The sequence below is a fragment of the Aptenodytes patagonicus genome, chromosome 9, assembly GCF_965638725.1.
Source record: "Aptenodytes patagonicus chromosome 9, bAptPat1.pri.cur, whole genome shotgun sequence".
NCBI lineage: Eukaryota > Metazoa > Chordata > Aves > Sphenisciformes > Spheniscidae > Aptenodytes > Aptenodytes patagonicus.
In genome coordinates, this window is record NC_134957.1 from 22,760,704 (window position 1) to 22,832,792 (window position 72,089).

The 72,089-nt window shown below is 38.8% G+C and overlaps 2 protein-coding genes across 2 annotated transcripts; both read right to left on the reverse strand.

Annotated features, from left to right (window-relative positions):
* Positions 1-238: 238 nt before the first annotated feature.
* Positions 239-8,610, reverse strand: LOC143164749 (homeobox protein CDX-4-like). The gene is made up of 3 exons (XM_076347671.1): positions 8,178-8,610; positions 3,004-3,149; positions 239-445 (listed from the first exon to the last, which is right to left on the reverse strand). The coding sequence occupies exons 1-3, from the start codon at positions 8,608-8,610 to the stop codon at positions 239-241; spliced, it is 786 nt and encodes a 261-aa protein (XP_076203786.1).
* A 9,390-nt stretch (positions 8,611-18,000) lies between these two features.
* On the reverse strand, positions 18,001-32,712 carry LOC143164750 (homeobox protein CDX-1-like). Its single transcript, XM_076347672.1, has 3 exons — positions 32,280-32,712; positions 22,100-22,245; positions 18,001-18,255 (listed from the first exon to the last, which is right to left on the reverse strand). Exons 1-3 carry the CDS (start codon positions 32,710-32,712, stop codon positions 18,001-18,003), a joined length of 834 nt encoding a protein of 277 aa, XP_076203787.1.
* Positions 32,713-72,089: the final 39,377 nt, after the last annotated feature.

Genomic DNA, 72,089 nt, shown 5'->3' on the forward strand with positions numbered 1-72,089 from the left:
GAAGCAAATTACCTCCTACTCAAAGATTTTGAGTGATGAATCTTAGCAGTGCAAGTTCCCTGAGATTTCTGCAATAAGTAAAATAGTTTGATAATAGTCCCAGATCCTGCACTTAGAAATCAGCAATCTGAAGACAGTTAAATGAGAATGGTCCTTTGCAAAGTTGAGTTTTCAAGGGGGTGGGGGGCAGCGGGGAAATCCATTCTTGCTTTTCTTTTTTCCTTTTTATTTCCTCTGTTCATTCTGAAACTATGACTTGATGAATGTCATTAGGCTGTAATCCATTTATTCCATGTGGTGGTGGGAACAGAGAACTAGATATTTCGTTTGGACTGAGTGAACCAGAATCACTCTGAACTGAGCCCCCGCTGCCATCGAACTGAGAAATTTTCTTCTTGATCATTTTTCTTTCTTTGGCTCGGCGATTCTGGAACCAGATTTTCACCTGTGGTGTTATAAATGTTATCTGATTAATTCAAAGTAGTGGTCGACTTTCTACAGTAATAGTAGCAATGAAAATATAGATATGTTAAAAAACCAAACAAAACCAACAAAAAAAACCCCACCCCACAAAAAAACATAAACCCATAAACCAAAAAAACCAACACTGGATTTGTGCACTGAAAATTTTTTCAGTTACTCTGTATTCCTTTTCTACGTCATAATCAATAGAAAATGACTTTCTTTTCTTAGACCTGGTGTAAAGTGAACGTGCTCTGTTATATTTCAGAACATAGGAGTCAGCTTAGTTATTTAGACTCAGGGTCCGCCGTTCATCATCTAAGCTTTGACAGTGCCTTGTGTTGTTATGGAATAATTTTGAAGATTACTTCTTCATCTATGTTACAGATTAATTCAAACACAGGTAGTGAGGGTCCTTTCTCTTCATTTATGCTGTGAGTGATTTGTGTGTGTATGTATATTATTGTGTGTTTTAAAAGTTAACAAAAAAATTTGTTACTGGGCTCTATGTTTATATATGTAAAATATATGTACTATGTCGTGTATAAATAGGTATATCAGCTCTACTTAATGACAATGAATTTCCCAGGCTAATTGTGCATGTGAAAAGACGCCTATCTGTTTGAAATCTACTTTTAGTTTAAGTATCTATTTTCTTTCCTTATGTGAAAGTGTGAATGAGTAGGAAACCCCATTTGTGTTTTCTTTATCGTTAATTTTCTGTGTTCTCACTTTACAGTTTCTGTTATATCCTTTAAGGTGTGTTGAATACAATATTATACAGAAAGTTGTACCATTGCTTTATATTAAAACTCTCTTTATTATTTTCCAAATAGTTATTATTTTATTACCTTACTGGTAATGACAGTAAGAAGCATTTAGCTTTGTCATGAGTCCCGTAGAAGTGCAGATAGAGTATGTATTTTGTCTACATTATACTTGAAGGAAATTTACCAGTCAAAAATTGGACGGCTTTAAGAGCAACAGCTATGTAAAAGGAAACTACTGATTTTATGCAGTATCACTGGTTCCTCCAGGCATGTCTGTGTTCTAAATCAGCCAGCTTGCATAACATTAAAGCAGAGGTTTTGAATCTTTTGTAATTGCAGTTCTCTGAACATTTCTGATGGAGCTACATCCTACTGTATAGCAAACTTTAGTCCATCAATGATAGACTTGTTTTTGTAGTTACTTTCTGGGGCCACTTATAGTCTGCGGAGTGTAATCTATGTACTATTTAGGTCTGAGATTGAACATCACTGCATCCAGTGCTTGATCCTAAAATACCATTGCTTGTCCATGTATCCTTACACTTCCAGCCTCAATTGGTCCCTCTCTATTCCATGTTCTTGCACAGACTGAATGCAGAAGCAGAGGAGGCCACTGAAAGAGGAGAATATTTTAGAGAACTGAATGTGTATATTCAGAAAGAACGAAAGTTTGTGAAATTCTAAAAAGAAAGATCTCTTGTTTAAATTTACCTGGGGGCAATAAATCTGGTTGCTAAGGTATGAGATGCCTTATTCAGTATCGTCAAATCTTCCCTTATCCTCCAACTGTAGCAGAACCATTGAAATTCTGTTGTATAAGGAGGGTTGGATTCAACAGTTAACTATATTTGCAGACCGCAGAGCTGTGCTTCGTAAGTGTGCTTACACAGTGATTTTAGGAAATTCTTTATCCTGAATTCCTCTAGTCTTTGTATGAACACAGCTAAGATACCTGGGCCCCTGCTCAGGAGACTATCTTTATTCAGGACAGAGCTTAAATATGTACTTGATATGAATGAATGCAGAGCTGCTTTCCAGAGAAGCAATGGATCTAACTGTGCACTTGAAAAGTTCCTGAATGGATAGTCTTAGCTACATATATGTGTATTTGGCACCAAATTTTATAGCCTAAAGCATCCTGTATATAGTGGGTGTGAACTACTACTCTAGGTGAAGTACCTGTGAACATAATAGCAAAAAGAAATCCTGACTTGAAAACCAAAGGCTGTAAAAACTCCTTAAAATGTGCTGAAATCTAACTGACTGAGGAAGAATGTGGCCTGTGGAAATAGTGGCAATAATTTTGTAACAAAAAATACGTAGATATCTCATTTGATTGCTCTTTGAATGCTGAGTTTTCATCTTCCTGGCTTACAGCTGAAATATATCCAATGCTTTGGATTTTTTCTGGCCACCGTTTTGTGTGATTGCAAGAAGAAATAAAATGGTGAATGTCATAACTATTGAGAACATAATGTTAAGCTGAACTATTTAACTTCCAGCTGTCTAGCAAGCTGTTATGCACGTAAGAGTAAGTAGTTTCTCTAGTGTAAATTAATTCCTAACGTTTAGTTACCCATAATTGGAGGTTTCTGTCAAATTAACCTATTCATTAATTTGTATTTGCGTAGTGTATTCCCTGCGTGTGAAATATACTCATGGTTGCCTTCCCTCTACTTTTGGATACAGAACGTGAATGCTGCTCGTGTCCTGTGGCAGTAACAGTGTCTGGTGAATGGGTGAGTATGAATGATGGATAGTCTCTGTGTACCTGTCTTTCAGATAGTCCCAGGTTTGCTGCAAGTTCTGACTTTCTCCTTATTGTAATATATCTGTTGCAGTGAAATTCCTTCTCTAATTCTAGTCTCTGATGATCTGTGTAAACAACTCGGTACTTTTCTTTTGTTCTTGTTTTACCTGTTTAAGAAAGAAATATTATTAATATGTTGAATTTGATTTTTCTATAGCATCTTTCTTTCAAACATCTCAAACATTTTACAGACATTCATTAAACTACAGAGTACTTGCACGGGATTGTTTTCTGTGTTACATAGAAGGAATATGAGGTGCAGAGTGAATAAGTGAGTGAGTATTGGTTATCATAACTGTCTTTCCCTCTATCTCCCTCTCTCTGTAAACATACATTTAAATGTAAAGCTCAAGTGAAAAACACCCTGAAGCATCTTAAATGATTCATAGCAGTACATAATTGGTGCTGGCTATATTTGATCTCAAAGGGGTCTCATGTCAGTGCTCACTGAAGTGACTTCTGTGTATAGGCAGGCATAAATACACAGGATTTAAAGACTGAAGTTCAGTCACAATTTGTTTAGTTGTACTGTGTCCTAATTCTTTATTTGGGTTTTTAAAGATTGCCTCTCTAACACAAAGAAATGTCCTATTAGAAATGCTTTCACACTCTTGTGTGGCCATAGGACGTGCTTATAAGTTCAATAAAAATTTGAATTTATTTTTTCAAAAAGGTCCGGTCTTGCAGGATGCTGAGTGCCTGTAGAGCTGTTACTGGGGGTACTCTGTGTGCTGAGCTTCCCTTTCGAGTTGAAGGCACTTGGCAATTTGTAAGACGAGGCAATAAAATACTTGTAAAAGGATTTCAGTATCATCCTCTCTCTAATGTATAAAAGAAATGTTCTTAGATGTATTGGATGAATACTGTTAAGAGAAGCATTACTTGATGGTTAGAAGGTATCTCTCATTTCATAGACTTTTTTAAACAATTCTTCATGCAATAATAATACAGAGATCACTTTTCAACTTATTTGTTCTCCTTTGCACTTTCAACAGCCAGCTAGATAGTTTTCCTTTTTCTTCTGATCTTCCCAGGTTTTTTTTGATGTGAGTTTTCTGGGACAAACTGTAGGACAAAGACTCCTTTAAAGTGGTTCCCTAAAATCCATTGAGGTGTTAAGATGAAGCACACGCCACACAAAGGAGCGACAAGGAGATCTTATCAAGAACCCCTTTCACATTCAGAAACACAAGCCAATTGGTTTGGAATTTACAAGCCCTAAACAAATGTCAGACTCTTTCATCTTAGCAGAGGAAAAAAGGACAGAAATAGATGAAGGAATATTTTTTCCTCAGTTCTCTTTAATTTTGGACCAACACTGAGGATAGACTGCGATATTTTTATCTGAAGGCTAGAGGTAGGCATAGCTCAAGACATTTTGAAATATGCATAATTAAGGATGTTTTCCCAAATCCTATGCCACTTCGACTTCTAGCGTACAAGGTTTTCCTGCCTAGATTTGCAGGACTGAAACAATCATCAAACTGACTTTACTTTTTTTCAAGGTACAAATTGTTGGCTTTGAAATATTTGCTCTAAGTGATAGTTATAATGTTAACAATAGTATAGATATTCGGGTTCCTTGTAAACTGAAGGCTTAGAAGGTAATCTTTGAAAACAAGTTAAAATTCAACAGGGTTATTCCGGCTTCACTATAATCAGCAAATATAACCATGATTTGAGGGGGTGGAGAAAAGGAATAGTTTTCCCCATTCCCCTTGGTCATAAAATTCACAGAGCATTTCTTCTGAAGACAATAAAGCTAGGAGAAGGCCTCTTTATTTGCTGTGAAAATCATCACCCTTTCCGGCAATATAACTCCTGAAGAAAAGAGGGAGAAGGAAGAGACAAGACTGCATATCAAAGCGAAGAGAAGTGTTGAAAGGGTCTGTTGCCTCAATATGACAGATAGGCCTCAAAACCTCAGACAATGTAGGCCAGTGGAAAATAGATGTCACAACTAGTTTACAAAGCAAAATAAATTAGCATTAGAGCAGAGGCCTGGCCTTTTTTCCTGCTTTTCTGTTTTGCTTTCTGGCTGTGTTTCTGCTGTGATGTAATCTGAATTATTTGTACATCACCGCTTGTTTAAACAAAGACATAAAATGTGTTGACTATAGTTAAAAAAATAAAAAAGCTGAGGCTGACCTTGCAAAATATAAAAATAATGCTGTCTTTCTGTTTAATTCCCTTAAAGTCCATTCTCTTTCTGAGAAGGGTCACTCCCAGATGAAGTTTCATATGAAGATTTAAAAGATATAAAATCTATTTTCTAGGCCCTTGTTTACATACCTTCTTTTCAGTAAGTTTCATGCCTTGAAGGCTCTCATAAAATACACATTTTACACTGTTGATTACACAGGTTTTAGAAAGGAATTGGTCTGAAGTTCTGCTCTTACATAACTGAAGTTGATAGAGCATTTTGTCATTGATTTTTAGTAAAAACAGGATCAGACTGTAAGGAATTCTTTAGATGTTCTTTTTCTCATTTTGATAGCCTGTCTGGGAAGATATCTTACCAAGCCCACTTTTGATGTTTGTTTTTTAAAATTTCTTATTGCCTCATATGTTTGCAATGTCTGTGTATTTGAAATAAAAAAAGGTTTGGTTCTGAATATACAGTTACTGTCGTTTAGTAAGAGGATATATAATTTCAAATCAAATTTTATCTGTTGAAAGGACATAGTACTTCTGTCTTTGTGATGTTTCATCCTGAGAATTGACTCGGTCAGGTAAATTTTCATTTCACTTTTCCTGCAATTTAATTTTTTGTGTAAAATGCTAAATACAAATATTGAATCAGAATGTAGTGTATTTAATAGAGTCTAAATAGAGGGGAAAAAATTCCCATTAACATCCCCACCTCAAAAATAATTCCAGTTGTCTTTAGGACGGTATTTCAGCAGGCTCCCTCATTTAATTAGATGTGTTTTGATTTCTGTTATTCCACGCTGCTCACATACATCGACGTGAGTACACGCCACTAGTGAAGTTAAGGCCATACACATATTTATGTATATTAATATATTTGTAAAGTTTAGGGCTGTAATTCTGAAAGTTTAGAGCAATGAACTGTATTAAGAAGCAATAATATTGAAGGAGAGGAGCCAGTAGCTACTTTGATAGCATGGATAATATTGCAGCAATAAGGAAAAACAGAGAGCAAGTCTGTTTCAAAGAGTGGTTATAATGGCATCAAGTAAGTTTCTTACATTATCTTCTAGAGAAAGCATTGATAAGTTAATATGTAGCTGTTACATGCATAACTTTAGCCTTGTCATTATTTGTTTGAATTTCCTTTCATTTTCCACAACTTTTTATGTGTCATTATTAAAATTTTCCAGTTTTTACAGTTAACATTATTTTAAAAACACCAATGAAAAGCCAAATCTATTAGGTACTTTTCTTGTTTTGCAAAATGCCACATTTGTGCTTTACTCTCCCAAACCCTTTTTTTAAGCTGGGTTGATGTCTTGAGCCCAATTCTGTGAAGTCCCGAGCCGTTTTTAACACTTCAGAGGATTGGGCTCCAGGAATGTACAGCCTCAGGACATGTATCTGTTGACAGGCCCTGATTCACCTGTCCAGTATTGTTCATAAAGTATTTCGGCATGTATGTAAGTTCTGTGTAAGTGCTTTTCAAACTAGAGATGAATTTAAGCACATAACTGCATTTCTGAGTTGCATATGTATTTTACAAAGTCGAGCAAGCGAGTGAGAAACCTTTCAGGGTCTTCAATGTTTGTGCAATAAGTGTAAGACTAGGATTTAGATTTTTAAGTCTGTTTTATTCTTTAAGAATGCTAACACGTTTAAAATGCAGTGACATGACAGGGGCAGGGTTGCCTCATTGACATTCAGTAGTCTCAATTGAATTTGGTCTACACTCAAGTCTTGCATCACTTCTACACCTGGAAATCTCCAATGATGTTAATGAAGTTACTGCTGATTTACATGAGTATACATAAGGGGGAAAAAACAGACTATAAATCTGCTTGGCTTTGAAGACCTTTGTAGAGGCTCCAAGTGGAAGGATGGCGTTGTGATATCTGAATGTTCACTAGGCGTTTTATATTTAGTAACAGTAGGAAAACTGTGTGTATCGGCTTTATAACTAAGAAACAATTACCAGACTAATTTTGCTCTTGAGTGATAAGCGTTTGAAGGAGGACTGTGTCTCAAGCAGCAGTGCTGATTTTTTGTGTCTTCTAAGATTGTTCCAATTGTAATTGCTCTTCCTTCTTTAGAGCATTTTCTTTGATGCTCTCTAACACACACTTACTACTTTTAACCTTAACAATAGATTTAGCAAACCTTGCTACACCCAATTTACACCTTGGGAATATACACTGAAAGGTTCATCTGGCATGCAGCTTGTGACAAAAACAGGCGCATCAATGAGTGACGCTTGCAAGAAAGTGATTTTTAATTGTGTAATTGTGGCATGCTGCAAAATTCTGGTACGCGAGAAAAATACTGTAAAACCGATTTGAAACTAAATGAAAAGGAAGTTTAACTGATGAGAGGTGGTCTGCAAACAAAATAGTCTACGCCGATCATTTGAGTCAGATTACTTCTCTAGGAATATTTCTTCTCACCTAATAAATCTAGGTAGAAAAATAAAAGACACAGGAACAAAAGCAGAAAATTGCGTAATCACTACAGTTGGATCAGAGCACGTAATTTTCTTTAAAAGTATTGAAAAGTCTGTAAAGATTTAAAAGGATCAACCTGATTTTATATTGATATTTACCTTGCGGCACAAAATAATTATGTAGTATTTTTGCCTGTAACTGTTAAATGTTGCTGCATTCATTGTTCCATAACATTCTCAAGAATATTGTGTTTTTCATCCGAAATGCTTTACAGAATGTCACAACAAGGATTCCTGGACTTGAGTGAGATGCAGCCATATCTAAACACAACAGCCATTCCACTATAGTAACCCTATAAAGGCTTTATGGGATGAAAGTGAAACTGGTGCAAATTTAGTTAAAACTGCATTAAACAGCAGTAGGTTAAATAAATGTCATAAATGACCCACCAACCTATGTGCTTCAAGTGAAGTTAATTATTTATAAGATCGGTGATAGCAGAAGATGCTTTCTCAGGTTGAAAGTTGAATATACACTTACCAGTAGTGTTAGCTTGCACCGTTTTCCTCATCCATTCGTAAGAGCTGTGCCTTTGGCTGTTGGGAGAGATTTGCTGTGTATTAATTGTTTCTACAGGAGGTAACCCCCCAGATCCAGCAGGATGGAGGGAGCTGTAATCAGCAGAACTGTAGGAGACCTGTCCAGGAGACGAGCCATTGATCTGTGCAGCAGCAACCGTGCTGGAAGGTCCTGGGCCGTAAGCGTTCCAGTCCTCCCTCTGTGGGCCATAGTGAGATCCCCAGGTTCCCGCAGGCTGTCCGTGGTTGTCCAGAGTTGGCACATGATGATATCCCATGTAATCGGAATAGGGTGGAGCGGACACAAAGTTTTGCACTGGCAGGTTGTTGCTGCTGCACCTTGCAGATCCTGGATACATGCTGTTCTCTTTATCCAAGAGAGAGCTCACGTACATGACGCTCGCAGATTGTAAATACGTTGTCACAACATCTTGTTCTTCCCTATTTTCTTTCGCTGCTTAAAAATAACGGTGTTTGGTTTTCTCTAATAATGCCACTCTGCTTGGAATCTTCTACTTCATCCTCTTTTATTATCAACTGTGTTACCAGGTGCTGGTGGTAATGGTTTACCAAGATCTTGTCTGACGTCAGCCTAACTGCCTGCCTCATAATTACATTTACATTCAAATGAAGGGCTGACCAACCCCACCTTTCTGCTAGTTCTGGTGCTTTCTCTTTTAGAGAACTTTTATCTATCCTATTACCCTGCCCTGATACTCAACAGCAATTCCAGTACTGTAAGATGATGCAACAGTTGCTTGTATTTGTAGCTTAGTAAATAGACCTTTTTTTAAGAAAAGACAGTGGTAACTGTAATGGCAATGTTTGGTGTTCAAGTGATTGTTGTCCGAAACCTTTATTTTTGTGATGTGTTATCAATCAACAGGTAAATCTATTACTCTCTTAATTTCTCAGATACTCAAAAAAATCTCGTTTTTACTTCTTAAATGAAGGGACACGGTCAATTTGAATAATTGTAAGGCAATAACTTCAGAATAGAGAGCACCTTGTAAACAGCATGTCTTTGAATATAACTGTCTCGAAAATTTTCCCCTCATTATTGATGTTTGTAAGTGGTTTTCCAGCATGGGAGAAATTAAGGCTCTAACTGTAATGCACATGTTCACACTCTCCCCATACAGAGTGATTCAAAGAGATCCCTTCATCTGGTGGCCATTGCAAACTGATAAATTTTAAAAAGCAGACAGTAAATCTTCCTAACAAAAATGGTGTCAGAAGTACAAAGAAAATGACTGTAAAAAGTATTGAAAAAAGTCTTTGATTAGGCCCAGTAATATTGTTGGCTTCTGTTTCAAACTGAAGACAACCTTTATCTGCCTGAAAGGCTGGGTTCCTTCCTCTGAAACTGCCGCGTAGTAGTCTGTTTTCGGTGGTGGCAGCTTAGGTAAGTGCAATCAGCAGTGAGAAACATCTGGGTTATCAAGGTAGTGGATCAGAACTGCCTTGATGCTTTTCTGTAAAGCGCCTGACGCATGGGTACTCTATAGGTCAATGTAAGTGTTCCCACTGAAAAAAATTATTCCGAAGGTGGTTTTATATGTCGTTACTAAGAGCTTGATACTAACATGGGAGAACTAAACCATACCTTATGACTTGAGAATTGCCTCTATATGGTTGTCTAGCTACAATTCGTAGAGTGAATTTGATATATTTTTATCTCGGATGGATTTCTTTGCAATGAGCTATTTGTCAAGGGGTATGCTTGCAAAAGAGGTGCAAATTACAATGAGTTGTTTCCCTTTACAAAGGTGTGGTTTTTCATTCAGTATCCTTTGTATTTTGACACTACTTGTATTCACACATCCCTTCTAATTCCAGCACTAAAGGATTCTAAGTGTGTACTTAAAGAGAGGAAAGATATTCCTCTTCTATTTTTTTTGTGTGGTTTTTTTTTTTTTGAGGAAAGAATTTTTACTGAGAAGTGTAGCAAAATCTTTATAATTCATTTTGCTATATTTACAGATTTCTTTATTAATCCTTGGGATCCTGAGAATGTTGAGGAAAGTTGCATCATGGGATAGGACATGGAAAAAGTAAGGCCTTCTGTAATTGCTGTACCCTTATAAGAATAGACATTAAAAAAAAAGTCAGAACAGACTCTTGTTCCCTTCATCTTGAAAGAAAAGGAATTGTAATACAATTCTTGAGAGCCCACAGACTTTTTAGTACTGATGTGTACTAAAGAGAACAAAGAACTCCACTGAGCATCATCCAAATTAAACAAGATACATTTCCTATACTGGAAGTATCCTTGGCATCTTTGGCCTATTTGTGAGCATTATGCCAGCAGTTAAATTCCGATGTATTGCTAAATGTTATGCAGAGCTGTCAGTCATAGGCAGATCCATAGGAGGGTGAAGGTTTGTCTCCGTTGACTGTATCTGAAATCCATTGACATAGTACAAATGAACATTGGTTGCTCATAGATTTCAGATCAGACACGTTGTTTGACTTCTACTCCTAAGCACACCATTTTCACATCTCAGTGAATGGCATTTAATTTCATAGAATGCATTAGATGATGGTAACATTTTTAATCCCTGGTCTTCCTCTTTCTTTATGGGATGCCTCTGTGCATACCCCCCACAATTTCACTATCACCTAATCCTATTTTTTGTATCTCAGAGCTTTATCCTTTATTCTCTGTTCTTCTTTTATCTTTTGTTTATGCTCCTCCTTTCCCTTTCTTGTTTTGCCTGTTCCATTATCTGAATTTTCTTTAGATCTATTTCGATTCTTTCCAGAACGTAATTAGATCAAGATACGCTGATGGCGAATTGCTACACTGATTTGATACCGGCTAACAATAGTAAGCTTTGAATAAGGCATTTTGTTTAAAAAGATTTACATAGCAGGATAAGATTGCTGGGTAGGACTGCAGATTTTTAACACCAAAGTGAGAATAAGATAACTAAAATGGCAACATTCAAATGATCTTCTGCACCCTGACTCTTATGCCTCCCATTTTGTGTAGCAGAACCATGTGGCTGTATTAAAAAGGAGCCGTACCTTTGCACGTAGTCTAGTAGTTTGAGGCTACCAAATTTTGGGGCTGATGTTTTTTGAGAGCTGATTGACTGTTAATCTGAGTCTGCCTTCCCAAGAGTAATTTCTTGGCCATGCACGTGTCCTTCCTGCTCAGATCCAGCATGTCAGTAGCTTCAGAGCCATCTTCAGTGTACAGTAGTAACTGACACTGTAGTTCCAGGAACGCTTTAGTGGCCATTGCTGTCAAAAAAAAAAAAAAAAAAAAGGGAAAAGAAAGGAGGAGGGGGGGAAAAGTGAACTGCCCTTGTCTTGTCCATATTTGCACTGTGAGGGGATGGCAATGAGTTGCTGGTGGTAGCGGAAGGGCTAGGGTGCTGTCTATGCCTTTTTAAAGTGCTTGTGGAACTGTCGTGTTACCATGGGCCCTCGCCTGATCTTCTGGGGTGATGGGAAAGCAAAAGCAGTTCTGAGGTAGTGGGCTAGACATCCAGAAATCTCATCCATATGGAGGTTTGTATTTACACCATTTTCTGCAGCGGGTGGTAAAGACAGAACAGGAAAGATCTGTGTGGTATTGGCAGCAAGAGTGCTGTGCTCTTTGGCATGCTTCAGAGAGATGGATTGCCAGAATAACTGAACTCCAAGGTTACAATTTTCCATTTTTTTTCTCCACCTGTTAAATTGCTATGTATAATTCATCTACTTAGCCAGTGTCCACAGGAGTTGCCTCAGTGTTTGTTGAAGTGAAGTTGTATGTGTGTAAAATTCAGTGTACTTTGAGATCTTTGGGGAAGGAAGAAAATTTTCTAGTTTTCTAACAAGTGGGTGATGAAAATCTAGCAATAAAAACAAGCATGGTGATAACCATTGGAACCATTAAAGTTTTGTTTGTACAGGCAATGTAGATGGTATACTATGGTATATGCGCTGCTCTAAAGAGCATTTCCAAACTGGGTAATAATAATATAATCACAAATGTGCAATTAAATGTGTTAATGACAGCTATCATAACTGCAATTTCAGGGACTAGTGGTAGATTAAAACTGGCCTGTACAACAATAACTTACATTAAAGGTGTTTATACCTGTGATAATTTTTATTAGGAACCCTTACTCATAAAGTTAGTCTTACGTTTATATGGAGATAAGAAGAAACAACTCTGTCCATCTTTGAAGCTTGAAAATGATATGAAATCTATCTGGGGTTTTGTTTCTGAGGCGAAAAAAGCAGGTGAGCTTAGCGTGTCCCATTCTGGCTAAGGTGATAGGAATAGATGTTTGTTTTCTTGCCTCCATGTGACCACTCTAATAACACATCAGTAACATCAGGCTTAGGAATGCTTCTTGCCCATACCTTTAGAACTGCATACTTGGAATTTCAATGGAATGGCTAGCTAAGGACTTTGTTAGTGAACTATGTATTGCTGATAGTTTTAATGCAGTATTTTGGAGGTGTTACTGACCCTTTATTCAAGCTGGTCTTTGCACGCGCACCCATTCCTCCTAAAGTTAATAGTCAGCTGTATAAATCTTGAGGAAAGGTCAGTCAGTACGTGGCATGCTGTCAACTGAGGTCAGTTCTGTTGGAAAAAAAATCCGACTAGTCATGAAGGAAGGCAGATGGTTTTAAAATTTTAAACCACACAGCTAAAGAGACTGCTCTTGCTTTCACTGAAGCTTCTACAAACACAAAGCTCCTGAAAATTTTATTTACCCTTTTTAATTGGGCTGGTTTAATATGCAACACCCTAGTTAGGTCTCATTTTCAGGGCTTGAAATGCAAGCACATGCCAAATCATATCTTCGTATTGTCGGATGTGGCACAGCCTAGAGAGCTGAACGAGCAATGTAGCTGAACTATTTTCACTTGCTGAACTGAGCTCTTCTGGGGAAAAAGAAAAAGGGATATATCACAAGTTTCAGTTCTGTACTGTGTGTGTCTCTCATCCCTAATGTGTATTTCTTTTTCATAAGAGACCAACAGTAGAAATAAAAATGTCAGTTGTCTGTGAAGCCTTCCTCAATGGTTTAATTTTTAATTCCATGCTCTGAAATTTTGGTTGTTAACAAATCCTTTTGAAAAATGATGAAAAGTGACTTCTTGGGAGCATGGTGATTGTATTTCCCCTTCTATCTATTCCACTGCTGTTTTTCTAACCGCTGCTACCAATGACTTACCTTTCATTTCTTAATGTTAACTTTTGCATTTTATTAAAAGTAGTGACAATATATTTCATGTATGATCTGCATCAGTGTTGTATTTGCCAGGAAAGAATGGTCTGGAAGTAAAGGAGGGTCTTACTATTCTGAAATTTAAATAATTTAAAATCTGCTACAAAATCAACACTGACAGTAGTAAGAGTATGTCTTACTGCTCAACAAGCAGACTTAATACGGCAGGAGTTACAGAGCCTGCATGTGAACTCCAGGTTAAATTGATTCTTTTTCACAGAACCATGGAAATGCACAGCAAATCCTCTATTGATATTTATTTGGTTTCCTTCCTGTGTCATGTAGTGTAGGGCTCCCGCTTAGTGTAACTAATTCATGCCGACCAGAGTATGGCTAGATGGGATTATTGGGTGCTCGCTATTGAGTCCTTGAGACGTTCTTTGGTGTGGTCTTTCTTTCATGAGGTAACAAAGGAATTGATTGCCTTTACTGTTTGCCATTCTTGCCATATGCATGGCTTATATTCCTGGCAGACTGGCATTTCTGTTGCACAAATTTAACTCTTCTTTCATACTCCCAGGTAAGAGAGATTATTGTCTATAGAAAGTCTGTCCTGCCTTAAGAGTGACTGTACTTTATTGTGGCTTAGAAGACCAAGAACATGCAGGGTGTATCTTAATTAAGCCTTTCCATTTATTGTGATACCTCTTAGAACAGAGTTTGTTACAAAATGTACAAGAAAGTATTTGTGCTCTTTGAGTATGAAAACAGCTGGCAAACATTTTAATCATAAAACCTGTGCCTATTCTTTTACATAGTGAGGTTTGCGCAATGTTGTGTCCAACTAGTAACATCCAGTGCCATTCCAAAATGTGACTGGCTCTGTAAGTCATTCGCAGGGATGCATCATTTCAGCGTACGCTCTGGACGTAAGAGCTTGGGTTGGAGTAAGCCTGCGCTGCACCAGCAAACTGAATAAGGGTGCTAAAGTAGGAGTATGCTTTTTAATTTCTGTGTTAACATCCAGAATGAATATATTTTTGAATCTGCTCCTTGGGTAGAAGGTAGCACGCACTTGATGCTCTCTCATATGTATGTTAATGACTGCATAACCCCTCAGCAATTGCAGATACTGCATATTTGAAGTTTTTTGTTTTACAAAGGTAATTTTGAATTGTATATCTTGCTTATTTGCGTGAAGTTTTTGTAGAAGGTCCTGTTTGCTATGCTGCTCTTGATCTTTTTGTACCATATAGATCACAATTCTTGCTGGGTAACGGCGATTAAAGGTTAGTGAATTCCTCTGAAAATTGGATATACCTTGGTCGCTCTTCTAATCACAATTAGGATTAAGGGCTTAGATATTCTTGTGATGTAGTCTAAGGTATGCTTTTCTTCTTCAAGGCACTTTGCTAACAACCAATCAATCTTCACAGTAACTCTGCTTTAGTGTCCCTAGTTTTCAGATGTGATAAAAGTGATAGGTTATATGATACACCCAAAGTCAGGAAGAAAGTGAGTATTATTCTGAGGACTGGCACCAGTATTTCATGACTCACAATGTTGGACCAAAATACTTTCGACTGATTTGGCTCCAATTTTATGTCTCTCTTTTTTTTAATTATACACGATACAGCATCTAAGCAACAGCACTACACAAGCTTCTCAGAGAAAAATAGCTTTCTTTTGGTTTTGGTGGGCAACTGTTTAAAGGATTAAAGCACATTGAAAACATTTAGTTGAATAGATTGCTGGTAAGTTTTACAAAAAAATTGTAACTGGCATAACTAGAAGGTTAATAATCTCTAAGGTATTGCCCTGGTTTATAGATACTGCTTTTGGAGCAATAAATTTTAACCTTTGAACATTTGCTTCTGCAAATAAAATCCAGCCTTATTTTGTGTACTTAACAACTTCTGATTGGAGACACATAGCAACCTATAGCAAGCATGCTTTCAGCAAACTGGAACAGAAATGAGGCAGATCTTCAAAGTGGTCACTTATCTTCCTCAATAACTCTTCTACATGTAAACAAGATAAAACAGGTCGTTTTGCCAGATCCCCTCTCTTTGAATGATGTTTAAATAATTTTAAAGAGAAAGAAGTTGTGTTCAGATATATTTCTTTTCTTAAAGTTCTTTCTTGAAGGACTTTTTTCTTTTTCCTTTTTAAAATTTTAATACAATATTAAACTATGTCATGGAAATGGGATTAAAACAGGTACCTATGAACTTGATCCTGCAAAACCCTGGGGCCAGTGTTCTGTGCACTTAGCTAGAGCTAGGTCCTAAATTATTGTGTATCAGTACAAAAGACAGTTTTCTTCTGTATTCTTACCTTTTGAAAGTCTAAATCTGGAAATTTTAATTAATTTTTCTCTAGTATGCAAGCATAATTCTGTTTAATTGGCCAATGTGAGGAGGCTTTTCTCCTTGAACCTTTTTCAGTCTCTATTAAGTTAAATACATGTGCGTGTGTGTGTGTGTTAACTGTAGGTAAAATATCTCTAGCATTTCCCTCTGTAGACAGAATGGCTGTTCTGTGTATTTCCAATGGATTCCTCTTTTGGACAGATTCAATGGATGTCTCTTTTGGGAGACCAGTGTTTTGGTTTGGTTGCCATGCTCATCAATATGGATGGTAAATCACTTTTGTTCCCACGTGCTGTATGTCATGTTCCGCTTTTCATAATATGTGGAAATCAGTAGGAGTCTTTCAGTTGCTGAACTTTGAATTGTAGTTTCTTCATCTCATTTGTATTACCTATGCAAAGCTTCAAACTGCTGTTGCCAGCAAATGGAGCAGCATTGGGAAAGGAAGGAGTGGGAATTTTACGATGTAGGTATGTGTCCATTTAAAGTTGGAACTTTACTCTTATTTAGTGCTGTCCTTCTCGCAACCGTAAAATGATAAATAAAATTAAGAAATAGTGAAAACTGCCAGCTCCCTGAACCACCCTGGTCTTGTCATTCTCCTCTATTTTTTGTAAGCTTTTTTACCATCACTCTGCTTTTAAATTTGATATTACAATTCAATAACACACTAATCATGAAAATCTGCATGTTCACTTGCTACAGTAGCTGATATCACATTGGAAAACAATTATGAAAAAAGTCATTTATTTTAATGTTCTTCATATACAAAGTAATTTCACATTACCAACATTTTGATGATCTAATAGTACTATTTGTTATAATTAAGGAAAAAACCCCAAGAATGTAGTGCCTAAATGTCTTAATGCTCCTAAGTCTTATTCGCAACAGTGACAGAGAGATTTAGGAGGACACCTTGATGAAAATTAGTGAGGATAGGCATCCTAAATTTCTAAGCTGCTTTTGACAATGAGGGTATAAATTCCCAAATCACTTGCATATGCTTTAAAAATTTTCCCTTTGCAGACAAAAGTTACGCACATGCAATTAGTAGTCGTATTAGGAAGTAAGTATCCAGATTATTCTTAAGTACTGATTACCTACCAAATTCTGCTTAGTATGGAAGGGTTCAGCACTTCGGGAATTGAGACCCACTTAAAAAATGCCGAAAGCTTATATTTAAGTGAAATATTTGTTTACCTTGCCTTCCATTAATTTGGCTTCTCAGATTGTTTTAGTGTCACAATAGCTCTGAAAGCTGGACCCAATTTAAAATTAGTTGAATGCAGTTATTGCATCTTTATCCATGGGCTATGCTGTCTCATGAAATGCAGTCACTTTTTAAAATACCTACACTTCTTAAAAGGATTTCCCCCCCTTTGCTTTTTCTTGTAGGGTACAAAATGAGTCTGACATGATTTTTCTTCTGTCAGAAATGAACTTGGGCCAAGATTCACAGTTCCAGAATGCTTTCAAAACATTTATGGTAAAATTGAAGAGTGCACGTCTATACCAGTGTATGGAGCATTGGAAATCATACCTGTCAAAACCAAAAAATTCCAAAAAGCTCATCCCTGACCTTTGCCCTTAACATGTAGTGAGTGCAATCACCACGACCCAGGCTTTCCATCAAGTGGGTCAAAACATATAAGCCAGATTTTCATTTATCAAGATCCATGTGTAAAGTCCATGAAAGTGAGAATAGTACATGGAACCTGTGTGGAGATCAAAGGGGAAGGAATATACTCTTTACCTAGGGACGAGGGACAGACAGAGCCCTTGTGTACAGCTGCCGTTACTGCCTCAGCAATGTTGTATTGCCTGTGGCCCATTTTGTGCTTTTTTTTTTTTTTTTTTTTTTGTCTGCAGTGTGCTGTGACAAGTGGCCGTATCTGGTCCTCAGCTCTCCTCCCTCCCAGTGCCTACCCACCTGCTGCATGGCTGGAGGGATGCTCGCCTTGTGGCAAAGACTCGGCATGGCATCCTCTTGCAGAGGCTCCCTGCAACTAGGACTCCTGGCACACAGCAGTTCCATTGCCCTTGGGAACTTGCGCTATCCTGCAGACCTGGCAAGTGGCTCTTGGTTTACTGTACTTGAAGCTTATGCGCACAGAACTGTGTCATGCTGGGGACTCCTGCAAAACAGCTACAGCTGTCCTCTCTCTTTCATACTGTAGTGCTCCATGTACTGGTAGTCTATAGTGTTCGTTATGCAGTAGCTCTTCAGGCAGCCTTACTGAGAGGCCACTACCTGCTGCAGGTTCCCGTTGTGCTGCAAACCATTCATGGGAAGCGGAGGTGGAGGAGGTGGAGGTGGGAATAAAGAACTGGACATTTCTGAATGAGTCTGTTGGTCAGGAACTGGCATCGGGCTCACTGAGCCAGAGTCACTCTGCATAGAGCCAAGATTGCTGCCATCAAAATGAGTCATTTTCTTCTTCATTAATTTTCTTTCTTTGGCTCTGCGATTCTGGAACCAGATTTTCACCTGCGGAGGAGCAGAGGAAAATTTTTTTCAGTTGCTAATAGAATGCAAAGTGGTCCTTTATGTATACGGTCAAGGGTCATAGGTAAAATCAATTGCATGAGGACCAGTGAGAAAGGCAGTGGCAAACTGAGACAACAGAGCTGTTTGCTTGTTTTTCATACAGGTAATCTTTCCTATCCGGTAATAAAATATTTATTAATAGTTTGATAAAAAGAGTTTTTCAGTTTTTCAGTTTTATTTTGAGGAGGTATTTATTTATGGAATGAGCTTTGGGTTTGGAGGTTTTTTTTATTTTTTTGTGCAAAATCTAACAGAACAGAATCTCGTGTGTCATAGTGATGGCCAAAAGAATCTGAGAGTATCTTTACATTGAAAACTGTATGCCCTAGTCAGAGCAAGTCAAAACCTGTTACTGGCCTATAAACTGAGGCACAAAAGCTTTCCTGTTTGGATGCTGCACGTTAATTGGTTTGCTCCAATGTGTAAGCCAATGGAAATACACTTCTGAGCAGAATTTCACCAGTGCACTGCTCTTGGTACACAACGTCGCTTCAAAATATTGTATAAACGGTGCCTTAATAGCTAGGTGCCTTTTATTGCAGTTGTAGATGGAGTCAGAATCTGCTGCTGCTTCCCGCACAGTCCACTGCTTTATACCATAGTCATTGCTCTGTCGCAGAAATGCAGTCATCTTTGGGAAGAAGTGAAGCAACTATTGAAAAGTATATGGTTTTTGATTAGGATGGAACAAGTAAGGACATGAGATGAAGTTGATGAGTAACGGTCAATTGAAAATACAGCAGAACTTGTTCAGGTGTGGAAGGGTGACTGTTCTGTGGCAACTGAAAAGTCTTTGGACGTGAATCCCCAATGTTGGATTTAAAGCAGTGCATGCCAGCTATTTATCCTTGGAAGTGGCTCTGTGTTATGTCTAGTCAGTGTAATGAGTCAAGCTACCTCATTCAGATACATTGTGTTTTCTTGTTGGTGTTCAGATGGCAAAGGAAACACTTTTGTCACCATTTTCTATAACCCAAAGAAAAATCAATGGTTTGTTGAGAAACAGTGATTTGTTTAGTTATCCTTTGCTAGAAGCTAGAAAGGGAAAGAGAATGATGATCAGAAAGGAGGTAAAACAGTAAGAGGTGATAACATCTGTGGCTACTAGGTTGTGTTTTAAAAGAAAACTAGTGGTGAAGTCCCACAAAACATCTTAAGAAGTCTCTGTGACGGCCTCAGTGTACTTACCCTTGAGGCATTATTATTCCCATTTTACAATTGAAGAATTCAGATACACACAAAGCTTGTGGAAATTTGAACTAGGTCCCTTAAGTCCCAGGCTATGATGTGAGACATTTGGCAGCTCATTTTGTTGTCTTAATTTCTGGAGTATCATTTCAGTACCAAATTATGTTCCATTAAACCAGTCTCAAATACTCTCAGATCTCTTGCATTCTGATTGTGCATTCTGATTGTGCTGAGATAATCTAGCTTCACCCATGCATTTGCCAAAATGCATGAAAAGATGAAACAGTCTGAAAACCAAGCTAACATCTGTTACAGATGTTTCAGAATTACCCTCTGGCTTCAGTGTTCTTACCTGCCTTTGAATTTAGGTTTTTGTTCTGGTTTGTTATTAAACTAGGGATGCAGATCTGCAGCAGTGAGCCAGTGAGAATTTTAGTAGGCACTTCAAGGTCATATGCCAATTATCAAATAACTACAAGTAACTACAGGTCTGTAATGTTAGACTAAAAGCTAACATGGTCAGCTGCATCAGCTGACTTGTTCTTCACCTGTTGCCCTCCTTCCTTTCAGTATTTTTTTTTCCACTGTTCGGTTGTTGTGCGAGTAACTCTTCCCCTGAAGTCTAATTTTCTCTCTTCTTTCTTGTCCTCATCATCTCCTTTATTTCTGTATCCTTCCTATATTAGCAATGCTTCGTTTTGCCTTTTTTTTTATTCATTAGATATTACATCTTTCCTTCCTTATTTAAACAATTGTTCTTTGTCCTTTTGTCTTGAGATATTCCTTCCAGTGTCCTGGATGGGATTTTGGCATAGCCAGGAAAAAAGCTTTTCCAGAAAATCATTTCAGGTTTTAGGCTGAGTGCAGTGGAACTTGGGACAGGACAGTGTGTGTTCAGTCATGTTCATATGATGGGGTTGTTTAATTTGTATGAAAGGGTAGTAGTGGGAGTACAGATCAGGTATTTCTTTCTTAATCTTACATTTTCAAAAGTGACTTCAGAGATGTAGGCTTTATGCACTTGAATTAATTTTGTTCATGACACATTGATGATGAAGAACAACAAATATTGCAAAACTGTTACCTTGTTTCCCCAATATACATCAAAGAAATGTATCATGTCTTTTTTGTATCACTACTTCAAATATACTAACAAAAAGGTTTATCAGGAATTACCACTGAACCTAGCAAGTTTCAAGTAAATATTGTTGGTCATTTACAGAAGCAGGGTCATAATTTTTAAATTCAGCATAACGAAGTCAAGTTATTAAGGTTTTAACAGCCAGCAAAAAGACACATAGTATATTTTTTTTTATATCCGATTGAAATAATTTTAATTTTCAATAATTAAATACTCGCATTCAGCAGCAGATAGAGAAATATTTGCAAAATGGGTGTTTGCTTCTCCGTTTCTGTAAGCTCTTTCAGTATGTGCTGTGTAAGACAAGTTCAAGTCGGATGAACAGTGCTACAGCTAGGTGGATTTTGGACTATCCCTGCTCAGTAGAGCCCATAAAACAATGGTGAATCAGACATAACCTTCAATGAATGATACTGAATAGTAACTGACCGAGAAAACAGTGCTGTGATGGTTTGCGAATAGAAAAGGCGGCAAATGAGCATATTGTGTCCTGAAATCTATTCAGGGAGATCCTTCAGTAAAGCTTTTAATTTTCTGTTTCACTGCTTACTTCAGTGTGCTGCATCAAGAAACTCCCAAGTAAAATGGGACCGAACATATGCTCAGCCCATGTTGTGAGTGTCTTTGTGGGAGATCTAGCTTGGCATCTTATCTCGGTTGTTTGCATGAGCCAGCTGAAGTGCTTGAGAGCCAGAGGCCATGTACCTGCTTTGCTTTGGTAGGGGGTGGCACAGGTATTGCAATTGCATGATTGAAGAGCGCGGCACAGACTGGTTCCAGAGCAAATTGTATATATCTTTTGGCCAGAAAGGATTGTGTTTTGATTAACATCGTGGGAATAGAAGTGGAATTTGGAGGGGGTGGGAGGAAATAGGGGCAGGAGAAAGGAGTAGCAAGTGTGTAGGAAATCTTTAACAAAAGGTAAAAGGCAGCCAAAGAAGCAAATACCTTCAAGTGACCTGAACGTACTTGAGCTCATCACGTCCATTCTCTGCTAAGGCTGACCTTGTTGCAATTGGTTATAGAATTTCCATTGACTTCAGCAGAACCAGGACTTCCGCTTTAGAAATTTTGCCAAAAATTTCTCCCTGCTACCACTACCCCAGTAAAACAGGGAGAAATCCAGGCAGGATTTTGTTGACGTTTTTAAACTCTTGTTTCTCAGAACAGGACTGTATGTAAGACCGGTGTTTGCTTTTTCTGTGTTGTTGCACAGCTCCCTGATGTTGTTATGAGAGCTGAAGTAGTGCTGATGGGATATTTAGAAATGAGGGCAAACAGGGCTGTCAGGCCATTCAGCTGGATGCTTTGAGTTCCTACACTGCAAAGGGAACCCAGTCGCGTTGTTTGGTTATTAGAGGCATTAGCATTTTTCTGTTCTTAACCGGTACGGTTATGTCCTCATCAGCAATAATAAATTCAAAGGCAATCCTGAATGGGTGATCCATACTCTACCTGTCTCTCGGAAAGTCTTAGGTTTGCAGCAAGTTCAGACTTCCTCCTGATTGTAATGTATCTGTTGTAATGAAATTCCTTCTCTAATTCTAATCTCTGATGATCTGTGTAAACCACTCGGTACTTCTCTCTTGTTCTTGTTTTACCTGTTTTGAAAGAAGAACACATTGCTTCAAGCTAGAATTTTTTAACTTTAGTAACACAAAATATCTGGCTTTACATTTGAAAATACGTTTGTGGGTATTTTAGGCCTGATTCTCTATGCACTTACCCAGAGTAACTCCCTTGACTGCAGTGGACTCGGTCTTGATTTACAACACGAGAGGTTCATACCATCAGATTTTGGGTTTGCTCCTTAGTAAATAGATGATAAACTGGTCCTCATATTCTTTATCACCCTTGTGTTATCATTTGGGAAAGGGAAGGCGTTCTTGTTAAGAACAAGGAGCCAGGAAACCTGGGTTCTGTTCCCAGCTCTGATGCAGGCTTCCTGCCTGGTGTTGAATTGCTCTGTTTCTCTGTCCCTAAAGCTGATACACTGCTACCTGTTTCAGAGGGAAATTGTGAGGGATATTTTACTGCATAGAAAATACTGAGAGCTTCCGAAGTTCCTCACTTCCTGTTGCTAGAAAAATTAATACGATATTGTGATTGTTACCGCAGCTTGGAGGATGTGTTTTTCCTTCAAGTCTGGCACAGCCTATCCACAACTTGATAATAGCACAGGGAATAGTAACATAGATTTTTCAGATGGCAGTTAATAAAAAAGAGAAAAAGAAAGCAATAATGCTTTACAAAGGACATTGAACGATGATAGAACTACAGCATCTGTTCTTTTGCTGCATCCTTTCAGCTGTGGGTACAGCTGACTGAAGCAGACATGGCTCAGCAGTATCCGGGTCGTTAAAAGGTAATGGCAAACGACATGAGCCAGTGAACACAGATGCAAGGAGCTGAAATTTTATGGATTCTATACAGGATAATTTCTGAGGACAGAATGTGTTGGCAGTAGTGAAAGAGAATTGAGAATGGGAAAGGCTACTGATGCTTCCTTTCTCACCCACCTTTCCTCTGTTGTAAATGTTCATATTAGGCAATCAATATATCAGAGATCAACACCTGCTTACAACTAAGGCCCCTGAGCCCTAGCCTAAGGTCTTCCTACATTTTTGAAAGATTGGATCATTGTTGCGTTAAGACCAGTGTTACCATGTTCGCTAACCACAGCCTTACCGTTTTTTTGTGCTTCCTTGCCTGTCTATATTCATATGGACATTTCTTCAGATGTGTATATTTAGACTGTAAATTGTCTGGGACAGGGAATGTATATTTAGTTGGTATTTTTTTTGCAGCGTGTCCCACTGTGGTACCGTAGGTTGTGAATGTTTGTGTCCTTAGTGGTCACTATAGTAGAACAGCCCCCTTAGATTCAGGTTCTCTCAGATGATGCATAAAACTCGAGGCATATTGTGGCTTGCAGCCTGTAACAGCCTGCTATTGCTGCAGATGTAGCTTAGCTTCATACAACAGCTCGTGTTTGCTTACAGATCTTTTTCTGAAAAGATTGTGTGGGTGCCTAACTCTTCAAAAAACAGGTTGTTCAAACTCTCAAGAATTGCCCCCCTAAAAAGAGCAGTTAATTTTGAATGGAGAGGACTGAAATAGATTTTCAGGCATTGAGTTGGTAAAATTTCAGTCTCCGAGTAGATCGCCACGGCACACCGCCCCGTAGCAACCAGATTCCCCCCTGCAGGAGAGAATAGCTGGAGGTTTCATGTATCAGTGGTGTCAAAGGCCTGATTTCTCCCCAGCCCCTCCTTCCAACTCCCCTTGCTTTTGAAGTTTAAGTAGCACCCAAAGATCAGTATTCAGGGTACAGAACTGTAGCAGAATCTTGAAGTACTTTATCCCTTAATTCATTATTTAGTTTCACAGGTTAATGTTTTTTTTTTCCCCATCTGTGGAGGGAGACGTAGTGTCTCTTTGTTTTAATAGCTGAACATACTTAACGTTGCCTTCCACTTGCTGTGTACACTGTATGGTAAAGGCTTGGGAGCCATATCACCTTTTTCTCTTCCAGCATTTGACAGTCAGTACTTTGCTACTTGTAAGAATTTTTGGCTCACCAAGGTATTGTTTGCATTAGGAGGTTCTTCGGGCTCTGATCCTTTTTGTACTGTTTGTATAGATCCTAGATACAGAGTTGTTTAGCACTGGAGTCCTGCTGTAAACAAATATTGTTACACCTCTGGTTGTGGATAATAACTTGCTCGCCCTACGTGACAGGGTTTCTCTAGGGCTCTTCCCAGGCTTGTAGAACAAGGTCTACATCAGAATTTGATCCTTCAGCTTCCATGCTCCGTGGTGTTCAACCCTGGGAAAGCACTCTCCATTAATAGTGAGTTTACAATGCTATGGGCGTTTTCCAACTGTGTTGAGGCCATCAGTCTGTTTACTTGGAATATTTTAATAGGGAAAATAGGTGTATGCATGTTTGTGTTTGTTCCTTACCCTGGGGATTCTGCTCAACCCATGCAGCCAAAACCACTTTGACTCAAATCTGTTAACTTCCCTGTGAAGGTTCTGCTGTGCTGTGCTTGGCTGGGGTAGATACATAGGACATTCACATTTCAGTAGCATTTCTATCATTGCGAAACTGTAGTGAAAGCAGAATTAGCCCAATTATGTTTACACTGATAATCAAGTGAAAAGTGCTGTTAATTTTACAACATTATGGTAAGAATTTTAGAGTCTCTAAAGAGCAGCAGTTATTCAGTTCAGTCCACATAAACACTAGGACATTTGTTTTCATTCATTCGAAGTGTAAATTGTTTGTTTAACATATGGTCACCTGTGGTGCTTTAGTGCCTCACTTGATATTTTTTAACTTTTGATCTCTCTAGCCGGTGGTTTGGTTAGGTTTTTTTTCCTCTTTAAATGAGAATTTGGGGTCATTCTATGGGACAAAATGTTTAAAATGTTTCCTTAGTCTCCTTTGTGTTGTTAAGGTGGAGTACACAAAAGAGCAACAAGGTGATCTTATCTTGAACTGTATTCTCATTCAGAAGCCATAGACAAATATCAAATGTTCTTCTGTTGCCCAAACAAGGTGGTAAACTTCAAGATAAACCTTCCTGTTTCTGGTTTTAAGTGCTTAAACCCTTATTATCTGAGTAGCAGAGAGTTGGGTTTTTTGCTTTTTAAACTGAAGAAGAAATGAAATGTATGTGAAAACAGAACTTTATCCCATAAAATCTTTTATTTTCATATGAGTAGCTTTCAGTTTATTTTTAGTAGGAATGATAATATCTGGTTTCTTTTTGAAGGAAGATTGGGAGCTTTCACATCTAATTTCGTTCTTTAAAGTAAGTTAAGAGAATAATTTAAAAAGTAGAAAAGCAAAAGGAGAACATTTCCCTCCTAAAAGTCAACAAGAATCTGAGAAAAATTCCCTATGATTTGTCACATAAATCTTGTCTTTAATAATTTGATTTTTTGTGTCGAGTAATACCCTCTGTGAGAGACAACAGACAATGGGAGCTGAGGTCTGCCAGGGTCTTCTGAGAGGATACTTTTAGTTCTGGCAGAGTCATGTTTTAGTCTGTTCGGCCTTTACCCAGATTCTCATTGAAGTCAGTGAGAGTCTTCCTAATGCCTTTGTTGGATGCTGGGTTGGAATTAGTCTGCATATGGCATTTCCTTTCAAAGGCAAAGTACACTTTTATTTGCCAAAGTTAACAAACAGCAGCAACAAAACCTATCGCTGAACAGTTTGGGACTTTAGCCTCTAAATTCCATCTGTTAAGTGGAATAGATCCACTCTACTGCATTCTGAGCCAAATCTTGCAGACCTTCTACTGGTTTTATTTACAGTGATGCATTTTATTTCAAGGAGAAGTATTACCTGAGTAAAATTTGAGGTAGGACTAATGGATTCACCCCAGAGACAGCAGAAGGATGTTCTTCACTTCTCAGACTTCTTTAGGAGATAATGGCAGAATTTAATGATGCAATGATAAAAGTTAATATTTTAATCCAATTCTTTAGTCAAATCCTGCATATTTTACTCACTTACGTGAGTGAAATTACCAACATTTAACTTTCTACAATCTTAGTTAATCTTTTGTTAGTGACAGATTATAATTTTAATCAGCAATATAGCATCAGTTTTATTGGAAGTGTGTTCTGTCATGGACGGTTATACTACAGAATTGCAAGTGGTTGGAGAGGTTATTAGTAGCTGGGTGGAAGAAAAAGGAAACAAAAGAGCTTTGAAGCAACTACCTTTGCAGTATGACTGCCTTTGTGTTGGGGGAGTGGATTTCCTGGTTTTAATGAGCTATTTAAGAGCAGTGAGTTTTGTCAAAAACCTATTTTGCAAATAGTGACTATTGAAGAGTGCCTTTGGAGTAACGAGGAATAAGACATTTCAGAGTTAGAAAACTTTTCATGAGACATAGTTTAACAATCCTGTTCTATCACACCCACTCTAGCAATTTTTGTGACTGGCCAAGTTTTGAGCTGGGGGAAGGGAACAGCTTTCCCATTGGTCATAAAATTCACAGAGTATTTCTTCTGAAGACAATAAAGCTAGGAGAAGGCCTCTTTATTTGCTGTGAAAATCATCACCCTTTCCGGCAATATAACTCCTGAAGAAAAGAGGGAGAAGGAAGAGACAAGACTGCATATCAAAGCGAAGAGAAGTGTTAAAAGGGTCTGTTGCCTCAATATGACAGATAGGCCTCAAAACCTCAGACAATGTAGCCCAGGAAAGGAAAAAAAAAACCCCACCATCGGACCTCACAACTAGTTTACAAAGCAAAATAAATTAGCATTAGAACTAGCCCTGGCCCCTTTTTCAGTGCCTCCTCTCTTAACTTTTCAGGAATATTCTTCATCTACTGAAATTGGCATCATTCATAAAATCCAGAAGCTACCTAATTTAGACAGAAGGTGTCATAGTATAGAATACCGTCGGATTACTAACAAAGCATCGTAATCTGGATTCCATAGTTTAACATAGTTTCAGAGGGAGTTAATGTCTGTACTTGATGATTGGAAGTTAGCTTAAGTCCGCTCCAAATGTGAAACAGCTTTCTGGCCTGAAGATATGCTCAGTTCAAATCTGCATCTTTATGTTAGCTCAGTATTAAGAGAGAGATTAGTGTTAGTTTTTGAGTTTATAAAGATACGGACTGTCAGAGGTCAGGCCCCAGAGTTTTGTTTTGGGACTATCTCTAAATATTTATGCACTTTAAAAGTGTAGGAAAAGAAAGGGGCAAATTCTCTCTAGTGTAATTTCACCAACTGAAGTTGTGAAACAAAAGTAATTTTAAATAAGTCTTGAAGATGGACATTGTGCTGCACATGATGTTCTGTAAAGTTAAGCTAAAAAACCCCCCACACACACTGCCATTGTATTGCCATTAGCAAATGTTATATGGATCCAATCCTGTATAATGTGAGTAATAATATTCCTGCCAGAAGTCTTAGTGTGATGAGTAGGACTATTTGTTATTGCAAAGTTGGATGCATAAAGGTTTGTGAAACATGGTGAAATTCTGTGTTTGTATTTTCTGCTGGGTCTTGACCATTTGTTCTTGGTCTACATGTTTGGATGACTCATGCTGAAAAGAACAGAATAGGGTCGTAGAATTGGAACCTTTCAACAGACTTGAAGAATTTTCCCTTCTGTTCTGTTGACTTCTATTTAAAATGCTAATGTTTTCAAATTTGAATTTGTTCTGCTATTCTGTATTTGACTCATTGGCGAAATTCTGTCCTTCACTTTGCTAGTGTAAACTTTTCTATTCGTACAGAAGTAATTGAATCCAAAGCAGAGTCATTTTTATCACCTTTAAACAATGATTGGACAGACTGCCCTGTATGGATTTGGTTTGGCAGAAGGACCCAACCTGCAGAAAATGTAGGTGGTTTTCTAAGTGGCAAGATCAGGGGAAATCCCATTGCCAATGACTAAAAAGCAAGTGATTAACTGAAATTTTTTCCAAGTGGTATACGTTCTTTAGGCATTCAGCATTTTGCAGGAATGGCTTCTTAAGAGGCTTGTTTCTCTTCCTTAGATTTGAGGGAATATAACTTCTTCATTCAAGGACTAGATGCTACACGTTTACAGTGCATTTGATAATGATGCTATCAGCACCTGTCATCGTCATCATCAGAAAAACTGTCTTTATGTCTTCAGAGTAAATTTTTATTGAACGAGAATGATAGGAGAGTTGTCATCTACGGGAAAAGTCTCTGCTTATAATTAGTTTACCTCTGTTTCAAACTTGTTCCCTCCCTGTTTTATGGTAACGTAAGTGCAGATCTTAAGATGTACTTTCAGCTTTGTGAGCAAATTCTCATTGCTGCTGGAACTGCCTGGTAGTTAACTGTTCAAACTCATTGTTTTGGGCACAGTTTTACCACAGATGTATGTTGTTTTCTCACGAAGGCAAAAAGTAAAGTCTACTCCTGTGTGAGTGATTGCATACCTCCATAAAAATATTGAAATAAACAGGAGGAGATTTGTAACTTGTTCTAAGGTGGTTTTATTCTACTTTCCATCAAAGAATTTGCCTGTAATTATGCTGTGTGTGTGTGTAATTGTCACCTCAAATCTCTAGCTGTCGTGGCTTTGTTCTGTCCTCTATTACAATTGCTAGTTGCCTTGGCTTTGCTCACCCTTTCGAAGTGGTGGTTTAGGGGAGGGGACAGGAGCAGTATAAGGGTTAGAGAAGGGTCTTCTTCAATTGGTGTTCTTGGTTGAAAATAGTAAGTAGTCAGTGTTTCTTCCTTCAAGCGTTCTGAGTCAAAACAGATTTGCTTTCTCCTGTATCCTGAACACCCTCAAGAATGCAGTAACTAGGGATTGGACCCTATGCACATTGCATTTAGGATCAAGTCCCAATCCCTCCAGTTCCAAAGCTGCAGGGAGAGACATTCAGACATCCTTCAACCAGAGAGAGAATGATGGATGAAAGCCTTATTAGGTCTTTTTGTGGGAAATGTGTTCCAGTAGCACTAGACCAGGATGATAGTCACACATTAAATACTGAGATCTTCCAGTGGTTTCAAGTAGCATAACCGCATAAACTTAACTTTAACACCAGTTGAAGACATGGTTTTATATTGGATGTTGTTTTTAAAGTTAGAGAGTAAGACTTGAAATAATTTCTTCTTTTGTTCCAGATTAGTTGTGTAGATAACAGAGTATCAAAAGACCTGTAGGGCATGAGGCAGCGGTAGAAATTTCAATAAAGTGTTTTGTTTGTCATCTGTCAGGTCATGAGGCCACAAAGCACCAATAAGAGAAGCTAACCATGAAATCTCTGGAGATGGAAATGTCATTGATTCTGGGCCTTGTTTCTGTAGCTGTTGCAAGTCAGACTACTCAATGTAAGTAAACCTTCAGAAAGAATCTCTCCTGATCTTAAAGGGATAAGATTACAGGAACATTTCTTGCACACTTTCAAGAATATCTTGCAAAAATCACTTGCCTTAATAATTACTGTTTCCATAGTGAAATAATATTATTATTGATAACTAGTATTTTGCAACAAGAATGAACAAATAATAAAATTAATTTGTCTAATTAATTTCTGTTCCGATTGCTTCAGGTAAGTCTGAGCCTCAGGTTTTCCAGCTTTAAGAATACTGGCTCATATCTATTTCACAGGGAATAAGGAAAGCTAATAAATAATAGGTGTGATTCCTTCACTCTTGCCTATACAAAACCTCTACTGAAATTCCTAAAGGCTTTGCAAAGAGACAGAAGGGTAATGCTCAATGTATGCATACAGCTGTAAGGACGTAAAAAGCAATGGATTCCGTCTAAGAAAATGCTGAGTGTTTTGGTCGTGATCCAGCAAACACCACTGGTGCTTGCAGTTAGCCTAGTCATGCATTTGAAGTCACTTGCAACACTTGTATGCTCAGAACCAAACTCACTTAAGTTCATTGCTAGATCTGACATTGCTGTTAGGGCAAATTTTTAAAAATTATTTTATTTTTTGGAAAATGGGGAAAAACAAAACTGCCCTTGCTTTTAAACAGAGGAAAAGGAGTGAATGAAGAAAAAGGAACCAACTCCAGTGAAGCAGATCTATTGGCACTGAGCATTCCTGGCCTAGCAAAAAAGTAAGAGGGGAAGAATCAGCAGGAAAATTACTGATCTGGATTTTTCCCTAAAGCACGACCCAGTACCTATTAAATGAATGGATAGGCTCCCACTAACTTCAGAGGGCCTTACACTGGCCCATGGGCATTTGGGAGGATATGGTCCTATGACATGCTGATTTCTTCGATTCTTCTTGAGATGAAGATGCTCAATGTCTTGTTGGACCATTCCAGAATGGAGAGACTCCCAACACCTCCTGTGAGCGATCTGACCCTTGCAGACTTGAAATTTGGAGGGTTAGAAAGCTCTAAGCATGCTTCTTAAGCAGGCAGTTAGAATGTTATTGTCTATTATATCTCTCTCTCTCTCTCTATCTCGCAATGTCCCCACTATAAAAGGGACAGCATGGACAGATCAGATCAGGTCTTCCTCTCAGAGAGGCTGCAATTTAAATCCACAGGAGCAAGAGGCAGGTAGGTAAAGAAGAGATGAGAAGTAGTGGTTTTTTGAGCAAGTATTCTGCCATCTGTAAATCATACAGTTTGTAAGCAATTTTCTTTGCCCTTGTAAGGACTACTCAAAAGTAAGCTGTAAGTTTTTGCTATATCGGCCCTCTTTTGTTTTTTCTTGGGTAGTACTCAGTGAAGAACAAATATGATTTTAAAAAACCCAACTACTCTTTTTTTTTTTTTTAAATTTGCCAGAATTCTTATTCACCCAGAGTAACAACCTACTCTGATTGTCCTATTGACTTCTATGGACTCTCTATGAACTAACATTGTGTTCAGCAGGAGTGAGGATGACTCGGTCTGTCCATATAAATTAGATGCATTATTTTAATAAAGACAATTTGTCTATATAGTTGCTTTCATTTTTCTAAAGTATGTTTTAAGTAATTACTTTCCCATCAGAGATTGATTTAGTACTTGCTTTGAAAACTATTATTTACAGGCATGTGGAGCTGGGGCGGGAGGAAGGGCTGAAAGGAAAGGAACCTTCCTGGGATGTAACATTGAAATACCGTGAGCATCTCTTTAGGGGAGGTATTGAGCATCCTTAATTTCTACTGATCTCAGTGCGTGTCAAAGCTGCTCAGCACCTTGGAGGATCAAATACTTTTATATAGCAGATTGTGCCTCTGTTCTTTTCAGGCAGTTTTCCCTCTTTTTCTTCTCCCCTTTCTTGTTTCATAACTTTTTTCCTATTCATACAAGGTACAGATTTTTCTTTTAAGGATGCTCAATATTTATATTTTTTTCTATTGTTCCTCATCACAATCAAACAGAACCTTTTCCTCAGGCTTCATGACTTATTTTTACTGGTTAGATACGGTTGAAGAATTGTTTTGTAGTCTTTGACTATTATGCATCAGAGACTGATCTGTCGCTGTATTAACTGATTGTGTTACCACGGATCTTTGTATTCCTGCATATTCTGAGAGCTACTACTACAAAGTGAAGCAAGCCTTTCCTTATCATTCCTGTTTTTAAAGCATTGACTCATTGTTTGATCTTGCAGATCTCATTTCATTTCAGTGTTCTGAGGTTTAGAGAGGTTGTTTCTAATACAAAGCCTTATTTCCAGCCCCCCCCACTGTATATATTTTACTTGAACTTTTTTTATGTACTCTAAAACTTGAGGAAAATAAGCAAAGTATAGGTGGTGGTGAAATACAATACTTTCATTGTGATTTCTTTCTGCAGACATGCTGCTTCATTCCAATCTATAGGACTCCAATTAAAAGCAATTATTTGATATCACAAATTTTTTAACATATCTGAAGTGAAAATACTTCACTGTCAAAGGACATTGCTTTTCATTTGCCTCAGCGTTAAAGGTCAAGAAAGAAATATAAGAAATAGTCAGCTGACCAAAACCAGCATCCAATAATCGAACCAATATTTAACTGCTAGCAAGAGAATCCTTCAGAGTAATTAGGATCTTTCTTTGTTAAACTGTATGCTTCCCTCTAAAGAGGGAACCTGGCAAAAAAAACCCCAACTATTGAAAAAAAAAAGTGAAATCTCTTCTCAGCATAAAACCTCAGTGCCCTCATACCTGTAGAAGTGGATTGCACCGTTTTCCTCATCCATTCGTAAGAGCTGTGCCTTTGGCTGTTGGGAGAGATTTGCTGTGTATTAATTGTTTCTACAGGAGGTAACCCCCCAGATCCAGCAGGATGGAGGGAGCTGTAATCAGCAGAACTGTAGGAGACCTGTCCAGGAGACGAGCCATTGATCTGTGCAGCAGCAACCGTGCTGGAAGGTCCTGGGCCGTAAGCGTTCCAGTCCTCCCTCTGTGGGCCATAGTGAGATCCCCAGGTTCCCGCAGGCTGTCCATGGTTGTCCAGAGTTGGCACATGATGATATCCCATGTAATCGGAATAGGGTGGAGCGGACACAAAGTTTTGCACTGGCAGGTTGTTGCTGCTGCACCTTGCAGATCCTGGATACATGCTGTTCTCTTTATCCAAAAGATAACTCACATACATGATGCTCACAGCCCGGCTTTGTCTTGCTGGGACATCCTGCTCCTCACAGTGTTTGTTTGATCTCTCTTCCCCTCCTCTTTCTTTCTCTCTCTTTTCTAGCCCTGACTGGCTCTATAAATGACTCATGCTAGCCCTGATGTCCCTTTACTACACATGATTAACAATGGTTTTACCAGGTGCTGGTGGTAACAGTTTACTAAGGTCCTGCCTGATGTCACAGATAACTGCCTGCCCCAAAATTACATTTGCATTCAAATGAAGGGCTGACCATGCAGGCAACCCCACCTTGCTGCTAGTTCTAGTGCTTCCTTTCTCACAGATCCTTTATGTATTACCATCCCGGTTCTATACTTTTTGAATGTAGTTTGAAATCTCGTGGTCTTCAAGCAAAGTTGCATACGTAGTTAACCAATAACTGTTCACACAGCGACAGTAGTACTTTTCTTGATCAATAGATGTCAGAATCTAACTTCGGGCACTAGGTTATAGTTAAAGCCTGGTATCTGCTAGTCCGGTAGTTCTTTTGTTAGAATGTGCTATATTATTTTTTTTAAACTGAAAACAAAGGACCCGTTCAGTCTTTAACTGCAGCTCTTACATAGTTTCTCACATGAGCACTCTTCTTGACTTCAGCTCTTAGTCCATGTGGGAGAGCACTTAGAAACCACAGTAATCCTACTGATTTTAACATTACAAAGGATATACAAGAAGTCTCATAGTCATTTTGAGCATTTGTTCATACGAATAGTCTTGTTGATGTTAGCAAGCCTATTCATGAGCTGGCTGCTTGCCACAGTGATTGAAGTTTCTCTATTCTAACTTACAATGTTAACAGAAAGCGAATCTGTTATTGAGAGAATGCAAAATTTGTCACTTTCCCTATGCTTGTGTCCTGTTTGTGATATTGAAATGAGTGGTAATTTTCCCTAAAGGTTTTTCTGTTCTCATTGCTGTGCTTGTTCACAATAAGTAACACCTTTTCTTAGAAATATGGGAACAAATTCTAGCTTTTTAGCTCAAAACCCGCTGTTTCCTAACTTCCAGGAGCAATCCTATGTAAGTAACAAATTCCTGTGAGATTATCTATAAGCAGGAGCGAGGAGAGAAAGTGTTGATTTCTTTTTTTTTAATGAGATAGATACCTTAGCATTGTCTCTTAATGAGAATTTACTCTGTTTTCATTCCTGTTCCTTTAATGATGTGATACTTAATTGCACCTTTATTAATGAACCAACTTGTTAAAAGGACTTTTTTCTTAAACAGGTGCAAAGTATAATGAGTTTTTTCTTTGTTCAGAGGTGTATTTTTTCTTTGAGGGTCTTTTACGCTTAAGCACCATTTAAACTTACAGGTTCCTCCTTCTGGTTCTCAGGAGGAAAGAATCACTTCGCACACCTGATAACACCGTTGTTCCCTTTTGTGAGAGAATGGTGTCCTTAGGCTGTATTCACAAGATGGTTTGTAGCTGTAGTTGTGGAAAAAACCTTTTTTGACTGTTAATTTCAGGGCTATGTGGAGAAGCACAGGCTACCCTCTCTGAGTATTTAAGGTTTTCCTACTGTGCACTTTGGTAAAACTTGCGCTTTTTTGCATGTTGTTTCTTGTGATTTTTTGGAGGATGATGTTTTGCTGGCATAATTGTTGAAAGGTATTTTAAAAATCATGGGGTGGAGGGAAGCTGGCAGAAACTGTTTCTTCTGCTTGCATATGTGAGCTTATTCAGTTGCAATTTACACATCTGTGACAGCTGGCCATTCAAAATAGTATAGACTCCTCAAATCTAGGGAAGTCAATGATCAGTACATCATGTATCTGAACACCTTAATTGTCCTATTTCAGCAAAAGAAATCATATTCGTCTAATAAAGCATTAGGTGTCTCTAGACAGCCTGTGTCTGTAGTTACCAATGCAATGGGATTTAAATGTAGCATGATCTATAGATACCTTTTTTTTTTTTTACCGGAGTGTTTCACTCCCTTTCTCAATCACCTGTAGCGGTGTGGTTGCTTGGTAGCTCTCAAGTTCAGACTGTATTGAAATAGTTACAAAGAAAGATTCTTTACAGCTTTTTGTTGTAACTTGATTTCTATTTCCTTTCCTCCTCTTCAAAACTCTTGAAGACTCGTCCTTTTAAGCATTTCTATACCTCTCCTGAATGCAGGTGTACCAATAAATCAGCTGGAGGAAGAAGCAGCATTTGCTCATTTACAGTAGCATTAGTTGTAGCCCTCCAGCTGTCTGGAAGATGTTCATGCGACAAAACTTTTCCTGCAGGCCTTAGCTACCTAAATACCAACAGCACAAAACGCTGCCGAAGGGCTGGGTCTCACTGCACGGTTTGGATCTTGATCTGCCCTTCTTCGGTGTTCAGGAATGTTGGATACACCAGACTACAGTCACGCATTCATTCTTTATCCTAGTGCAACGCTGTTACACGAGAAACATTTTGATCCATTTTTTCATAATGGTATGATTTGGTTCATGAAGCTACGAAAGTAGTAAAATAGTGTTTATTCATGTTTATTAGAAGAAATTAGTAATTGTGAATAACAATACCTTTTGATGCTTTCAACTAATATGTGTATATATTGACATGAATGGAGACTGTTTTCCTTGTTCCATACTGCTTAAAGAAAGTACTTTACAATATATGATCGTTAAACTGACGATACTTTACTCCTCTGGCCACATGCTGTGACCACTAAGCAGGAAACTGCTTCCTTTGGATTCCCAAGTACCCTAAGTTGGTCTGATTTCAGCAAGCTGTATTTAGTTTTCAGTTAGTCCAAGTTTTTTTAATTTATATCATTTGAATCTAACCTATTAGTTGAACCACAGTCTTTAGACTTAGATGTTTTTTAACTGCTGGGGGTATGTGAATAATCACATGCTGATATGGTTCATTTCAAACTAAATGTTTTCATAGGTTCTCAAACACAAGGTATAAAGGGATTTGGATTTGAGTTGCTTTTCATACTTTCTAGCAAGAACATGTATTAGTAACAGGTGTCATCTTGGGGAGATCAGTCTATATGTATACCCAGTCCTGTATAAATATGCTAGTCTTCAGTCAAAGCTTCTTCTGGGGAAAAAAAGTCAGAAGTTTCTCCAGTCAGTTGCTACATCTGTAAAGTATCTGTACACAGTATAATATGTGTACAGTATTTGGAGCTACTTATTTTGGTCAATAAAGCTTAAAGTCTGTTAGAAGGCACTAATACAGTGCATTCATCTGTGAAAAAAAACCACAGTTCACTTCCCACAGGTATTCAGTAGGTAGCTAGTGGCACATGAGATGCCTGACATTTTTGCATACATTGATACTACATACAGAAAAGTTCAGAATTTGGAACTAAATTGTAGATTTCAAACTGAGAGGAGTTTTGGATCAGGATTTTAGCCCATTTTAGAGAAAATTGCCAATATATTTTGAATTCTGAACTCTTCCTCTCCAACTTGGTGAATTTAGAACTCGCATTTTGCTTCTTATGTTGTTTTGCTAATAATCCTGCACTGACAATTCTGAATTTCATTTTGCTGTTCTGAATAAAGCTCTCTGCAGACGTTTTGGTTTAGTGCATTATGCTTTGACGTGCAGGAATGACAGTTGCCGAGTAGAAGAGAGGTCCTTCCAGAGCAGAAGCTTGAAGTAACAAAGCAGGAATCTCTCTTTCCTGAGTATGTTTTCCCTATAACTATATTTTGAAGGATATAGTATTCTCAACCTTTACTACCCTTCCTATCTTTGCTTGACTGTAATGTAGCAAGGAAAAAGGGTAGATTCTGATCTAAATAGTTGACTTGAGTGACAACTGCCCTTGTATGATGTATTAGCAGTTTCACTGGCTAGAGGGGTGTACTGGAGGCCTGGCACGTTAGAAATGACATTGCCTTGTCTTTGATTTTTTATGAGCAAATATTATAGAGCAGATAATGGGTCTGATTTACAAAGGCTGAACAAAAAGCAATAAATAGCATCCAAATTCATAACATAAATTTTATTAGGCATATGCAGCCTTTCATCATTCTTTTGTGAGTAGCCACATTAAGGCTGAAAAAGCAATTAAGGTGGAATTAATTGCCTTGCAAAATATTATTCTGCCTTCTTAATAGCATCTGTTATGTGATAATAAATCCCAACCATTATCAATATGAAACCAGATTTCTCCAAGTTGATTTGTGAAAAGACCAAGTCCAAAATCTTGTAGATCTAACAAATATAGTGACAATTCTGTGTTCTGGGCTTATGTTGAGAAGCCAAAAGATGAATGGAAATGAGAAATTGTCCTGAATTCTCAAGAGAGGAAAGAACTTTATGGTTTTGAGATGAGCCTAAAACACCTTCACCTTATGGCCTCTCTGATATACATTTTTCCAGTTCTCAATTTGAATAATTTCTATATTCTGAGGTTAGGAAGTAGTGTCCACCATAGATGCTGGTTGGGAAAACATCTCTTAAGGTGGTTTTATCAGATACTGCGGATGATGATGTGATGGCTGTGGTCAGAGACTAGGCAGGAACATTGGAATGCTCCAGTCAACTTTGATTGTTCCTGGTCTGCTACATGAACGGGTCTCCAGGGCTTTCCTTTGTCGTGTCATAAAGCCCTAGATCTGCTAAGATTGTATCCTAAGCTTCCCATGCTGATCTGTCTCAGATTGTAACCCCATCACTGTCCTGGGATGTAGGCCTTCTCCTACGTATCCATTTTCTTATCTACAGACTTACAGAACTGTAGCAGCTCGTTTTAATTTTTCTGAGCTTTCACTTCCCCCCCCCCCTCGCTAAGAGTAGCAGCACTCATTTTTGGAGGCATGTTTCGTTCCAGTTCCGACACCGATCCTTTGCTCCTGTGAAGCAATGGGGACAGCTAGTGGTCAGCTGGCTGAATGGCAAGGAGATGTTTCAAATTTTTCAGTGACTGTGACCTTATTCAGCTTTCAAAGTTCTCGGCCTGTTCTGTTCTATACCGAATAGGAGTGCCTTAAGTGATGTGAGTCAGTCACATGCCCAGATGCAGGAAGCAGCAAAGCTAGCGAAGAGGCCTGGCTTAGAATTTTGGTTATGTTGCAGGGATTTTTGCTATGCTATTTAATTAACTGTAACATCTCTCTCTTGAAACCTGAAGCAATACTATGATGGAATATGCCAGGCTTCTTAAAGTTAACTTTTACAAGTAATTTTCTGTTTAACGAAGTGCTCCAAGGTCTAAAATGTGCTGCAATATAGAATTGGAGTACTGAGCTGCCGCACGCAGCTCGTGGTGTGTGAGCATACAGGGCTGGTCTCTGTTACGCTGATACATTGCCTCTCATGTAATCTAATACGGCATCTAGTCAGAATGCTGGTATTTCACACCCACTTCACACTAGTAGTCTTATGAGGTGATGACAGTGAAGAATGAAGAGCAGGACCGTAGTATTTTAATCTTGTATTCTTTAAGGAGTAGCTATGTTTCTAATGTATTTTCTTTGTTAGTCGGTACATATGCTCTTAAAAGAATGATACCAACTTCCAGGATGGCACTGCTTAGCTCTCTGTTGTGTAAAGAGAGAACGGACATATCTGAGTAGATGGTAAGACATAGAAGTGAGGTAGAATGAACACCAAGGTAGATGATTCTCAGTGCCGCTAGTTTGTTCAGTTACCTTGGGCTAACCAGATAATGTGTGTTCCATATTAATCTGTAAAGTAGAAGTAACACTCACGACCTCGTGTGATATGATAGAACTTAATAAATGCCACAACAGAGATCCTGTATGAGGAGTGCAAAACATGAATTCTTTCTTTCATCACTTGTGAAATGAACTAGCTAGCATATGTTGACGTATGTTTAGCCTTTAGGATGGCTAAAGTAAATGGCTGTCTCATAAGAACACTGAAAATGTTGCTAGTTCTGAAAAGAATATCTCTCTTCCTAACTGTTGTTTTCAGGATGCTCTGTGCTTTGAATTTTTAACACCTTGCAATGCGCTGGATCTCCTCGGGCTGTGTGAGTCATGCCACTTACGCAACGTGATTGAAAGTGGTGAAATTCTTGCAGCCTAACCTGATAATTCACTACCAAACGTAGGAATTAACCAAAGGGGTCTGCTCAATAAGCTTTCCAGAACAAAGTACAAACAGATCCAAAGTCCCTGTTCACTGCCTCACTCTGCTTGCACATTGCCATTGTTGCAGGACCTCAGATCATCGTTTGGCTGCCCACAGGAATAGGAGGGAAAACTTGTCCCGTAGATGAGCAGCCCACTTTGGTCAGTTCATACCTGACATAGCAGCAGACCTGATGCATAACAGAAGGTTTTCAGTCCCTGCTAAAAACCCCACAAACTGTGTGATGAATGCTTGGTATGAACCGAGTGGCCGGCTGAGTTAAGTAAAATGTCATCTGGCATTCCAGAACTCTCTTTTTTGTGTGTATGTGTATATTTGTTTAACGCTCTTCTGCTGGTGGAAACTCGCATATCTGCAGCTTTTTGAAATTTAGAAGAAAACTGTGTTATTTTTTAATATGTGGCAAAACTAAATTAGGGCTGCTAAATCCTGTCTGGTGAAATTCTTTTACCTTAGATAAGGGTTTTGAGAGCTCTATGAACACAGGTCTCTAGGAGCACATTCTGTTCTTTGCACCGTAGGTACTATTAGGCAGTTAGCTGCTGACCACAGACTTTATGTGGATTATTTTAATCGAATTCTTAACTAGCATCAAGGATTTTTTTGGGGGTGTTGCTGCTGGAACTAGCATGCTTCCCTCCCCCCGCCCTTTAGTGAGGAAAATATCCTTGGATATGACAGTGTCTCAGTATAGGTGACTGAGTGATCTATGGCTACATTTCATATAGCTGTATAGTCACTCGTGAATTAAAAATAGTCACAGAAATAGCCTCTCATTAAAGTGATATTTTCCACTAGGTGGCACTTTCAATACATAGCATAGATGAAGCCTACGTGGCTGATTAAGTACCTCTATTAACTGCTATTCAAATTTGTAGTTAGTAATTGACCAAGCTAAAAAAGGATCAACGTAGTGCTGCCTGCAGCAAGTTTCACAGCTCCTTTTAATACTATCATTGATTACACCCCCAGCTTGGTGTAAAAGAGAATTAGCTCAGAAATTATCCCCTCTCCAAATCCCTGCATCCAGCCTTCTCCACTGCCCCACCAATTCTGCCGCCCCCAACAACTAATCTTTTCTCTCCGTGGAAATTAAAAGTAATAGTGTTGTTTAAAAAACCCAAGTTTTATTTTAAGTTGCCAGGTACAACCAAAATGAAGTACTGTTATATGTCCCCACTGCTAATAAACATGAGTAGGCATCAAACATCATTGCTTTGCTCCATGCTTCTCCCTACCCAACTCGCCAGGCTCCGTCCCCATGGCTATTCAAGGCTTTCTCTACTCAGAGTGGCGCAGGAGGTTGGAGTATGCACAAATAAAATAGGCCAATAAGCAAGGACATAAGTGACAGTGGAAGTAAAGCGCAAAGAAATAAATGACTTGGAGAAAAATGGGAGTTGCAAAGGGAAAATTGCATAGGGACCTCAGTAGTATTAGTTTTTATATTTAGAGGATAGTTGTTTGAACTTCCCTAATGTTCCATTTCTGGTTTTGGAGCACTTTACAAAAATGGGTCTACCTAATGCCCTTTCTATACATGAGACAGGTGACCAAAAAAATCACACAGTGTAGAATTTAGTTACACTAAATGTTCTCCAGCTCTTGTAGTTGCCAGTGCTGTTGGAACTGCCCAGGAGCTTCAAGAAAAAAATTGAAGGAAGCACAGGAATTCTTGCTCTGTTTGTTTTGAGGTAAGTGAGTTGTAATCTATTCAGGATGGAATATAGGCGAGACCTAAGAATGAGAAGATCCTCAGTAAAGTGACGTGATGTTCACTGCCCAAACTGAAAGCTATTGGGGAATGGAAAGAGGCATTGAAAAGGCTTTAAACATACATGTCCGTAACAGAGTGGTATTGACTGATACGGGCTCAGTGGTCATCACACCTCAGTTTACTAGCAATAAATACACTACTCACTGCTACTGATCATGCTTATTATCTTAAATTTTTGAGTGTACAGCTGTTTGGTGAGAGCAGAAGCGATAAAGATACTGAACAGCAGCTGAGGAAACCTAGATTCGCTTTTCAGCTCAGACCACCAAGTTCAGTTTTGCTGTTGGCGCATTATTTAATCTATTTAAGTTACGGCAGTACAATGAATCTTGAACTGTTCATGGGTACAATGATGAAATCCTGTTCTTCACCATGAGTTTTAAACAGACGAGCTGAAGTCACTGAGAGAACTGAACTGAATTGCATCTCTTCCAACGGCTCTTGTTACAGATGCAAGTACATTCTCAGCAGCTGAGATATGTAAGTGTTTTTGAGTATTAAGCTTGCACATGGTCTTCTAACTTGAGTGGTTTATAGGGTTCAAAATTATTCGGAAAACTCAAAAAGAGCCTTTAAGCTATTTATGTTGACTGTGCCCTTTTGAGGGAAGTTACTCTAAGTAGTAGGCTTGCAATTAGCATCGTTAAAAATTCATTATGAACCAGATGAGATTATTAAAAATAAATCAAATACTTTTGGTTCACTTGTTCTGATTAGCTGAATGTATTTCTGCAAGTCCCAGTATAAACTCATGAGTTGGAAACATTCGAGTTTGGTGTTAAAAGCAAAACTTCCAATGTCACCCTGAAAGAAGCTCTGAAGTGTCTTATGTGGGAGGTTTGTGACTGTACAGCTGTTGCTTAAAGTGCACAGCATCTGCAACGTTGAAGCAAAAGATGGGTTTAAAAATAGAAATGTGTGGGCACTGACTCTGCTTATTTGGGAAGGTACCATACCTCTCATTGCCCAGTGAGTGACCTGTTTGATTGTAGCCTTAATGTGCTAAAGAATCTGTAGCTGGGAGGCTGTTACTCAGTAACTCAGACCTGTACCTCAGAACTCGAGGGGAGTTAGGCCAGCAGACAGCTATCGTGGCAAACGTTTTCTAAAAGGGAAAATGCATAGATCCTCCTCTCTGCTTTTCTTTAAAAGGTGCTAAGTGGGAGTGGCTCTAGGTTTTATACAAGGAGAAGTGGCATGTGCAATTTAGTGCTGCAAGACGTTATTCAGAACAAAGAGCTTAGAAGGATTTGGATAAAGATGTGATAATTACATGAGTCATAGGAAATACAATGCTTAAAGAATCTCAGTCCTTGTGCTTCAAGGTACAGATTGTCAGGGGTAGTTTTCCAGAATTGTCTAGTGTGTGGTTTGCTGCAGTTTTCTCTAAAGTGTCTGAGTTTAGGTTCTGATTATTTGAAAGACAGTATACTTGAATAAATGCATCATTGCATTCGTTTTGCATAACAATCCTTGTTTCCACTGTTACAGCTGTATAATAGTATTTAATATATTTTACAGTGCCTTATATTCATGAAGATCAAAAGTATTTTGCAGATATTTTCTATCTTTATACTTCTAGCAGCTGGATAAGTACTTTTGCTCAAATCTAATCTGTTACACTGCTACTTCTATGGCTGCTGAGCATGAGATAGTTTGGGGGTAGATGATTATCTGCATAGATACGTCTGTGAACTACTTATAAATCACTTGGCATAATTATATGGAGTAAGGGCATCCTGAGAATAAAGAGTCATGGCTAACAATGTCTATTTGCATGTTTGCTGAGCTTAATATCCTACATATGCTTTTCCTGAATATCTAGTTATTTACATAGCTACTGCTAGTGGAACATAGGATCATCTCACAACCATTAACTAGGTTAGCCTCGTAACACTACTTGTAAGTACAAAAATAATATTCACTATCTATAGATTGAGAAATGAGGCAGAGAGAATTCATCTGGCAAGAAGTCAACAGTACAGCAAGAAGTTTAAGTACAACTGGAATATATCTCTTAAAGCACAAACCAATGTCTTACCTACTTTGCCATTCCTTCTCCTCCTTTATAGTTGTTAAATTATCACTGATCATATGACCTGATGTGTATGATGTGTTGAAGCAGTGCAACTCTGATTATGAAGTCAGTGGCAATGTCAGAACTGGGAGGGACAAAAAAAAAAGCACGTCAGAACTCTTCTATTGTATCCCGACTTCGTTTTGCAAATAATCCTTTTGAAGAGATTCTGGAAAAATAACTAAAGAATACCCTTTTGATAATTTTTTTTTTAATTACTCCTTGGATCGCACAAGTGGTGAGTCTCCAAAAGATACAGGCAGTAAAACTAGAAGCAAATCTATAGTGGTATAAATATTCCTTCGGGCCTGCTCATGTCTTTCAACAGTTAAATGCAGAGCTGTGGAGAGGAAGGCAGTATTCCATTCGGCTCACTGGACTGAGCTTGACAGTTGATGAGAGCGTCTCAGCTGGCATAGTTTACATATAGTTTACATAGTGCAGAAATGCTAAATGAAGGTGAAAATTACATCAGTTTATTCTCTTATTTCAATCTCTGTAGCTGTTGACTGACACCTGAGTTTAGGTTTTGGAAGATGCTGCTTGTGTATTAACGAGACAGCATAAAATAACTTTGTAGTAGGTTCTTTCTTTTCTGGTGTGTCTGTCTGAAGTAATTCTTCCCTGCCTCAAAAGGCTTTAAAATGAAACATTACAACTCCAACCAGGCAAGATCCTGTACCGAGTAAGGCAGAGATACCTTTCAGTTTTGAAACCAGCACAATAGGGCTGTTGCCAATGTGGCAAGACATCAAAAGGTACTGTGTGACTAAACAGTGCTTGATGTTGCTATGGCAGACATTTCTCAACAGCCGTCAGTCATACAGAGGAAATCTCACAAATACAGAGTAAACAGGATTATTGTACCAGCACCGTTAATTCTACACAGGCTTTAGGACTGAAAAAGTTATTGGAAGTGCCTGGCTGTCTCAGTTCTCTGGTTGTCCTGAACTGAGTCCTCTGAGCAGTGGTCCATATATGGGGACCCATAAAGGGGTGGAATGAAAAATCCTGTTGGGGTTGGAGAGGAGGGATACAGTAGGGTTTAAAATCGAGGTGATGTTTAAAGGTGATTATCACTACACTAGCAAAACTTTTCCAAATGAAGACCTCTGAGTATCCCACTGACTTATTTTCCACTCATTCGTAGGTGCTTATTGTTCTTAGCTTTGGTGACAGTGACAGAAAGAAGAAAATGCATGCAGGTAGTTGCTCTATGGTTTCTATGCAAATACATAGATCCTTTCCCATGTTTTTGTAGTATAAGGCATCGGTAGTCTGCCTGCCAAAGAATATGTGCTATCTTTGGAGATTAAAAAAACCTTATCCACACAGGTAGTAATTCTGTTAACTGTTTTAGAGAGCTGCTCAAGTAGTTCTGTAAGTCCAAGTATCTCTGATCCCTTTATAGATATGTAAAGGGTGATATTTGTCTTCAAATTGTTAAATGCATGCTGTGTTGGATCCAAGAGCTTCCAAAGAGCTTTTGAATAAGCATCATAAGTCTAATATGACATAAGTGTTAGCTTCATTTTTCATATGGGAAAATGGGGCGCTCAGATTTGCCTATGGTCACACTGTGACTCTGGAACAGAAACAAGAATTTTCCCAGGAGTTTTGACTCTGCTCTGTAGACTGTTTGACTATATTTTTCCCTATATTGTTTGCTTTCTGCCATTTTTCAGATTTACACAGTTCTTGAACGTTCGCCCATCTCCCTCTGAGTCATGTCCTAGTTGTTCTTCTCTTTAGAATTTCTCAGGACCCAGCAGTGAATATCAACCAGTAGCCTTATTTCGCATTTCTCAGAAAACCAGTATATTGTAGCTAGAATAGTTTTAGTTGTATATGATATGTCAAAATGTCGTTCTCATTCTTGTAGCAGCACTCTGAATCTTCACAGCTAGTCAGACTGGACTAGGGAGCTACTTAGTGCATGTTTATGACTTAAATAGCCTGGGTAGGTCGACCCTGCAGCACGGGTCATGTTTACAAAATACTTTTTCCTTTCACATTATAAACAACTATGGAGTTTTTGATTTTCTTTATATCTCAGGGTACAGGTAATAAAGAATAGCAGTGTCAGTGTTCTTGTGTTCTCATCCTTTGCAAGCAATCTGTGTGTTTTCAGTTACTGTAAAGATTTCGGGGGGAGTTCTGATTATTGGGGAAAAAAAAAAAGTGGTTTGTTTTTTTTTTCCTACGGGGATGAGAATTTCTTCTAGTCCCACATAAGCCCTTGCACAAAGTGATTGCTCAGAAGAATATTAGGACAAATGGATAATGATTATCCTAGCTTTGTGCTAAAATTCAGCTGGTCTCTTCGTATTAAATGTCTTTTTTTCTAATTGACTAAATTAAAAAAGCCCTTTCATTAACATCAAGGGTTCTGTCTTACAGTCTTAATTCCCATATTCTGATATACTGGGCATTCTTGAATTTTTAAGCTGCAAGCCTAATATGACTCCAGCAACTTTTTAAACAGAGTGAGATATTAAAGTGCAGTCTTAGCAATTATAATGCATTGATTTAATTAAATATAATATTAGAAGCTCCAATTCGTAGAATTCTATAATAATATTGACTGTTTCAATGACAATAATTCTTCTCTTCTGTCTCTATCTTTGCTATGTGAATATCCCTTCCAAACTGTCATGTCATTTCCCCTTTTTGACTGCAAGCTTTGGGAGTAGAGATTGCCTCCTCTTTTGTATGGGTTAACTTAGCACTTAGCATTTGTGGACTCCTAAGTCTGACCAGGAACTTGGGAAACTGTTGTAATGTAATTTCCATTCAGAAAAATGGAGCTAAATTCTGATAGTTAAGTTCTGATGTGCCCAGCTGTGGCAGGCAAGATGTAGCTGTAGCTGCCTTTTAACTACCTGCTCTGTCCCACTGAAGGAGATTTCTGCCTTCCTTGCAGTTAGCTGAATGGAACTGTGGGTGTACTGAAAAGGGAACAAACCAACCCATCCCTCTCAAATGGCATTAGGGAGCAGTGAGTTTATTTTCTTTCCTTTTTGGTTCACAGTGCCTGAAACAATGTACGGAGTGCGTTGTGGTTTGCCGGAGTGAGATTTTATGACTAAAGGTGAGAGTGTGTGCTTCATGCTCCGTGTGTGTCATGAGTGCATATGGAGTGATCTGAAGGTGCAACAGCTGCTGGGGTAGTCATGGCAGACTTGTGCAGTGTGGAGGCAGCTAGACTTGACCTAGTCTCATCCCTACTGCCCACAGAAAGAAGATACTAGAGTAAACTGTCCTTACAGCTGCATTAGGATGCATTTCAGGGTGACCGGATCATAGAATCATAGAATCATTAAGGTTGGAAAAGACCTCTAAGATCATCGAGTCCAACCGTCAACCCAACACCACCATGCCCACTAAACCATGTCCCTAAGCACCTCATCTACAAGTCTCTTAAATGCTTCCAGGGACGGTGACTCAACCACTTTCCTGGGCAGCCTGTTCCAATGTTTAACCACTCCTTCAGTAAAGAAATTTTTCCTCACGTCCAATCTAAACCTCCCCTGGCGCAACTTGAGGCCATTTCCTCTCGTCCTATCGCTTGTTACTTGGGAGAAGAGACCGACCCCCACCTCGCTACAACCTCCTTTCAGGGAGTTGTAGAGAGCGATGAGGTCTCCCCTCAGCCTCCTTTTCTCCAGGCTGAACAACCCCAGTTCCCTCAGCCGCTCCTCATCAGACTTGTTCTCCAGACCCCTCACCAGCCTCGTTGCCCTTCTCTGGACACGCTCCAGCACCTCAACGTCCTTCTTGTAGTGAGGGGCCCAAAACTGAACACAGTGTTCGAGGTGCGGCCTCACCAGTGCCGAGTACAGGGGCACAATCACTTCCCTACTCCTGCTGGCCACACTATTTCTGATACAGGCCAGGATGCCATTGGCCTTCTTGGCCACCTGGGCACACTGCCGGATCAGTTCACTCCAAAGGAGCTTGGGATAAACTAACATCCATAGAAGGTGGTGTGTAATCAGGGTACAAAAACACAGGGTGAAGCAGGAAACTAAAGCAAATATCTGATGCTGTAGATGTACCCTTAAGGCTATCCAGAAGATCTCTACAGGGCTGGCAGATGTGACACAGAATCTGCAAAAGACCTACATTCTTCTAGAATGGTAGCTGGAGGCTGAAGAGGGTGCCCCACAGTGCCCGAGATGGCCATAGAGGCCCATGTTCAGGCAGCTGGGTCTCACTCAGAAAGACATGAGCAAAACCTCACAATTTCATTTTTACTGTCATTATTTCATCCACTGTCGTGCTGTATAAGGCTAATGTGGAAGTTGCTTTGACTATTAAAAGCATGGGAAAATACTACTGAAATAAAAATTAAGGACCCTGTGTAGGAGATGACTATACAGATGGCTACCTGGAGCAAGTCCACTTATATTTAATGAAGATTTTAAAATTTTCTAACTGATTTAGCGAAAGGACCCTTCTTTTGTTTGTTCTGCTCCTGCTAAAGAACAATACAATAGAGTCTAGTCCACGAATGGGGCTCGTATGTGTTCCTGTCAAAGGGTTTTACTTCAAGTGTACAATATTGAAAGGGGGCTTTATACACTGTATGTAGGAACTTCCATGAAAAAATAATCATTAATATAATTATTTCTGTACTATTTATTCCTCAAGTATTGCTCTGACTGTAATTCCCAAGTGTTTTTTCCTGTCATATTTCCTTTTTTGACTAGAACTATTTCTTTATTTCTCTTAAGGTACAGGAAGGAGTACTTGAGGTCCCAGGCTCAGTATGTTCTTTCTTTTTTTCTCAAAGCCTTCCAACAGGATATCCCATTTTCAAAATAAATACAGCATTTTGTTTTTGGAAAACAGGAAGGGCAGGCCATGGAATGGATGGCAATAAAGATTGTTGCTGAGATTTCCAAACTTAGATCTCAAATTTTAGCAGAAGGTGTACAGAACAAAAACATGAACCTTCCCTTTTGAAGGTTTTTAAGGAAAAGAAATCCTAGCAGGAAATGTTAGATGGAATCTGTTTTCAGTCTTTTGTCTAAAGATATATCTTACCTGCAAACAATGCTACTTTGATTCAGAGACTAGCTTGTACACGAGGAGAATTCTTTTGTAAATTAGGTTTAGATATTAAGTCTGTTGAGCAGTGCATGAATAAAAACCAAAAAAAAGTTTTTATTACACAGCAAGCAGCCAATGCATCTTATTCCTGTGTTTGTGGTGTGGGTTTTTTTTGGTTTTTTTTCTTCCTCTCCTACTACAGTCATGGTGCAAAAATTTAATGAGCCATCTGCTGAAATACAGTTTTGCTCTGTAAATCAACAGGGAAAATAGCAGCCTCTTCCTCAGAAGAGCTATTCCTTAAACGTGTTCAAAGTGATATCTTCTCATTTTAGTGACAAACCTTTTCTTTTTTTAATTCCTTTTAGATTCTTAGAGCCTGAGAAACAGCTCTTGAACGATCTGTATTCTTTACAAATGAAACTGTTAAGCATCCTGTTACACAGACCAATTTTTTCTTCAGTCATACCTGTGAGAAACCCTGTCAAGATTATGTATCTGGCCGGCTCCCGTGCAAAACAGCCTATTGCTCTGCAGATTCCTCAGAGGAAGTTTGCGGTAGTGGTGGTGCTCAAATGTTAATGCTGATTTTGTTTAATGACGTTTTAATAAAATCACTTTTCATGATACAGCAACAATTTTAACATTTAAAGCAATTGAAAATATCAGCCTTAGGTTAAGCCCTTGTTTGATTATATGTAATCAGTAGTTTTTCTACGACAGAATACTAGATGTGGCGTTACAGGGATATAGTTTCAAAGTCTTTTATGAGATTTTAGAAATTCCTCCATTGTCAAATGTTACCAGTCTCATCAAATCAAATCAGAGGCAAAGGATGACATTTGATAACAGTTAGTTACTTTTTCATTGGCATAGATATATTATGCTTATGCCATACCTGCAGACTGAGTTGGAAACATCCTTCTCTTATAGTCTGCACAGAAATATATCTCAGTACGGCTATATGGATCTTGATACATCATCAGTTGCATACATTTAGGTGTTTTCTTGCCTTGCAGTAATGATAGTCTTTATCAGCAGCCTTGTTTCTCAGGAATTTATGATGAGGATATTGCTACTTATCAGAGTGCCTCCATTTGCGTTATCGTTTGTAATCCCAAACCTCATCCTGTGAACAAATCCTGCATGTAAAAATTTTTGAAAGTTTAGTACAACTAGGAATTTCTCCTATCTCATCCAAAAAGTTTCATTTTATAAAATCTGGGCTTAGATACTGCCTCTGCTGACTGATCCACTCATACAAAACACCCCCCACAACAACAAAACAAACAGGGTCTGGTATAGAAATATCTCTGCAAGCCTGACTGTGCTTGTGATTACCTTTGTTTGTTTGTTTGTTTTTTGTTACCTTTAGATGTATGTAGTTCTTAAAGTAGGTTTCAGGAAAAACTTGCCAGTTTTGCTTGCTGGACAGAATACAACACAAGTCCAGTGTGGTGAGGTCTTCCTTGCTCCAGAAATTGTTGGGAAGGAAACAGTAAAGATGCTCTGATAGGTTTAGGTAGTCCTGAGAAAGACTAATGAAGAACTGTAGCTTTTAATTCTGGATCAGTGTAACGAATATTGCTAATTATATTACTAATATTACTATTGGAAACAAGAAAAGAGTTGCATCTTTCTCCTGTTTGTAACTGCTAACTGATTTATGAACACATTAACTATAGGGGATGTAATTTGGTTTCAAGACATGTCAAAGTGATATTCCAGGTCCACTGAATGCATCTGATTTTGCCTAATGAATAAGCAACAACAAAAAATGCTCCAGCTGGTGATCAGTGCTGCTTTTTCAGCAAATGATCCTGTTGCTATGAGACAACAGGGAATCTCAGCTTGCTGCAGTGGCGTGGTTTGATCCAAACCCAATACAGAAGGTTTATTCTTGCCAGATGATGCAGTCTAAATAAGTTTGAGTATTAACGGGACCTGCTGAAGACTTGTTAATATAATATTTCTTCTATTGGGATGTCACCAGAAATAGAAAGAACCAGACTTATTTGTCTGGTGATGTAGATTTACAAAGAATAATGGCAAATTAGGGATTGCCTTTAAAATGAGAAGATTACAGATGGGGGAGGATCCCTGAGGTTTTGCATATCCTGCGTGCCTCATGGATCAGGGAAGAGAAACTTGCGCACAAAGACCTGCAGGTCTGTACAAAGATCTAATGAAACATCAAAGGGAGAGGCTTTTATTTATAAATGATTCTATAAAATGTCAGTATGCCATAGGAAGAGATAAAGGAGACGCTCTGTTTGCCTCCGTTCATAGGCATTAGGCCAGAGAATACTATAAGAGGTCTAGGAGTCTTTGAGCCCAGTGTACTCTTTGAATCTCTGGTTAACACTAAATGCTTTGAAGATAATTATAAAAACAGCATATATATCAAGCCACAACGTCTTTAAATGAGGAAGATGAGAATGTATTGTAGTTTTGTTGGTTTCAATAGAACTAAAGTATTTCTTCCTGCTATTTCCAGTTCCATCAATTGAAGGTCTAAGCAAACACTGTTTTGTGATAGGGTCTCTGAGCTTGTAATATAGAATTTTAGAACTGTTGCATCTTTATTCTAGAATAATTAGTGAGCTTCTTCATACGCTTCTTTGGCCATGACTGCTGAAATCATAAAATAATGTTGTGTATAAATGTGATGAGATAGGTATTCTGCACAGTTAACTGGGTGCTATTCATGTCAAATGAAGACATTTTATAACTTTGAAACACAACCTGAGTGCACAACTCAGGAAATGGCTCCCTTGTGCTTCTCTGTAGTCAAATTGAAATTCAAATACAGAAAAGCTTGACTGATTTAATATAATCATTTGATTATTTTCAGCCTATACATCTATAGATTTTACAATATCAACAGAAATGCTATTGTAGATAAGCAAGTCTGTGACAAGGAGAGCTTTTTAAAAGGATGCTAATTTTGTCCTCTCTGTAGTATCCATAGCCCAAACTCACCTGCACAATGCAACTGCTCAGAAACAGACTCGGGGGGGGGGGAAGAACTATTTCAAGATGTTTCTTTCTTATTTCAGCTAATACAAATGCTGCTTAGGGTATATGAGAGAAAAAATGAAACCTTTGCAGACTGCTTTTTTGTTTGTTTGTTTGTTTTCTTTTCTTTTTTTCCCTCCCTTTTTTCTTTCTACTCTGTCCTTTTTTTTTTTTTTTTTTCTTTCAGGGATGGTGTAAATATTAGCAAAGAAAAAAAAGGCACATTATTTTGAACTGATCTTCATTTGACATTAATTAGCAATATCTTAAGCCAACTGTAATGCCCTTTCAGAAAAAAACCCTTCCATTCTGTGTGAGTAGAGGAGCTCAACAGTAGGATAAAGAGAGAACAGAATTGCTTTCCTTGCACATTTGCTGTATCATAGAGGAGATGGGAGCTATTTTTGCTCCCTTCTGGTGATACTGTAAAGAAACTAACAGAAGCAGAGAGGCTCTTGCAGGTCCCATATTGCAACACAGTATATAGAAAAAACAGCTTCTAGCTCAGAGCTTAGTAATCCTTAAAGATTTGTCAAGATAGCTATAGTCTACACCAAGCTACCAGTAGCCTACTGGAAATCCAGCTTACAAAAGAGTTATTTTTTTGGTATAATCTAAACCAGTGCTCAAAATAGTTCTGCTGTACTGGCAAAAAATAATTTGCTATTCTATTTCAAGTCATGCTGTGTTTGTGTGGGGTTTTTGGGGGTGTCACTCTCCTGACAATTAGGTAGTTCAGAAAAAATTTAAGTGTAAGTCTAAGCCTCAGAGATTCTTGTGGCAGCTCCCACTGGACTGCTGTTGAGGTCAGGTCCTGATATGTAGCACCATGTGATGGGAGGGAGCGTGCTAATTTCACATTATTGCTTTGCAGTGACAGGGTGGGCAGTAAGAAATGTGTACAAGGAGATCTGGTACCTTTCCAGGTCGGAGGAAGGCTTGTTATCTGGTTTGAGTCATGACATCTTCCAAGTCAATAATGAGGGCTAGAGTTCAGAGCAGTGCTTGGGAAAGCTTGATATAAAGGAGTAGCCAGCAAAGCCCAAGAAAGGGGGTTGAGGGCTGGTGTTATCTGTAACAAATACTTGCCAAAGCAAATTTCTTAGGTCATATTTTCACATCATGAGAATGGTCCTTTAAAAAACATAATCAGACTGTTCTAAGCTCAGTAGGATTTCAACTTCAGCTGAGCTACTTGCTTTTCTCAGCCGAGTCACCTCCACATCCACCCCCTCCTTTTGCTGCAACTCGAGGGCAGATGGTTGTTGCTGGAATTAGCCAGGCACTATACCACCTGCTGCCAGTTTCTGTATGTTCGTTATCTTTGCAGCCATTTTTTCACAAATGAGAGGGAGGAAGGGCTAGAGGCTTCTTTCATGCTGCATCGCACTACGTAGTATTTCTGAGGAATGGGGTTCCCTCCCCTGGGCTCAGCAGGTATCATGCTTCACCCACTGAAGAATGCACCAGAAAGCAAGCAACAATGCAAGAACAGAGGGCCGCCTTTAACCCCATACTGGAACACGACAGAATAGAATTCCACAGTAGCATCAATTTAGTGGAAAATAAAAGTGCTCCAGACCACCAGGCATTGCTGTGACATCAGATCCCTTTGCAGTGTCACCTCTGTTACTACCCAGGTGGAACTGACAGTCGTGGGCAGTTTTATGGCACTCGTTGCTCCCCTTGTGTGGAAGCATGGTCTCCCGTTCGTGTCATTAAGTGTCAAGAGAGGCCAGCAGGGATCCTGCTGATCATCAGAGAGACAGAAATGGCAGCAACACTTATAACACTTATAATCTGGAAGTTTTATGCTTGGATAACACCATGTCATTTTAATCCTCATCCTACTAGGTCCTCCTCTGCTAGGGAATAAGGATACCTGAAGTTGTCCTGATGGGTAAATGAACACAGCGGTTTCTCCTGGTAGGTTTGGGACTGTATCACTCTGTTTTATTCATGTTTACCAACTGTGTCTCCATAACCAAGTGGACTGGGAGTGTGTTCATTCTTAAAGGGGAACTTGTGGCTGTGGTGTGATCGTTTGACTTGCAGGAGTAGTTTCTAAATGCTTGTTTATAAAGCAAATATATTAATCCAGCCTATTTTTTATGTACTGAGTAGTTGTTTGCCACTCTTCACAGCAAGTCAACTTTTCTGATCTTCACGTGTTCCTTATCAATTAGGTTTTATTCCCATTTTTCAAGTAGTAGAAAATTGGGCACAGAAAAGCTAATTGCCTCTTTCAGAATTTAGGAACTACAGTCTTGCAGGCCTGCTCCGAGTCCACAAGATTTCATTGCCTGGTTACACAGCTAGATGGGAACAGTGCTAATTCTAGCTGAGGTTTCTTTGAAAGGAAAGTATGAAGATGTTGCTGTTCCTTCCCTCTCTCATTTCACCTCTGTGGATGGTATGTGTCTTAGCTGAAGGGGATTGCTATTTTATCAAAATGTGGAGATCTATCTTTGAGCAACTGCCATCATTATTCCAAAAACATATTTGACTTTCTAATTGCAGATTGTTAAGGAATAATGTACAAACCATGTTGTGACCAGTACCCCCTGCTCCCGACCCCTGGACTGAGCTCAGAAAAATAATAGTTAATCTGTATTATTATAATCATCTTCTGTTCCAATGACTTGTTGGTTTGAGACATGCAAAAAAGAATGAAACTGATTGCCTACCATCTGAATCTCTGCAGTGATTTCTTGGTAGTAAGATGTCTTATTCTGTATTAATGATGTGCAGAAATGCTTAGTAACACCCTTACACTGACAGACAGCGGGAGACACAGCTTATATATTATAGCTTTTAATATTTTATCCAGTGCTTTTGTGTAACTGGAACTTTTACATTTGTGGTTTGTGGCTTTGGAGTTACAAATTACATGGCTTAAGCTTGCCGTAGATTGTCGAGAAGTGTTTGTAGATTGCCGAGAAGCATTTGTAGCTTTTGTTGTATGGAGTAGAGGTTCTGCTAAACATTTATTATGTAATTATGGAGGTAATTAGCTACAATGATTCAAGTGATGTTTCTCAGTTGTACATTTGTGTTTGTCTCCCTCAACCTTTTCACAGAGGAACCAGCTTCTCCCACAGTGCTTAGCCATTACAGTGAGAGGTTAACAAATTAGCAGTTGCAGCTCAAACAGTTGGCAGTTTCAAGTAGGGTCCCCAGTAATTCAGAGGGGGTTTTAGAGTATTTGTCTGATAAAAGCGGAATGCAAAGCTGGGCCAAGTTTGGGAATCCCTGACTTCAGTGTTTTCTGCCTTAACATTAATTGATCTTTTACCTTTGATGCAGCTATCATAAACATTTCTTTTTTGTATCTTAGAGTGCTGCTCACTGCATAGGCAGATGGTAACTTTCATTCCTTTTGCCAAAGAGCTCACAGTCTAATAGATAATGCAGCCAAAAAGTGGGAGGAAAAAAAAAGGGAGCGAATATTATTTACTGAGTATCACTTATCAGGGTAGCAGTAGAGCTACAACAGAAGCATCACCTAGGAGTTGGGTGGGAAGCTTGAGGGTATACAGAGAACGTGCCAGCCCAGGGCAGAACTCAGGCCTTCAAAGCTTTCAAATTAAATCCTCTTACATCTGCAGAGAAAATCAAAGGAAAAACAATCATTTGTTTAAGGTTAAGGATACTCAGCCTTTTCAATAGAAAATCAAATATAACCAGCCTCCCTGTGGAATAAGATGGACAGCTGAGTTTCTGACCTCTTGTGGTCAGTTATGGCACTGTGCTATTTTTTCCTATGAGTGGAGCTTGTTTTCTTACTTGAATTTGAAGTCCTGGCCTAAATTCAAGGGTAGATAACGTAGGCTTTTATTTACCTATATTCAATCTCAAGAGGGAAAGTTATTCCTAAATGGTTATTGAGTGCTGTGAGCTGTTTTATGTGGCTTCCTTCCTCTGTTGCCTACCTGTGCCATAAACCTTGTAAAATACTGGTACCACTCCTATAAATGCTTATACCTAACCTTCCTTTGGATTAAAAGTTTTTTTTTTTCCCCACCACGACAGTAGGTAATAGCCCCACTGAGTCCTCTAAGTTTGTATGTGATAAGATGGATGTTCATCTACATGAGGAATATTATGTTTTATTCCCAGATAGTATGGGAGCATAGTTGTAGTCACCTTCTTTCTAGCAGAATAGATGTGGTCATGAAATATTTTCAGTTTCTAGAAAAACAAATTCTGGTCTCAATACAAGGAATCTTCTGTTCTGCACAATCTTCTGTACAGTCCGATATGTGCAGGCTGTCTTGGAGTTCAGGTGAAGAGAAATCAAACTGTAGAAAGGACTGTACCTGAACATTGATTTCAAGTACAAAGTAAGTTTATTTGGCGATTTTATAAACATACAACTGAAACTGAAGGTCTGGCTAGGTATTTTTTAATTTTACTTTTTTTGGATAACATTATAGTTGAGATGATCTGTAACAAAGAAACAATGATTAAGCAAAGTCCACTACTTATTTTGATGAATATCTTCTTTTTCTCTAGAGCAAGATGCTTTCTTCTTGCATACTGAAACACCTTCCCACTTTGCATCTGTTATTCTTAACACCAGTACTGTTGATATAAAAAATAATGTAAAAATAATCATAAGTTTAAAAAAAACCCTTAATTTTCAGACTTGAAATAATTCAAAATTCATGTTTTAAAATCTTTAAATAAGTATTTGGTTAAATTGATATAAAGTAATAAAGAACATCCATGAAAAACAATTTTTCATGCAAAATTGTTCAGATCAATTCTGAGTCTTTGCTTCATGTTTGTTACCTGTTGGCACCATTACCCACCAAAGATCTGATGTCATTCCCCAAAATCATCTTCTCTCATACATCTCCTCTTAGAAAGCCTGCAAGGCTGTGCAGAGAGAACAGCAAGAAACGGCATAGTATAGCTGTGTGATATCTACTCAGCGTACAGATATGCTTTGACTATTCACTGTAGAGATCTGTTCAGCTGAAATGTTGGAGACAGAGATGAAAAGGATCTCAGGAAACAAGACCTGCGGGGTTTTTTTTTCCATTCAGGCAAGTGTTTTCTTAGGAGGCAGTACCATTTCCCTGCATTGCTCATAGGACTTCTTTCCTATGCAGAACAGCCTCAGTATACATCTGTTCACAGAGGTGGACAGTGAGATACATCTTGTGTTGAACTCAGGGATGAGGCTCCAGAACAGGCATTCAGTAGGAGCAGCAGAAGCAAACACTGTACCTAGTCTTAAATTAAAGCTCTATTAACTTGTTAACAGGATTATATACAGGGGACTGCACTCAGTGAACCAATGATGTCCTTTTCAATCCTGTGTCCCCAAATCATGGAACGTGTGTCACCAGTAATTGCCAAGTGCTTACAGAGGGCACAAAAATGCTTGTAAAAATAAACTTGCAATGGCACACAGATTACATAATGACAATGTCCATGTCAGGGGCTGTAAAGACCTGTGTCACTCATGACTCTGCTGCTTCAAAGTCAGATGTCATAGCAGTATAACAGCACTTAGAGAGGCTCTGGGAGAGAGGAAACAGGAATTGCCAAGAGCATTGTGCCTGAAGAATTCACAGTTTGTATCTTTACACAGTTTGACAAGGCCCAGACTCCCTTTTCGGGGGGTTTCCCCAGTGAGTTGCCTTTCTTCTCCCTTGCGTAGTATTGAAAGTGAGGACCCGACTTCCCACAGCCACTCCCCACAGTCACAAAGCATTTCATTACAAGTCTAGGAAGATGTTTTGAGAGGAGTGAATGGGGAAATTCTGGCTGTGCTGCAGCTACTTTTTGGCAGTGGAGCTGACCTAACGTGGCAGCAAAGCTGCTGAAAGGCTCCCAAGAGGAATACTATGGCTTGGGGAACATCACAGTGGGTGTATATCAGATTGATATCTTCAGACTGCAGGAGACGTGCCGATGGCACATCATACACAGAAGAACACATTAGAAATTTTCATACCGGGTTTGTTCCCCAGTACTACAATGGTGCATAGGATCACTGCAATTGGGAACATATTGAAAGCCTCTCTTGGTGCATCTGTGACTTACAGTAGATGTCATCTTCCAGATGCAGGTATACCTCCAGGGTACAGATGTATAAGCCACAAACTCAGTGCTCATCAGTCCCAGTAGACTGCTTGATGGAAAAGCTTGGTTCAGACAGTGATATTTAGATAATTTTGATACCTGTGAAAGGAAATGAAGGCATTTAGGAAACACAGATAAAGTCCTCCAACAAAGATTGGGCCTTATTGAGTGCATATACTTTACAATGCTATGGAGGTGCCAGAGGCTTTCCAGGACCGGCATGCTATATTGCCTCATACTTTCAAAGCAATATGCAAATGCTAAAACTGTTAAAAAACTGCTTGACTCACGGCTCCTCCTCCACTTGACATTTCAATTTCAAGATCAAGATTAGGAGAAGCAAATCAGAACACCTGCATTTCAAATCAGGTGACGCTCTACTGGTACTGCTTACAGATGGCTGAGTAACTGCCAGCTCAGTAGAGGAGAAGTCTGACCATCAAAATCTGTTTTCAGCAGAGGTATGTAGAGGTACCTTCATTAAGCGTTTACTTATATTCACAGTGGATCTACGTGACATTACTATGGGTTATGAAAGTTGACTGAGTTCTGTGACAGGAGAAAGGCTTTATGTTTGTGAGGAATTCCAGTAGCTCTGTGGAAGAAACTTCTTTACTACTTCCTTGGTAAAAAAACCCCAACCAACCAGAAAAAAATCCACCCACAAAAACACACACACACAAAACCAACTTCTGCAAACATGAAAATACATCAGAGTACGTTTTGAGTAAATTTTCTCTATTTTAGCTAGATATTAAGGAACAGGGAGAAAATAAGTTACAGATTTTCAAAATTACATTATTTTGCATTATTCAACTTACGGCTTGCTTCATTTTGTCAGCATGTATTTGTGGAGAGAGACAGCAAACTAAAATCATAGAACAGCGACATAAGACAGATTCCGTCCTCTGAAGCACGTGGACAGCCTGAGACAAGCATACAGGGAGTATCATTGACTTGCTAGTGTTTTGGTTTGAACCCCTATCAATAAACAGTGCAGTAATTAAATTACAGTGGAGACTTCTGATATTTTTACTGGTTTTTTGCTTCATTTTTTATCCTGCATAAGTGCATGTCAGCTGACAGTTACAGTGTAGACTCCTGTTGTGTTCCCCTCTACCCTGATCGTCCAATGCATCTTCCCAGCATAATTTTGCTCCACATAATCTTCCTTTCATGCTTTTCGCCGCAGAACTCGAGTCATATTCCTTCTAAAGACTTCTACTTCCAGGTAGTTTGCCAGCTCTAAGCCATCTTGGCCAACAAGCCTTTGCGCTTCTTCCAATCTGTAGCTATGCTGCTGCAGAGATGAGACAGCATACTAGACTTGAGACATTGTGTTCCTCTCAGGGGAGCTCTTTTTCATATCCCTTGTTTCATAGTTTTTCCTGACCATTGAAAAGATAGAGCTGCTCTTCGTACACAGCACAGAAAACAGCCACCTGCTTGCTTCTGTTCTGTGTTTGGCTTTAGCACACGAGGAGCCCCAGCGATTGATAGTGCAGAAGTCCATGCATTCAAGTCCTTTGGTAAAACCATCTATTTCCTTTCTGCTCTTCAAAGTCTTAGTGTGGTAATTCCAGTTACTAAATTCTTTGGGCATTACAGAATTCAGAACTCATACACAGCCTGAACCGTGCTTAAACACACAATTCTGAGGAGGTCCCACAAAAGACAACCACAACTCTGAAGGTCACAACTAACATCTGAGCCAAAACGAAAGGTGTTTTATTTCAGCATGTTCAATACATTTTTAAAGCAAACCCAAAGTTTCATCTCTATTTTTAGCTGAAAAGCATCAGCACTGCAAAACTCATGCCGCATGTAACACCAGGTACATCTTCATTACAAGACTAAAACAGACAACTTAGATCTGGAGAAATTTTCCTTCTGGTGACTGACAGGTAGTATTTTTCAGCCAAGTCTGTACCTGCCTTCTTCCCTGAGCTGGATGCATCTGGCAGACGGACATAATCATTGTATGAGAAACAGCAGATCTCTTGGGGGAAGTACAGGGCAAAAATATTGCTGGATGTATCTGTGCAACACTACAAAAGCTCTGAGCTAGTTTATTTTCCAGTGTTTACTTAGTCCTAGTAAAATGAGTTCCTTAAGCTTATTTTGAACTAGTCCTAGTCAAATGCTGACCCTGCCTGGGAGAAATATTTTTCCCTATCATCTACTTGAGCATTTTGAAGCTAATTTTGGTCACTAATTTATGCATCTCTATGCATGGTGATATATACATAATGTCTTTTGGAGAAACACTTGTTAAGGCTGACAATAGTAACTGCCAGATATGTTGTAGGTGGAGTTGTTTGGAGTGTTTGCCATCCTTTCTAGGGAAAATAATTTATGTAATTCTCCAGACTAAGAACTTCATTAATGACCTTCATTTAGGAACTACATAGCAAGAACAGGAATACAACAGAGAACAGAATTCCCAAAGTGCAAAGTCCAAATCCATTGGCCCAGCCAGCAAATTGCCTTAGCAGAATGGGGTTTGCAGCCGCCTAGAACAGTGCTTACTCCTCTCAGTAGAAGAGTAAACAAAAACACTAGGCAGTACACCGCATCATTTTAGAGGTGAGAGGACTGAATATTTGTATGACTTTTCTTTTTTATCTGCTTCCTGAGGGTATCTGAATAAATTCTGTTAAATTACTGACATTTCTTCTCTCTTCCACCCTCAATTCTTAAATTTCATCTAACAACCTAGTCATAGTCAAATTTGTGTCCATTGGTCAAATGCTCCATTGTCTGCCCCCACCTCCCTTTTAATTGCTACAGAATGCCAACATTTTTTAACCATATTAAAAAAATAAAACTTTCCTTTAGAGCAATTTACAGCCTGGTACCTGCATATTGCTTGTTTACTAGTACATTCATCTGATAACTATTTTTCTTTTGCTTTGACGGAATGTACAATCCTGGGTAGTTTTATGAGGTGGCCTGGGCCATGGGCCCTGCCTTGCCTCTGTTTTATCAGCTGCCTCCTGGTTGAGACTAATCAGGCAATACAAAAGCCAGCAGGCTGCTCTGATTGAGAGAGATGCCAGGAAAACTCTGAATCAAAGACTCTCGGAAAACAAGTGATTACCCACAGTTGGTGCTGCAGCAAGGCACAGACCTTACAAGACAGGTTAGGAGAAAAGGCTGTTTGTCATGAGGATCACTTGTTTACCTTTTTCTGTGTTTAAGAAAGAGATGAAGCACTGAAGTTAAAGGACTTGGAGTCAGCCTTTCCTGGGACAGAGGTCCTGGCAGCTGTATTCCTATGATGTGAAGACCTAGCCCCAAAACCACTAGCTTATTTTACACAGGCTAAACAGCCATCCATACTTTTGACTTAGTCACTACTGAGCTGAGACTGCACTGCTCCAATGAAACAAGTTGCTGGCCAAACAGCTGCCGAAGACAGTTAGGACTCCTGGATGGAAGAAATAAGGGGCTGCAGGCATTTTTTAAACTCCTGTTTCACTCTTCAGCTTGAAATCCTCTATTATTCCTCTATAGCTGAATGAGGAATGAAGCTGAACCAGGAGAACTGCTTACAAATACAAAATGAAAGGTGTGGTGGCAAAGCTTGTCTGACTCTCAAACATACCATGTAGGTAAAATGCATCCATGTGTGACCAAATGATGTTAACTTGAACTAAATATAGTGCTTCAGGAGCTGGCCTGCTGTACTAGTGATGCTGAAGGAACAAAGGAAAAGATTGTAATATCTCCCAGGGTTATCTAAACTGCCGTGTCTAATTTTGGCCTCCCTAGGTTTCTGGAGGTTGCTGTTAGCAAAAGGTAGCAGCGCAGTGGTGGATGGAGCAGTTCCCTTCTTGGCAGGTCAGCCAGAGAAGCCTGCTACAGTGCACGTCATCTCCCACCTCTGGGGCTGCCGAGCAGGTGAGCCAGCTGGATGCCACGCAGGAGGAAATTCCTGCAACCTTTGCTAGAGAGAACCTTTAAATAACTTTCCCTTTTCCTGTTACGCCTTTAGTGTTTAGATGATGCAAGGACAAATCCTACTAATCCTGAGGGGTCGTCAGGTGCTATTTGGAAATATCTCAGTAGTCTTAGCCCCGGATGACCTTTAACTTGCACAGTGCTGTGCAGTCGCTGAGGGGTAGGAGAGAAGTGAAGCTTCAACTATTCCAAATCTAGCCCTGCAAGGGAAATGTGAAACATTGAGTTTGCTTAGCCCTAAGAAGTTCATCTCTATGTCCTCTCATTTTCCTCCCTCCTAGTTTGTGGAGGCAGGGAAAATGGGTGGGCAGGGAAAGGCAGAGTTGTTAGAGCTGAAGAGAGAAGGTGGACATGCCTAAAGGCGTAGGTACATGCAGGTCTGTGTTGACACACTTTGAAGAGTTTATTGTATCCACTGAACTGGTTTGATAGTTAATGTGATTTTGGTCTCAGAGGCTGTCAACTTCATAAATTTTTAAAGTCGTTTCTTACTTCCAGTTTAATCATCCAGATGAATAGATTCTCCCCTGTTGTTTTAAAGGGGAAGGCAAGGGCTGGCTTGGTGATTTCTGGTAATTTAAGATCCAAAATAGCTTTAGAAGTTCATAAAACAATTTACCTTTTTTTTTTTTAATGTTAAAAACTTTAAAGAACTGTTGCCAGTCGTGCCAAGTATTACAATGTGGTACTCTGCTGGGACTGTCAGAAAGTGAAAGACTACGAAAATAAGAATGACATAAAATAGTCTCCTTTAAAATCAGTTTAGCTTTTACATCATACATTGTGGTTAAAGACACAGGATTTAGGTATTAAAGTTGTGTTGTTTATAAACAGGATTGTAATGAGTTAACAGATGTCTTAAGTTTAAACTGATGCAGTTCATTCCATGGATAAGTATTTAAATACACATTTTCCCTTGCTTGAGGGAGAGTCGTCCCTTTTAGGAGACTGGAGTTGGAGCAGTAGAAAGGTAAGCACAATTATAGTCACAGAGTTTCTTTATGTCCCAATATAGAACAAAAATATATTTCCAAACCTTAGAAGGCATTTGTGAATCAAGTTAACACTCAAGCAGCTCTGTCATGTTCCTTTGGTCAGTATTTTTTATTATGTTATTTGTAAAGCCTCTTATTGTCATGGGGCATCTCTTCATCCTATGCTTCAAAGTAAACCTTGTACTGGAGTAATCAGTGGGGCCAAACTAGGGTGGTTTAAATCTCTATTTTGGTAGAAATTACCCGTGTCATCTGCTTTAGTATCTCCTAGACCCTTTCTGGGTGTCTGCACTTGAGAAGATTGCTTTTGTCCTTCCATCTCTCTTTATGAGACTTGAATTCAAAACTCACAGAGCGCAATTCAGAGACTTGATAAACAATCATCCTTGCTTATCAGCTTAGCAGCATGAGGCACAAACAAAGCACCCCAAAGGTGTTTTCGTAGCCCAGCGTGACTCAGGGCATTGCTAAAGTCTCTACCACATCAGCTCAAGCTAGCCCGTGGAAAACAAACTATATCTTAGAAGGAGGTTCATTTCAGAAGCTGATAGAGTCTGGGAGCATTCCAGAATTGGTTTAGTTTGCCTCTGGGAAGGCTTGAGTACCAGTAGCTAGGGAACAATTCAGTGACAGCAACAGCTTGTTTCTCAAAGATTTAACTCTGTATTTATGGTGCTTGCAGGGATAAGGAAATAGCTTCTCCTGATCACTTTGAATAAATGTTTCATGAACACATAAATAGCTAATGTAAAAGGAATTTAAATGTGTTATCCAGAAACAATTCACTCTTACTGAGTCTGAAAGAATAAGCAAAAAGGCAACAAAGCCACTCTGTAGTTAAAAATACTGCAAGCAACCATGTGCATCTTTGCACAGAAGATACTGCATGTGATTGTACTGGCCAAGCACAAACATCCATATATTAACTTTTTGTGCCATGAGCTGGCATTGGCAAATCAAAGTTAAATTACCTTTTAAAATTACACCGTTAACATTACACTTCTGATTTATTCTCTCCTATTCACATTCTTCAGCCTCAGAGAAACGATACCTCTCGCAAATCAGGCCTCTTTCTCTCCAGGATTCAAAGTACCACACCTGCTTAGGCCAGTAATACAGAGGGAACAAACCACGATAAATACACCAGTAATCTGTTAGTATATGAAGGCTGGGGCCTTTTGAGAAGGCATTTAGGACTTAAACATAATAATTGTATAAGCAGGTGAAATAACCGCTGTTGCTTGCTGTCTCCAAGAAGGAATTTGATCTGTTATTTGGCACTGCATCTTCTAATGGGGACCTTAAGCATATTCAGTGGAGAAGAGGACCTTTTTGATTCTTACTAAGTTTTACCTTATATGGCAGCATTTATTTAATTTTGAACTTTGTGGGAGGGTCAGGACTCCTTTGCGCTTACAAAAGACAGTCACTACTCTGAAGTGCTGATAAATAAAAGGATATGTAGACAGAAGGGGACACAAAATTAACAGTACAGCTAAGTGATGCTAGTCAAGTCAATTAGTTTAAGTATTCTGGGATCATAGGTAGAAATTGATACCCCAAATTTAAGTTTTTCTCCCTGGTATAAGACCAGTCTTTCTTTGTGAACATAACCAAGAAGAGAACAGTACCTGTACCCAGTATATAATAACTGCTTTTGCACCTTGCTCAATCTGAAGTAAAAATGATCCAAAGAAAGAACTGGTAGGATGTCAAATCTGCCAGGTCACTTAAATTGTACATCTTTTTAACTGGGGAAGTAATTCAGATCATTAAGGGGAGTAACAGTAAAAAACCTCAAGATAAAGCAACTTTTCTCTGGAACACATTTATCTTGAAATAGGGAAGCTGTAGAATTGGATGAATGATATAATTCACAAAGACCTTGTTGAACTCAGTGCCTGGAAACATTCGGGAATTACGTGAGTGACCTATTTTGATTTCACCAGAGGATGAAGTGGCTGCCTAGTCAGTCACCTTTGTACAGAAGTTGTCCTGATTAACAGGCATCACAATGGGAGCAGCTGGAACTACTAAACTTATCACATACTAGTGGAACTGCTTTTTCAGTGGCAGCATTTGCATTTAAATGAGGAAGTCAGACAGGTTGCAGTGCAGCGGTGGTTCCAAAGTACAAAGACAGCATTAATCACTGAAAAGAGAAAACAGCAATGCCTACCCAATTCTACAGCCACATCTGGAATATTCACCTGTAAGAGAGATGCCATCTTGTTACTTGAGCTGTAACCCAATAGATCCTCAAAATACGACTCAATTCCTATACAAGAGACCTTGCCTTCCTACTCAAGCAACAAAATTTTAAGCTCCCCTTCTTAATTTTGTTAATTGTTAAATGACAGGAGGCCAATTTCAGACAGAAAATCTTCAACATCTCAAAGCTTTCATGAAACTAATTTGTTCAGAGCCACAGAGAGTTTAAGCACAGGCAATCATCCTCCACTTTCACCAAAAGGCATTGATATAGTCTGAGGTGTTTTGATGAAAGAAGTGATTTCTTCTTATTTTCATCCCTGCTTTGTTGAAAGAATGTAATTATTCCAATACCAGTTACAAATTGTAGAGAAAAAACAAACCAACAAAAACCCTTTGAAATATTTTTAAAGTTACTCAGTACTGAAAGATACAGTGGACGATCTTATTTTTCCATTTTTTGCTAGCCAATGAATATAATTTGAATTCTCACAGCCAAGCTGGAATTTTTCATGAACTACCAAGGTACAACAAATGCTTTGTGGACTGGTTTGTATGCATTTGTAAATGCATTTCTGCCCTTTACCAAAAGAGATCAGTATCAGCGTTTTCAGATTCTATATAGCAAAGTTCACAAAAATTCTTGTTTATCTTAACTATTTGGAGTGAGATTATATCAAGTCCTCGGAGGGCACAGCGTGAAGCGGTGACAAAAATGACGTCCCAATTAGGGAATGGGTTGCAACACGGCTAGAAGGCAAAATTTTCCCAGTAAGGCAACTTAAGAAAATGATCCAGATTATTTTTAAAAAATAAATAAGCAAGTACTGATAGGTGATCAAGTAATCAAACAGTGACCATTTGTACATAGCGGAGCATTTCCAAGTTTAGTATCTGACACGTAAGGTCTGCAGAAGCACTAGTGTCTTTTGGTCTGTTTATTCATGTTTGTTCATGATCGCCACGTGGAGATCACTTGACTTGAAACCGTCAGAAGAGTGTCAGCATCAAAGTATTAAAGCACCGGGGCCACACATGCTATACTGCCTTTGCGCGTACTTAAACCCTTTGACTTCTCCCTTAGGGACAGGTGATGTACGATATAGTTGCATACTTAGAGATGAAAGGCTAACCAGTGATTTATTTAACAGTCTAGATAGTACAATGAATCCACCTGGTTTTTTACCTCTAAGAACTTGGCTCAGATGTAACTCCACGTCACACTAATATAAAAGTTACTCTAAGGTGATCATGACACCTTTTTAAAGTAGATTAGGGATAAACTTGACAAGCATTCTCTAGTTTGTGCTCAAGAAGCTAAATGACAAAGCCAGGAATATTTCCACCTAGACAGATTAAAGTATTTTTGAACTCTAATGGGCGGGGGGGGGGGTGCGGGCAAAGGGAAGAGGGCTGAGACAGCACCGGTCCCTTTCCCATGACTTAAGATATGTGCCCTGAATACTAAGTCCACGTTCTCCAACACTTTTAAAGACTCTTTTTTCTAATGGCTTGTGGTACTTCATATAAATCTTATCTTTGAAGAGCATCAAGTCTGGGATCTACTATGGAAGTAGAAGCAGTGCACTCAATACTAAAATAGCACCTGCCATCTGGATGCTGCAGGTGTATGCAATATAAGCTTTGGATGGAGATTACAGTGTTCAGTTCTACGCCAAAGTAAAAACTCTGCTCAGTCAGCAGGCAGGCATGTCTGAAGGAACATGGGCTAAAAAACTATAGCGTTCAAATCTAAACCCAGAGGAAATCGGATAGCATCAGCTTTCATGTATTCAGTGAGGCTTCATGTAATTAACTGTTCCAGAAAGGAATGGAAAAAACTGATTGTTTGCAGAAGTAATTTAACACATCTTAGACTGCATTGCCTTGTCCCAGAGATTAGAAGAAATTTCTGCAACTTCAGTAAAGAGTCACTCCAGCAGATAGCTTTAACACTCCAAGGCCGGAATGGATAAGGCTACAATACACATTGTCCTCTCTAGAGGGAGGAAGTTAATTTCCAGCCTCTGAGGCCCATTATAGCTCAAAATTCCAGATGGCCCGTATTTATTTCGGTCAACTTCAGTTTCTCTGCTTTGCTCAAAGTCTATTTTAAGTCATTCCATCTTTAAAGGAAAAATTTCCTCTGGAGTTTCACAGAGATTAGACCCAATGAACTTCTATTAGAACAACTCTACCTGTTGCATGAGTGGATTCCCTAGGATTTTAAAATCTTGTAACTTACTACAAGGACACAAAGTACAAAGAAATACCATACACACTACCAATGCAGGTCTTATCTAAGCTAGATGATGGTGACTGGAGAAAATGCTAGAATAAAGCTAAAAGAAAGCAACAGTTGTTCTATAAAGAGAGGCACTGATTGTTAGCCATATTCTTCAGGCCATTTTAGTTTAATTACATTTCATTTTACTGGCTAACTTTTTGATGAAGTAAATTTAGAGACTTCTTTACGTTTTTTCAAAAACCCTAGAACTCAATTAACAGGCTTTGTCAAGACTTGGACTTCAAAGTCCTGACAGAGTAGTTTAGAAACTTAAATAAAGCAGCCCATTGTACACTATAGAAAGCTGCAGTTTCCACCTGAACTTTAACTCAGCCAGTTTAGCAGGTGTTAGGATGTAATTGTCATTACTTTTACTACGCCTGTATTAAACCGTATCAGTTAGTTTAAGTTAAGATTGCACTTTTAAATCCCATCCCAGAACATGCAAATAAAATGTTATACATCAGTTTTCTGCAATTCAGAAGGCAATTCTGAAAAAAAACCAAAAACCAAACCAACAAACCCAAAAAACCTTAAGTCCCCTGTGAATTCAGGGCCTCAAAAATTATTTATTTGTCACTTCAGGTAAATTTCTGCATTCAGCCCATTTTGGACCTCACAGTTTACAGTAGTGATGCAACTCCAACAGCTCTCTCATCAACTTACCATTTCTCTTTGCAGCTGCAGATTTCTTTGATTTTGACCTAATGTTTTAAAATTAACTAGAAAAAATTATTTCCTCAATTATTAGATATTGAGGTAGGTCCCAGATCACAGTGACCTGGTTTTCATAAAATATAATCGCTGTTTCGAGAGTTAGGCATTTTATAATACTTTATGACAAAAAACAGACTCCCAAACATAAAGATCTTCTGAATTAAAAAAGTATTTCCTACAGGCTCAAACCTTTCCTTCCTCTCTACCCCTCCATAGGGAAGTCCTAGGGGTTAACAAAAGTTCAGGAATTTAAAATTTTTTGTCCATAGTAACATAAGCACCTTGCAATCTTGAAGAAGGACATTTAGTCATAGATGGAAAAGAATTATTAAAGTTACTGACCTGGGTAATACAACATTTGGTTACATTCAGAACACTACGCCCGCAGGCTAGTTCTGTAGAAGAAAGGCAAAGCAAGACCCTTGACCCTGGGGAAACTGGGTTATTTGCTTTTCCTCCTCTTAAAGCCATCTTACTGAAGTATGCTCATGAAGGAAGGGAGCTGGACTTTCTAACTGATTCAGCAAAAAATGGCAAAGAAGATATTTCTAAACCTATCATTTCATTCCTACTTGTTTTCACAAAAGTTTTAAAAGAAACAGGCACAAAGCTCCTTCGGCGATTAAATCTCTGGTGTCAGTTTGCCTGTGCTGTGCAGAACTGTGGGAGGAGCAGGCTATAAAGCTTCCGTACCAGGTGGGTAGAATTTGTTTGAATGAGGGCTAAGGAACAGAAAGGACAGGGCTCGAGCTTGGGCTGCTTCATATCAGGCTAAAATTCTTAATTCTACCTTTCTTTCTTTTTTTTTTAATTTTATTTTTACTTTTTCTATTTAGAAACAGGTGTCTTGAATAGATCAGTACTAGTAAGGGAAGCAGAATGGATAACCTGTTAGGCTTCTTGTCTTTCTCCGATTTCTCAACTTTTTTTCTTTGCTTATTTAAAACATTTCTGTCTATCAAGAAGGGCTATCATCTGTCAGCTCTTTCTTTTGAACTGCCAGACACTAATCTCAAGTCTGGATCACACTGACTCATGAAGAGAGATAAAATTATCACCTTTGAATCACTTGACTGAGCAGTGACCTAGTGGAATAGGAATACAAGTTTAAAAGGGTGCTGAAGTACCAGGTGTTAAGAAGACTACATGGGGTGATGCAAACAGCGTAAGTTAAATTAAACATGCAAATCTAGCCCCAACGTTTGGACAGTAGTCATTCTGGTGGGTATGGGACATTCCTGTGTGTGTGTGTTCAGGCTGAGCAAAGCACCTGGACGCCTATTATCAAAAATGCTTCTGTGCTTTTTAGTTTGCTTTTTTTGGCCCATGCGATGCTCCCATAAACTGTACCAGGTTGCAGCACTCTGTCTGCCATCTCAAAATAGCAAAGCCAGTCCCGTGTCTGAAGATCCGTGCTCTGAAGCTCTCCTCCTTTTGTCTTCAAGTGAGAGCTCTGCCAGGGATGCAGAAATACTTCCACTTCACTAATTTCACCATTAGATGTCTCTGACCGATCATCATTACTCCAGCCAGTCCTGCCTTTGTAGTGCAGGCAGCACTGCGTCATACCTGCATTCAGTGTCACGATGACAGCCCTGGAGAACTTGCGGGAGGTTAGGTGCGGCTTTGGAGAGGTGACCAAGACAAAGAGGACTGCTGATTTCCTTCCCTGCTCTGCAGGTGGGAAGCAAAGGGGGAGTTCAGGGAAGCAGCAAACTCGTTTGCCAGTCCCAAACGTTACTAAAGTGTTATCCTCGGTGTATAGCATTTGATCCTCTGTTTAATAAATGCTTCTTTGCTTAATGCTAATACGTGTTTGTCTACTTAATGCCCTGAACATAAGAACGGCTAAATGTGATTATTTTTAAAATAGTACCCGACCACCTTTTAACTATGAGTTTGAGTATGCCTGGATTAAGTTTACTGCATATAGTGATTGCCCTGAGTGCAGGAAGAAGCAGAACTTGCTTATCAGGGAGGAAAAAAAGAGGGTTCTGGGCAGGATTGCAGGTTACATTTTGCGGAGATTTGCTTTGTTGTCTAGAGATGGGAGCTGATCAGGGCTGCTTCTTCCGTGCCTCAAGCCTCTGGGGGAGACATCACTGTGTTGTTGGGGGACGAGGCTTCTGGTTATTCTTGCTGTTTGCTAGTTGAAGGCTGCTGGATGCCATTCTGGATGACTGTACATGCGAAGGACTTTTGAGAAAATGAGGTATTCCTTTTAAACATGTAATCACATGAACATGTACCTCTCACTGTTGAGACTGTGGCTTGTCAAAATTACTTAAGCCCTAACAGAGTCCTGTCAGGTAAATACTGTTACTCCACTGGCAGATTTTGGAATACAGCTTCACATCCCTGAATTGCATTCATTGTCTTCTCACCGAAACAAATCTGGTTCAACTGTTTATATGTATGTTATGAATCCGTCTGCATTTGTTTCTGTAATCACCTATTAGCTGTGTAGTAGTATACATATTAATAACAAGCCATTGGTTACAAGTCAGCATTCATTTCAATAATGACGTCAGTTATTTTCTAGAGGGCTAACAGAGTGAGTGACAATTTTGACAAATTTTTGTTCTATGAGCAAACACAGAGAACAAATTCAGATTCAGCTTTTTAAATGAAAGAAAATGGGAGGAAATATCTATTAAAAGGAGTCAACAAATGCAAATTCTGAGTGAATGTCGCCTTTATGGTAATGTTGCTGTTTGCCTTTGTAATCAGGACTATTATATTTTTATATAACCCACTTAATTTTTTTTGCTCTTTGGTTTTTCAAATATTGTTCTCACTGTTTAAATTTGTATATATGAGACCGTGCATATGGCTACATACATAGCAATGTAGAATAAAGGGTAGAAAGATTTGCTGTGCAGAAGAGAAGAGATTTGCTATTAGTCATCTCTTAAAATAAGATAAAATAGTCCTAAAGAAGGCAAATTCATTTTATTCTATATGCCTTTGTGCCATTCACCTTGGGGAAAATGAAATAGAATGCTCTTGTGATTATAAAAATAGCAGAGAAGTAGGATTACTGTGGTAGAACTTAAACTTACACCACTGTAATTCGAACCTATTCGTTTCCTTTTTCATCTAATATTTCTAATTTATAGTCCAAGTAGGCTATAAATACTTGGAATTGTTTATCAGTGAAGTCATCACCAGAATGGCCACCTCATGGAATTAGTTCCTAATGAGATTATTAGGCCTATGTTTATTTTGTGGGCTCTGAATAGCCGACATAAACTTAGACATTGTTATTTTACTGTCAAGATTGTGTCTGAAGCTCATTTTCTTTTCCAAGACTTTAAATCTAATATAGCAGAGCTCCCAGAAAGTAACAGGACTATTTGTGTTGTAGAAATCTTCATTATGCAGTGGGGAAAAATGATCTCGACCAAGTTGCCAGCCGACTGCATGCTTTATAGTAATCAAACAAATAAAACACAACACAAAAATCAAGAGGAGAAGTGGGTTTTGTCTTTTTTGATGCATTTTCATAGAGCCTTGTTGTAAAGAATAACTTACTTCACCAGTGAGGTGAAGTCCTCTATGGATGAACAGGGTTATGCAAGAATTGTGCATGATGATGATGATGATGATGATAAAGTGGAGCACAGCAGTGTTTGAAAAAATCTCACAATGACACTAGTCAGCAGTTTAGATGTGGAAGTGATGAAAGAGTCTGTCTCCGTGTAAAATCACAAGGGAAATTTTGCAAAAGCAGTGTATAATTACGCAAGCAGCAATTTTCAGTGCCATTTCTTTTTAATACATTTGACTTGTCTATGGAATTTTTTTAAATGCAGTTGATCAGAACGCTATTTAGGCCTGATCTGAAAGATTGTATACACTCGGCACTCTGTTATATGGCACCGGGACATTACAGGCTGCGTGGAACATAAGAAGTGCCATGCTGTACGAGACCTCTGGGTCTCACTTCCATTAAAGTGTCTCTGACAGATCAGAACTAGATACCTCAGAAAACCACGCAAGAAATCCTTTGAGCCACAAAATCGCAATTGACCAGAGAGGTTGTTTTATCAAATCAACCACCAACTGTCTGTGATTACGTTCTAGAGATTGAATAGTTATCTTTTATCTTTATCCTTACTAATACCCTGTTGCCATCTCATACACCTCCTTAAACCCTGCAGTGTACTTTAATAAAATGTGCTGGTAAGGAACCGTCCTTCAGAATTTCCTGTGCTCATTTTTGGAGCGTGCTGTCTCAGAATTATTTCAGTTTCTATCAGCACTGTTACGTGCTCGGTCATTGCAGACGTATGGCATCATCCCTATACCCAGGTTGAGCTTTAACCAGGATTGATTTGGTCCATCAGTTATTAATTTGTTTTGCAGAGCATTTCCTTAGTCAGATGTCTTTGAAGGAGGTCTCACTGACAATGCAGGATAAGCAGAGATTTTTGCCTAACCAAAAATCCCCTTGATTATTTTATTCTGTTTTGAGGTGTGAAAGCTCTTTGAACTTGGACTTTTTCTCAGTAGAGCTGAGTTATTGGAGAATCGAATTCACATCAACAAAAAGCCATAGATGACTTTTGTTCCAGTTTTTCCAGGATCTGTTCCGCTTACCAAGGCCTTGGGTATACAAAGAGCAAAGTTAAAGGAAGTCCTCAGTATAATGTGATTGTCAAGTAATTTATTCAAGATGGAATTACATCTCTTTCCAGATACGGTTTAACATTCATACTGGTGTAACGCCACATCCTCCAGTGAGGTTTATATTGGTGGAAAATGAGCACCTTGTTTTCAAAGGCATGCTCCTTCTACCACTTGTTGATTGGTTTTGTATCATTTTGTGTTATTGTTTCTTTTAAGAATGAACTTGGGAATAATTATTGCCTTTAAGCATGGAGTTTCCTAGTAGCCTTTTTTTTTTTTAAAAAAAGAAGCATTTAGTTTAATTGTGAGATTAATAGGCAGGAAAAGGAGATACAATAAGAGATAACGTGTTCATATTTATAAAATCTTTAGACAAGCTTGAGTGAGTTCTCTAATTAACCACAGGAAGACTATATGGCTGCTGAATAAATTAG

Coding starts and splice junctions, on each gene's coding strand:
- LOC143164749 (XM_076347671.1), bottom strand. CDS start 8,610: ATGTACGTGAGCTCTCTCTTGGATAAAGAGAACAGCATGTATCCAGGA. Junction 3,150..8,177: donor GGTGCAAGCTAACACTACTG/GTAAGTGTATAT, acceptor TTTCTTAAACAG/GTAAAACAAGAACAAAAGAA. Junction 446..3,003: donor TGGGACTATCTGAAAGACAG/GTACACAGAGAC, acceptor ATAACACCACAG/GTGAAAATCTGGTTCCAGAA.
- LOC143164750 (XM_076347672.1), bottom strand. CDS start 32,712: ATGTATGTGAGTTATCTTTTGGATAAAGAGAACAGCATGTATCCAGGA. Junction 22,246..32,279: donor GGTGCAATCCACTTCTACAG/GTATGAGGGCAC, acceptor CTTTCAAAACAG/GTAAAACAAGAACAAGAGAG. Junction 18,256..22,099: donor TAAGACTTTCCGAGAGACAG/GTAGAGTATGGA, acceptor GCTCCTCCGCAG/GTGAAAATCTGGTTCCAGAA.